At 39.5% G+C, this 72,089-nt stretch overlaps 1 protein-coding gene across 2 annotated transcripts; it reads right to left on the bottom strand.

The window, feature by feature from the left end:
• Positions 1 to 11,713: 11,713 nt before the first annotated feature.
• LRRC3B (leucine rich repeat containing 3B) lies at positions 11,714 to 69,005 on the bottom strand. Of its 2 annotated transcripts, XR_001553153.2 has the most exons (3): positions 68,906 to 69,005; positions 24,518 to 26,137; positions 11,714 to 12,469 (listed from the first exon to the last, which is right to left on the bottom strand). XR_001553153.2 is itself a non-coding variant. In XM_015854002.2 (2 exons), the coding sequence occupies exon 2, from the start codon at positions 25,973 to 25,975 to the stop codon at positions 25,196 to 25,198; it is 780 nt and encodes a 259-aa protein (XP_015709488.1). In that variant the 5' UTR covers positions 25,976 to 26,137; positions 68,368 to 68,586; the 3' UTR covers positions 24,869 to 25,195. The 2 variants fall into 2 exon arrangements, 1 of the variants encoding a protein (XP_015709488.1); XM_015854002.2 differs by lacking the exons at positions 11,714 to 12,469; positions 68,906 to 69,005 and adding an exon at positions 68,368 to 68,586 and having other exon boundaries at positions 24,869 to 26,137.
• Positions 69,006 to 72,089: the final 3,084 nt, after the last annotated feature.

Below are 72,089 nucleotides of genomic sequence, written 5' to 3'. Positions count from 1 at the left end.
TAGGAAAGATGCTGAAATGTGAAATGACCCTTACCATTCCTAGTAGGGTTCACAGTGTAGCTTGACTTTATTTTTAGATCTCTACATCTTTTTTGACCATTTATTATTTATCTCACAGCTTGGGAGAGGTCCCTTTTGCTCATCACTCTCTGAACTTTCAGATAGTCAAAGACTCCAGCTCGTGCCTTTTCCTGCTTTGGTTAGGTACGGTCCAATAATCCTGACAAATGCTGGCAGACTCCCAGAGCTTGACTTGCTATAAAATATGCTTAATGCCCATTATTTTATCCCCAAGGTACTTCAAGTTTCTAGAAAGCTCTCAACTTCAAGTTTAGGAGTCATAAATAAGACAACTGATTAATTACAAGAGGTATTTTGTACATCTTCGGCTTCAGGAAGAGGAGAAACCTCCTTACCCGCAAGAAACTTGCCTGTTTGCTCATGTGGCTACCTAGCATGGAAGCAGTCTGCTCTCTTTAAAAATCCTCTCAGCAAACATGAAAACTATTCCAGCATTTTTTTTTTTTTTTAATTTGTTTCCATGTATAAGACAGAGTTCTACCTTAAAATCTCAAGCATCTCATTCCCTCACATACATTTCTGGGATCAAATACACCACATTTTCTTTAGCAGGAGCTAAGTCCTTTTCCTCCAGCCTAGAAAACCAGCACTGAATTTTACTGTCAGATAGTAAGTATGCCACATCTATCAAAGTATGGAGGGCACAACTCAGGGTGAATTCAGGAGTTATATTTTATGACCCATACGACCTGTATGAATGTTGGATGGTGCTGAACCAATAGAAAGCCCTCTGAAGAAGATTTACTTCACTTTTCCTCCTTGGTCTTCTACTAGACAGTAAAAATTTAGTTCAGTATCTGGATATCTCCAAAGAGTAGTACTTTGAAGCCACACACAGAAAGCTGGGATGAGCACCCAAATAACCAATGTGCTTTTTACATGTTGCTTTCATTTCCCTTTCCTTAATTTGCTTGAGTCTAAAAAAAACCTGTGTCAAATGAGCACAGACAGAGTTCATTTTCACCAGAGGCATGATGGAAAAGCCTATTTCCTGCTTCTCTGAAGAGATGCTGCTCTGTAGCTCTTGCAGTCATTCCCAGACTGTGTGTTGCTCCATTCCCCATCTCTGTAGTGATATCTTGCTTCAAACCCATTAGCCAGCCCATGCCAGTGGCCACCATAGCCCACCCACAGCATTAACAATGGCAGGAGGGTCATCCCTCAGCTTCTGCCAAGTCAGCTTCAGAGCTGTTGATGTTCAAAGCTCTAGGTCCCAGCACAGGTCTTCCAGGCTCCTACTGGTACTGACCTCTGGGGCATCCCTCTTCTCACACTGATGCTTTCCCTGCAGGTGCAGTTGGCACCACCTGCCTTTCCTCCATCCCACCCAGAATGCCTCCCTCTCCCAGCAACTCCCACACTGAGGAATATAGGACAAAAAGGGAGGACTGTAACTACAAAGGGTTTATCTGTGGCACTTCCCTAACAGTATCCTAATCCTTTGGGCAATTTATTGATGCATTTCCCCATGGACAGAAGTTTTCAGCTGGGTTGAAAGAACACCATTTTTTCATTAAGTGAATTGGTTTTACTACCAAAGCTAAAGAGGTGACAAATAAATGACATCTGCTAGTTTCCTCCCATGCCTAATTCCCAAATGTTTAGATGCTCTGAGTGCAGAAGCCTGAAGAAAAGGGGGCAGGAAAACTGAGCAGTACTATGAAAAATGAAAATGATCTTGATACAGAACACTGGAACATAATTGAAAGCAGCTGAACTTCTTAATTTAGTGCCCACCCTAGATACAAAATTAAAACAGTAGCTTTTCTAATATAATAAAGCCTGAAAAAAAACCCTCCTAAGAGTGAGAAGTTAAATACAGCCCAGGCCTGACAATGACCTCTGAAGGATGGTAGCAGAGTCACCTGACAAATGCCAGGTAATGCTATATCCTAAGAAAATCCAGTATTAAAAAGCTAAAAACTAAAAAAGCTACATAAAAGTGTCCAAAATGATCTGAACATTATTAAAATTTAGGGATGTCAGGAGAATAGATTAACTATGCATAAAACTGAGACGTATGTTTAGACATATAAAACACCTTAAAAATGAAATGAACTTAAACCAAATCTTAAAAAAAAAATAGAAAAGATGACAGTAAAACTCACCTTTCTCCTGTCCATAGCCAGTGGTGGACATAAATGTCCAAAGCACATGCACTGGAAATGTGAGTCTGTCCTATAAAACCAATGAACGAACTAGACATGGAATATAGTACCGATAAAGCATCTGGCCCAATATATTAATGGTTCTGTTTTTAAATTGTTATTATTAATATTTCCTTTTATTTTTTTAATAGGCATTCATAAGTGTTTTAGCAAACAAATCCCTGAAAGAGCTGTTCTAAACCTGTGGGCAAAAACAATATGCCTTCTTGTGGAAAAAAATATCAGAATGGTGTTAAAGAGTTCCAGAAGCAACTCAGTCTATTTTTGATGTTTGTTTTTATTATTATTATTATTATTATTATTATTATCATCATCATCATTATTATTATTTAAGAAAAGTGAAGATTTAGGGCATTATTTATTTTATCATCTCAGTCGGGTTGTTTGTGACTCATTTTGAACCCCAAATTCTATGCATGCATGCTTCTGTATACTAAACAAAATCCAGTAATAGTATTTTAAATCTTTTCCAAATACAAGAGGAAAATGGGAGTGCTAACTGATATTAGTTATCTCAGAGTATGTTTCTGTCTAATCCTTTACTTGGTTTCTTATATTAATCATTAATCATAACTATTTCTTCTGTTTGTTTGTTTGTTTGTTTTGTTTCTCCAAACACTGTCTAAATATAAACTGCTGTGTTCAGTTGAATCAGGTGAGGAATCAGGGGTAGGTGTTGCCGTACTTCTTAACCAGAAAACAATCACTTGATATGTTCTTGTCCATCTCATTACATCTTCTGGGACCTGAGGCCATGCCTTCCCACATGCTCAGAAACCTGCATGTTTGGAGGTCTTAGCAGCTATACCTAGGAAGAAATCCTTTTATTCTTTCATTGGGTATTGAAGCTTGCCTCAAAGATCCACAAATTCATCTCTCTCCAATTTATTATGTACTTAACTACTGGCTGCACCCTGATTCTCTTGTCCTTCAGTCCACCGGAAATTCTTCCACTCTTAATGAGGTGACAAAAATGATTGATAGTGCCTCTGTAATTATCTCTGCCAGCTCTTTAAGAACATTCAGGTAAGACTATCTGTCCTTGCACATATACGTGCATTTAGTTTGTGATCATCATCATCATCATCATTTTTTTCATTCCTTTTCACAGGCCCAAACAACTGCTTCCTTAATTATTATCTCACTTGCTCACCAACTGGATTGAAAGTATAGCTCCAAATGCAAAGCAACAAATTCTATGCTTGCACATACCTTGCTTGTGAAGCCTCAGTAAGGTCAATGAGAAGTGCAGGATATGAATCAGAGCACACATTAGCCTTAGAGAAACGCACTCTTGTATGCTTCAATCTATTACTTTCATTTAACATGTCTGGGTCCCAAATTAGCTTTGAATCCTATCATTTGATGTGCCAGTCTGCAAGCCAGGTTTCCATATTAGCATCCAGAGTCTAACCTTTGATGGATGCACTTCTTCTCCTGAAGGGTTTTGTTTGAAGTCCATGAACAAACCAGATGGTAAAGACAGATTTACAGACCAGGACCTTAATTTTGTGTGGATGGAATGCTTTAGAGAACTGAATTTGCAATGAAAAAATAACATTATTTGCTTTTGAGGTAGGTAGAGAAATTGTATCAATTTATTCAGATTACAGCACCTAGGAAAACATGATTACAAATTAAGTTGGTGACAGGAGTGGGGCTGATAACACCCATTTTCAGTGAAAAGAAAATTTAAAGAAATGTTGTAATGTAGGATATCAGAAAATTTATTGTGGGTTTCATCTTCATAAGAGAGTGGTAGAAATTCAAACAGACACAATTCCATTTACTTCAATTTCCCTTGGCTGTAGGTAAGAAACTTATGACTGCATCACTTTTTTTTCACAGAATATTTTAAAGTGTTAATTGCTACTTTTCTCAAATGACTGAAAAAAATCCCAAGCGGGGAAAAGAACATGACGTAATTTTACTAAGCATCAGGTTTAATTCTTAGGAACACGCTAGGATTCCTTCAATAGATTTAGTGCACAGAACTGTCCATACAAACTCTGTCCATGCATAAACATACCAACACATCTGCAGAGAATTTTTCGCTCTGCCATTACAGAGAAGGCTTCACTGACCACATCTATCCCAAGATGCATATTCCCATGTATTTGCAAGAAGGCTCATCACAACCAGTTTTAAACTATTACAACATAGATATCTACAATAAAGAACTCGCTGTAGTCTCCCTCCAGTCAGTGCAGTGAGATAGGCATAGCTTATCTGTCACTCAGGCATTATTTCCAGAAGAGGAGGAATCATGCCCTAAAGCAACTTTTTCTCTCCTACCTGGGAGATAACTCCTTTTGGTCAAAGGAGTTCAGAGCTTTCCTTCTCTGCATTTATACGGGTTGGATCTAAAATCTGGGCTGATATAAAGACAGGATTTTCTTGGGCTATTTCAGAAACCCTTCAGGGTCAGAGGAGACATCTGGATGGAAGGCTGATGGTCTTTTTTATTATCTTACTTGGAGGGAGAAAGGAGTGGTAAGAAACAGACATACAGCTATTAGCATCCTTGCAGCTACTCTAAAAGACTGCTACAGTACATCCTGTTATTTCTTATGGTTCAAGCATAATGAAATGTGCAAAAGAGTTCATTACGCTACATCCCTTTTAAGATCTGTTTTTTGCAGTTCAGATGCAGCATATCAGGACTACAGTTTCACTGCCATCATTATTTTTTCATAAACTCAATCACATCATCCAGTAATTATGTTTCCTGATTGGGATTCCTGAGGGTTTTCAAGGTTCTTTCAACCTGTCAGCTAATGTCCATACCTTAATATGTTCTTCTAGCCACTGGAACTGATCATTATGTGCCCCATATTTCTCCTCCAGGCACTCCCATAAACCCCTTTTCAATCCTAATCTGGTTATTCTAATCAGAACAGATGAACTCTGCAGCTGTTTTAACAACCCAGTCAGTAATAATAGAAGGCTTTAACACTGGCACCAGTGTGGATTTTGTACATACCAGTTTTTTTTTGCCCCGGGAACAGGAGAAAGAAAACATTAAACTACTGTTGTTGATTGGATGCATGCCACCCTTGAGAAAATCTTGCTGTTACACATAAGCAGAGTGACATGGCCAAAATGATGAGCTTCCAGTTTGGCAGTTTTTGTTATGATGTCAATGAGCTTTACAGCAGTTGTTGTTGCCTAAAACATAAATGCACATACTAGGCACAGAATAGGAGTGGTTAGATGATATTCAGTACATCCAGTGATATCATTATATTACATAAAGATCAGCCAAAGTGTGTTGTTCACTTTAGGCCGAGCCCATGAAAATGGAGATGCAAGATTTGACCTTGTGGTTTTTAAAGAGATGTTGAAACATTCGAAAATAAGCATGAAAAACCAGTACAGATAAAATGGGTGCTTGCTATATCTTCAATGAAGGCGAGAGTTTTCTGGAGCATCTTAGTAAAGAAGGCCAAATTGTTAGAATCTGATGAAATCACAATTAGGAAGAAACTATGCAGTCACATAAATGCACAATAAATTCTCCAGTGTTTTTCTACTCAGTTTGAAGGAGCTACAAGCTACCACCTACTTGCCACTGGCCATAACATCGATTCAGTGGGGACCTGCATTATGATAGCTAATGAGGTGCTGGTAATATATATTCAGAAAGCATCAACTCATTGAATATGAGCTTTCAGGTCTTGCTGCACTGAGACTACCTGCCCAGGGCAGAGCTCTACCCTTTAGGCATGATTTTGGCCTCTGCAGGTCAGTGAAGAAGTTTTCTGGCACTTCCTGGGATGAAGTCCTCTGTGAGTAATTAACCTATGTAGATGTATTTTGAGGTGAAAACACTGAGCTTCCTCTCTGTTAATTGTAGAATGTTTAACTTTTGGCAGACTGTTGTTACAAAACAGGCTTTGGAAGCATTAGCATTAGAGTAAATAGCACAAAAAAGGCAAGCATGTTACCCTGAAAAAATGGTATGTTATTCAGCTATCCGTGTGACTGAAATGTTTAACTTCAGTGCTTCCTTGTTTTAATGAAACATGCCCCATTCTTTCTTTCAGGAAGAGAATGTCAGCTAAAAAGCATAATGATAAAAAAATTAATTATTCAGAGTTGCTGAGGACAAAGAAAGATTTCTTTCTCAGTCAATTTACAGTGAGTCAGTCTGTCAGGGCCAAGAATTAGCACACAGTGAAAAGAAACCTGAGTGGGTAATTAACAGGAATAACAGCAACGCCAGTGATGAGAGTTCAAAATGCCAGAAGCATAAATGTTCTTCATATGCTTTCATTGTCCAGAACACTAGAAAATCAGAGCAGTGCCCTTTTTTTTCTCCAGGAACTCAAAGCGAAACATTTATCTTTACAACATAATTCATGCCAACCTCACTCTCAAGTCCTAATCTTAGGCACATTAAAATGAATAAGATCTTTTTGTTCATATCAGTGAGTACTTCATCAGACCCTTTGCTCTGAGGAATGGATTTTGAGGAGAGAGCTTGTTGAGATATATGGCTCTACTTTGGAACCTAGAGATTTCTAGTGCTAGTGGGAGGTGGCTACTTGAACTACATATCTTTCTTCAAGACTATGTTTCCATACTCATTAAGTATGGAGACGATCTCTGTTTCTAACAGGGCAGTAGTTTTTAGTGTAATTAGGTATCTGCTGTGCTGGAAGTTGCATACAGAAAGGATATAATATTATAAAAATATTAAGAAAAAGTTCACACTCAGAATCATAAGTCTGTGACGGCGTTGAGAAACAGGTAATTCAATCCAACATTCCTAGCATGCCAAAATCAGTGGCATGTCTTGGAAGAAGACTTCAAATATCACTGGTAAGAATTTATACCCATTACTACTCTTCTATCCGTTACCATGGTATTAGATGCTCATTTCATCACGGTATCTTAAGAATTCACGCAAGCAAAATTCACAGGAACAATAGTTTATTGTTAAAGTAAGATAGAATCAAAGACATAGGAAACTGATATCCTTATTTTGATCATGGTAAAATATAGACTAAATGCTCATGTGGAGAACTCTGAATATTGAATAGCCTGCTATTATGCAAATTATACATGCTAGTACAATAGAAGATTTTGGGGGAAGAGTTTCTGTTTCTTGAACTGTAAATGTCTTTGTGCATATGGGATTACCACTACTAAATCTGATTATTGAAAGTATATTTAAAACCAACCATACTTGTGAGTGATTCTGGTTTTATTCTTGTACAGATGCATGAGCAGATGTTTATTTTTAAGATGAACTATGGTAATTTAAGAAAAAAAAAAAGACTGCACAAATAAAGCCACATATGATTAACAGTAAATTATTTTAGAAAATGTCAAATGATAAGTTCTGCATATATGCCCATGACTCCAAATACCTATTCAGATATTAATCAACTACTCCATACAGGAGAGTTTTGGCTCCTGGCTGTTACACTTGGTTATACAAACTTAGTAACTCAGAGAAAGTTTCAGAGGGTCAGATGCTGACTGCTGTGGTTCCCTTCACATTCCTGTCACAAGCAGACGGCCTTAATGAAGACAGAGACCAGAGCCATCTCTAGGGCTGTCCCTCACTCTGCTGGCATCTGGTCATGTGTAGTTGGCAGCCGCCTTGTGAATCAAGTGATCCCTTTCAAGAAATGCTTAAGCCAAAGATTAGAAAGGAAAATCAGCCCTCTGTATCCACTCCTGGTGCTAAGGATACCACTTGGAGGTAACAGTTGGCTTTCCAGTAAACACTCTTTTAAACATGGTCATTTTTCACCCAGTAAAGGTTACTGAAGTAATATGTCGGTGCACAGATTCAGTGGAAGATTATAGGATCTTACCATTAATCGCCTCATTTAAAATGAAAAGTCTCCTCCTTACGCACAAGAGGATTTTAGCCTTATCGGGGTCAACCCATAGGTCTCCCATTAGTGTTTTTTGCTCAATTAGTTCTTTCAAGGAACTACTGAACCTACATAAATATTGTGTAATCTAGGTTAAATAAGGAAATAGTGTAATCAGAAGCAGTCACACAGGGAAGGAAAGACAAAATAAGCAGCAACAGGAACTCAGTAAATATGAGGATATAAATAAAAGGACAGGTGCTATCTTCAGTCATATAACGTGACAGGGACTCAGTAATTGACCTAAAAATAGAGGCGACTAGAAGAAAATACTCTGAAAAGCTCAGTAGAGGCCACAACCTCAGCTGGTGTAATTCAACGTACTTCCACAGAAATCAGCACAGAAGTGAATCACTACAGCATAATAATGACTTATACACTTATGGAAGTGGCAAAAATAGCACTTGTCAGAAAAAATTACTCAAAGCTAGAGAAAAATGCTTACTGATGTAGACCACGTTCTGTGAACAGAGCTGTGATTACTATGTTACACTTGCAGTAAAGGCAAGCAATGCATAGACCCAGTTAATTTTAAATACACGTTAAGCAATAAACATTTGGTAACTACGATACAGATGGTAACAATCCTAAAAAAGAAGGGATCATGTTTATATTTTCCTCCATGACAGTATTTTTGGAATGACAATGGCTAAATCAGAATAAATACTTAAGTAGATCATGCTCAGCTGGATATATACCTGATCAGATTTCAAACTTTTGTCAATTTTTGCCTTGGATATAATTATACCAGGCTCTGGAGAATTGCAGAAATAAAATTACTTATCAGAGGAACTGCTGATTTTAAAGGAGAGACATTCCACATCAATCTATGGACCAAAGGACACTGGAAGTCCATTTCAGATCATCTAAATCTGAATTTCATGTCTTTTGATAATAGACGTCAGTTTTATTCTGTTTCAAAACCAAACAGTTCAGCTGCTTTTGGATCCCATCCCGGGCAATTTCACTGTTGTGAAACCTCGAGAGAGAATAAATGAAGCAGTGCTAGTTTTCTCTTTGGTAGACTCTTTTTTTCTTTATTCTTTTTTTTTTTTTTTCCATTTTTTTTTTCTTTTTTCTTTTTTCCACTTGAATAAAAATGTTTCGTAAAGTAAGAGAAATTCAGCTCCAAAAGGAGTACACAGGAGAAACATGCTTTCTGCCTTTCATGCCAGCCAAGAATACTGCTAAATCTGTGATTTAATCGCTGACATTTTATGCAACGGTCTATAATTAAAAGCAGAGTTTTCACCCGAAATGCATCTTATGCAAGCAACATATGTTTTGTGCAATTCAGCTTAACTGTTCCGAGTGACTGAAGGAGTAACTTCATTCCTGGAGATCTGAGACAGGGCTGTTTCTTTATAATACTGCTATGCTACAGGAAGCCAAGCTCAGCATTACCCTTGCCACCATTATAGATTGAGAGACGCCCTTGTTGCAGATCACTCTAGTGCTGTGAACTTTCACAGTACTGCACAGATTTCACCCTCGTTAGTTCTGTTTAAGCAGGACCATTTGACTGCTGAGACTCCATGCCTCTCGAGGATAAATGCATACAGAGGTGGTTTTCTCCCAGAGTAGCTAAATGCAAAATGCTGTAGCAGACTCAGCTCCTCAGGTGCCTTTCTGGGTCACTGCATCCATTTTGCACATTCATAGGTGAGCAGCCTTCTATGAACCATTTCAAAATGGCATACTTTAACACAATGGAGGAACGATAAATGGTAGAAAATGCACTATTTTCTGTCACAATTATTCTGCCCAAGCTGAGGAATAATTTGATAACACAAAAATCACAGTTTAATCCAAACTTTTAATAGTTTTGAAAATATGTGTATTCACAAAGTAGAATTCCAGCCTTCCTGAAGACAAATGAGTGTATTATTCCTAAAGGATTAGCTTAGCCAGAAAGCATTACGGAAGCACGATGGTTACTGGCTTTAAATGGAAGCCAACACATTTTTAAACCAATTAAACCAACAGACTTGATTCATTATTTGCAGTTGAATAGGCTAAAGTGGAATAAAACTAACATGCTTGCCTTTAGGTTACAAGATAATTTTTCAAAAGAGCAGTACAGTGACACACATACAGTTTTTCTCCAAGCAGCAGAACAAAAATAAATAAATAAATAAATAAATAATTGTTATTAATAATAATAATAATAAAGCAAGCTAATTTCAAAAACAAAAACAAAACAAAACAAAAAAACCAGACAGGACTATCTGGAAAACATCAGCTTCTCCAGAAAAAGAAAATGCAGATATATAGTTTTTTCCACATCATTTTGAATGAACTCTCCTCAAATGCCTGGAAATCTCTTTTAAGAGCCAAGCAGAAACTTGGCACCATATCGATTTTTTTGCTGCGTGATCATGAAACACCACATAATAGGATAATATAACATTTCTTGTAATATGTATCCTTTGGTTTGTCTTGTCCAGAAATGTCCTAAGGATTTTTAAAATGTTTTCTTTTTTACCTGAAACACTCACTGAGCCTATCTATGACCAACTACTGTAATCCACAAAACATGTCATCAGCTGTCACTGCAAAGCTCACAGGATGGTGCCAAGTGAAATGAAAGTCTGATGTGCGGCAAAAAAATATATTGATGCTTTTATTATTTATATTTAAGCATTTTATGCATTTCTGAAACCACATAGCTAGACACATGTTTTGTCATCACAGTTTCTTGTACTACATCCTATTGATGTAGCACTTTGTCTTGTCTAAAATGAGCAAGTACACACATGCATGTGTATAGTCTGCCATCTTTTCACAAGAGTCTTCTGTTACTTGGTGGATATCATAGAATCACAAAGTTTGGAAAAGACCTCTAAGATCATCTAGTTCTTCACCACTATTCCCCTTGACCAAGTCCCTCAGTGCCACACCTAGACATTTCTTGAAGACCTCCAGGGCAATGACTACCATCTCTCTGGGCAGCCTGTTCCAATGCCTTACCGCTTTTCTGAGAACAAATGTTTCATAACAGCCAACCTGAACCTCCCCTGGTGCAACTTGAGGCCATTCCCTCCCATCCCATCACTGTTCCTGGAAGAAGAGGCTGCTCCCCACTTCACCACAACCTCCTTTCAGGCAGTTGTAGAGAGTGATGAGGTCTCCCCTGAGCCTTCCCTTCAGACTGAACAATTCCAGTTCACCTAGTTGTTCCCCTTAAGACCTGTGCCCCAGATCCCTCACAGCTTTGTTGCCTGTCACTGGCCATGTTCCAGGGCCTCGATGTCTTCCTTGTAGTTAGGTGCCCAAAACACAGCACTTGAAATGTGGCCTCACTAGTGCAGAGTACAGAATGAATACAGATTACAAACACTGCTTTGAACTTTATAAGCAGTTATGGGAGATGGGCTAAGGATCAAACAGAGGCATAGAAATGCTAGGGAAACCTCACGGTAGGGTGTTTATTTCTCTCCTGGTAAAAGCAGGTACATCTAAGAGCACATCTGCAGCAGTGCACCATCTATCAGCAAATCTGTGCACACGTTTGGTTAATAAAATTATTTATGACCATTCTGTGAAAAAAAAACAACCAAACAACACATCACATTCAGATTGTTTGAAGTCTCATTTATTTTATATTCACCAGTCTGTGTGTTCTCCATTTTGACAGAAAATGTTATCTTCAGTATTAACACTGGACTAGAACAAGGTTACCTGGCAAAATGGCCAGTAGAGTTGGTGTTGTTTTGAGACACATTTTTAAAACAAGAAATTGATTAATTAACAGTTCTCCACTGTGGCAATATCAGTGCTGTGATCATGATGAATACAATTTGCTCTCAAAAGCTGAAAACACCGCATTTTTTTTAAACAACTACAGCATTGTCTCAAATGTGATGATATAAGGCCTCTGGCAAGGTACGTGGGAAGAGCTGACATGTTTTTGTAGGACAATTGACATAATTGGGAGACAAACAAACAGCAATTTCTGCTGCTTCTGCAGTTTGCAAAAGCTTGTCTGTTGTTTTTTCTTCCTTGTTTTATTTTCTTCTCAGTTATATCCCCAAGTTTAAGAAATGACAGTACCTTCCCACTTCTAGAACAAGCACACTAACAAGGGAGAGAAAGTGTGAACATGCTTGAAGACTTAGAAAAATGCAAGATTTTGACAACTTAATTCAAAACCAACGAACTAAACAGAAATCTTTGCATTAACCTAAGTGCTTTTATGGTAGTTAGAGATGATCAAGGACATACTGCATTCTCTTTTATGTGAAGTTTTGCACTTGCTTTGCTCATCTGAACACCTGTTGCCAGCAATGGAGTATCTTCGTAGATGTTCTCAACATTCATAGGTCTTAGCTGAGGGAAAAGAGTTTAGATAGGTGGTTACATTTGGAGACTATGTAAAACATAGTTTGTCTTAAACCTAAGATTCTGCTGTGGAGTGTAGGCTTTCTTTTGTTTTCTCAACCTGTTTTTGTTTTTTCCCCCCATGTTAATTGCAAACACATGAGGAAGGTGAAACAGGAGAATCATACACTGTACACCAACAAGCCTCAGAAGTTTGTCTCAGAGCAAACAAGCCATTCTGTCATCATCTGCTTTGGAAGAGCTTGCAGATAGGCAAATTTATCTTCATGATGAATATGATATGCAAAATGGAAGCATTTCAGTATGTGACATATTTCTAAAGCTAGATACTCCTGGCCAGCTGGTTAATTCAGACTCCATTAAGTTATGATCTGACATCAAGACCTGTGGTTGTAATGAGTGGCCAATTATCCAAATTCTCTGAACCCTTAACCCTTGTTGAGACATTCAAGCAAATGTCGAGACAGTCTGGAGATAGTTCTTGAAAATACAATCCATAAACAGCATCCTCGCCTTAAAAAGTGGACATTAACAAGCTGCTTACCTTTAAGAGGGTAGATCTTGTTAGGTCTTGTTCTCACAATGTTGCAACTTAATCATATGCACAGACAATATATTTAGCACATCTTATTTAGAAAACAACATCTTCAAAGCATGCAGCTCATTTTCTAAACATGCGTCCTTCCATTGCGGATTTGAATGAATAAATAAGGAAGACCATTCTGCAGGGCTTGGATTTGCACATATCTTCAGAGCACTCTGCAGACCTCATCCCCTACTAGGTCTTGTCATTGCCTTGTACTGATCTACAGGATCCAATCTTGCTTTCAGCAACAAAGGAAAAAACAAACTGAAGTGAAAAGGGAAGAAATAAGTATTTGACACAAACACCCTTGCACCAGTGATCCAAGACAATAAATACATGAGCACTGTAACAGCCCTATGCATGACGGGGCTCCAGACTGTGAGGCAGGAGCAATATGAGCTCTTGCTGATGACCTCGTTGATGTGACCCACCACACTGGCTAGCAGAGCTCACCCTGCACATTGCCTTTGCCCCTCTTGTAGCTACAATGAGCTATCCAAATCCTGTCCACTGACAGGAGTATGTCCATGAAGTTCATTCAGTAACTGTGACTGCTGTAGCTCCCGGGTGCAGCACACATAGAAGGGACCCTGGGCTCGGCTTCATTCTTCCAGGCTATTCTTTCTGTCTTTTACCTTCTCTATGAACAGACATTTCTAAACTTAGGATCCTTATTATGTTTCTAAAGGAACATTTCTCAAGACAAGTTCTTAATCCCCCTGACTTCTGGAACAATCTGAATAATCCAGCTCTGAGTCTCCTCATTAAGGCCAGATTTATAAAACCTTAATCAAATTCTTGCTTGCGACTGCGTAAATCTGATTTTAATTCAGGTACTCTGAGCTGCAATACAGATCCACTCAGAACTTTGGGAAATTAAAATAAATAACTTAAAAAATAAATAAAAATTAAGGCAGCAGATGAAACCTGTGCATCAAATATTTCCTCCACTGTAGCTGCTATGAAAGAACAAGCGTATTATGCATTGAGCTTGTCTCCCTCATCTATTTGGTGGATAAATTACAGCTGTTGTATAGAGAATGGATGAATAGTATAAAGCTAAAATCTTCCTGCTTTAGTCTTACTTTTTACCTTAGGCCTATCTGAAATATCTTGATTGTAGTTCTTAAGTCCTTCCCAGCCCTCATAAAGGATATTTATTTTGAGTTCTTCCACCTCCTTGAAGAAACACGGTTTTTATTAGAAACTTTAAGATCTCTTTTATCTGATGTTAATTAATCGCCGAGAAGAATTACGTGCTATCATACTTTGAACTAAAAACCTTTTCCAGACTCTTATTTAACATCATCTCAGTTGGCTGTGGCAATTTACCACTTCACTATTTCTCCAGACACTGTAAACTTATGCAGTTCTTCAATTTCAAAAGTGAAAAACAGGCAAGGGAGAAAGAAAATAAAACTGAGCCATCTGTTTCCTGAACCTCTCCAGGCATCTGCCATACATCTTTTCCTTTACGGGTGACCTTTACCAAGGTACATTTGTCTAAAAGTTGAGCAACAGTCCTGTATTTCATCTGGATGTTCACAGTCCTTGTTAATATCACACACCCTAGCAGACAGCTATCACATCCACAACATTCACGTTTAAGAATGATAAGGTCAAGGGAGAGGCAGGCAGCAGGTGACAATGGCCTATGTTTACAGTCCTTGATTATATTTCATGGAATTATAGTGATAACAGCCCTGGTGAAATTCTCATTTCCTTAACAACGATAAGGATCACAGGTAGAATTGATATCTGTATCTTAAAGAAGTTATGTATGCCTGCAAAACAAGGTTGGTTTTAAATCCAGAATGATTGCTTGTAATCTATTTCTCTGTAAATTCCTCATAGGAACAAAAAGGACATAATATTGGAGTTATAATCATTAAAGATAATTCACCTCTGGTTCAAAAGTACAGATTTTAAGTTAAGCCAAAGCCCTACATCTTCTCTGCATTTCCAAAACATGGATAGCTGGTTTAAATGCCCTTATGTGGGAGAGCAACACAGGGACATTATTTACAATTCACTGCCCGGAAAGAGAAATAATATCTCTCTTCCTCAGCACTGATGGGGATCAGGCAGGGAAGATCCAAGCCTTACCCAAGAGTCTGCAGTGGCAAAGTGGCTGGGTCTGATTGACTCAGCAGCCACCACAGAGGCTGGCACATCATCCCCACCACTCTGCTTATTGGGATCCAGCCTTGCAGGGGCTGTAAGCAGGCCTGACAGAGGGATATATCCTTCTGGCCCAGGTTCCCATGCTAAGGATGCCTCAGAACCTGCAGCTGGAGAGAAACTCCCTGACTGGGACAGGTCAGTCTCGGCAACTAAACTCTTTCATGGAGAGCATGGGCATTCTAGTATCCTTCCCCACCAGCACAGCCTTGCTCCCAAAGAGAAATAATGGCTGTAGTGTTACGGGAGGTAGAAAACAAGTCACAGCACCAGCAAAGCTCCTTGAATGAAAATTCCTCACACAGAGCATCCTTGCTGGTATTTCTTCCCTCTCTGCAGGCAGCTGGACTTCTCCCGTATGCACACTACCAGGTTACAGGGCTGTTCTGGCTTTCCCAGTCATTCTCCTAACCTCTTCCATCTATTCAGATCCTCCTTCATCCATACCAACTGCTCCTCTCTCCCTGGGAGCACAGGGACCAGATTCCTACCACTCCTTACCCTGCCCACTGCTTGACCACTCTGTTCTCATAGAAGATGAAGTCAATGCATGGAAACACAAAATGTCTGACAAACAAGCGGATAGGTTGCCATGCCCACTTTGACATTAAAGGACACAAAGAGCTCTCTGATTGCAACTGTCAGACATACTAGGTTGCTCAGAGGCAGGTGCCCCATGGTTGGGCATGGAGGACATGGCTGACTTCTTTCCCTGAAGAAGTGGCCCCAAGCAAAACCAACATGGTAGGCTCAGACATAACACAAAACAAGGAGCAATTAAGTGTGTCTTTGGTATGGAAGTGATAAGTAATCATTTAATTACTATGCTTTCATTTTTACAGAAAAAGTTCCAGTGTTAGGCTGCTAAGAAAACAGAAGACTTTTAAAATAATCAATAACCTTTTGTATCAATACTGGAGTAGCACAATCATGGTAGCACACTGTCCCTCTACCCACCCATGCCTACATGCTTGTGGATAGCTTCCCTGGGATATTGCTAACACCCATGCTTGTCACCTAAATACGACTAGTTAAAATGCAAGGCATTCTGATTCCCACTCTGCTACCAGCAGTACCCAGCTGAGTCAGATGAGGCTGTGCCCATGCAAGTACACACACGTGTCAGACAGGAGGCTGTAAGAGCTGAAGTACATGGTCTTGATCCAAAGCAGTCCTCCACAAGGGCTAAGAACTGGTGTTTCAAATCAACTCCATTACAAATAACTTCATCAAGCATGCAGTGATGGGTGCCACCTGCCCACTCTCCAACTCATCAGCCAGATCATGCCACACCTTTCATAGGCACCTTTTCATACTTAAAAGATGCTTCTCCATTACTCTCTATTCAACATCTGCAGCAAAAAATGCATGCTGCCAGACACCTACTGCTCACTGAACATGTGCTCAGTCACCACCTATACACCTCTATCAGCTACAACTGACTGCCACACCTTTAGTTATAGTCATGCTATGTTATAACAAATCTACTGCATCAGAAGGGAAAGCACTACAACACTGTTCAAAGACTTGCCTGAAGGATTTTCCAAATGTAAAGTGTATTTAATCGTTGTATCTCTGTGGGTTTTCGGCAACAGTGGCTCAGCTATGAAAGACTCACTTTTCTCTGCCCAAATGATCTGTTCTCTCTGTTAGGCATGGCCTCTATTTACTGAGGCTGTCAGGGGTCAGAAATGAAATGCATGTCAGGTCTCCTCAGGTCCACAATTACATACTATCAAGTTTCTAATTGAGGTAATTTCCATGAAAGACCTTTCTTCCATGCACTTAGGAGAGCCAGAAAATTCAGAGCTCATTTCTTTGAAGACAACTTTTTGCTCACCTCCATAGTGCTGTTCATGGAGGACATGATGGTGCAGAACAGCAGTAATTGAGGAAAAATACTGGAATACAGGCATTTAACCAATAACGGTAGTTGTTTTCCAGAAGCCTGCTGACTCTAGCAATTTTGCTAAAAAGTAACTTTGTGACTGATGCTGACTGAACGTGTTACTGGAAGCCAGTAACCTGCAGCCAACCTGCTTTAATACCATCCTTTTTTTTTACTGGCTGAAAAAGCCCACTACTGTATCCATTCATTTCCAGATTTCAGAGAGGCCTATGTGCAGACAGATACAAAGTGGTACCATCTGTATTTTATCACACAAGCAATACAAAGTAAAGACAACTGACACTGCTATTGACCACCAACTTAAGATAGTCCCTCATTGTCACTACAAAGTCTGAAGATGCACCACTGTAAAATGGTTCAATGCCTTTACTTAGAGGTAAATCCACATTAATACCTGAAGTATAATCACTCCTTGTGCTCTCTATCAATAATTCATTTATTGGAGAAATATTGATCCCACTGAAGGCACTGGCAAAACTGCTAACTTACATGGAGCCCAGAGTATTTCCTGGATTTGGGAAAGAAGTCTGCTGACAAAGAAAGCTCCATATCAAGTTAGGCCAGGAATTTTGTTACATCACAATGTTTGAACACAAGAGAAAAATTTATTTTATTATATAAAAATAATTTTCAGCATTACAATTTGCATCTGGCATGAGGCTTCCAAATATACTTACAGATATGTCAGTTTTTGAAGAGAAGTAAGTGTTTCAAGATACCGCAGAGCTTGTCTTTAGAAAGAGTACCTTTATACCTTTATATCCTTCTAAAAAGTTGAGATTCTCTTATGCAGAAATAATAAATTACACTTTGTTCATTTATTGATCAGCCATTTTATATTAAAAATTCATGGTGTAGACATAAATCTCATTTTCAATGCAAAAATTCTACTCTATTCATCAGCTCAAGAATCTAGTAAAAACTGTGAGAAAAGAGCGGAACTCTGCCTAGTGGAGTCACTGCTCATAGCAATAGGAAAAAAACCTTAATAAGTGAAAAAAAAGAAAAAACAACAAAAAAACTTGTTGAAGTTTAAGTGTAAAGATTTATGAAAGGTACTTTAAAGCATTATACAGTAACAATAGTTGCACTAAATAACAGTGACTGCACGCAGATAAGAGTAGGAGGTTTTGTATTCAGTAACAGCAACCAAGTCTGCTGGTAGCTCCTGAATTAAGGTAGCAAAAGGATGTGTGGGCTGCCTTTCAGAAGACCACATTAAGAATACAAATGTTAGTATCTACGTGAGCATCTGAAATCACCCCAGCAGAATCTTAATTCAGCATCTCTTTTCTTTTGCCACTAAGCTTAATTAACAGGCACAGAAGTATTGTCTAGAGCTTGTTACACTCACAGTTCTTCCTTCAGTCAATGTGACATGCTTCCATCCTTTCTGTTGCCGACAGCCCCCAGAGTCTTTGCAGAGAGCAAATGTTAATCTGTCTTAGGTAGAGAAATGAAAAATTGGTAGACCATGAAATGCAGTGTTGAGCACAAACCTGATCACTGAAGGAAGAAACAGGAATGGGTGTTTGCTTGTTTATTTGTTTCTCTTTTTGACTTTGTTGAGCTTTGATTTATGAAGAGGATTTGAAAATTCTAGATTTTTTTCCCCCTAGATTTCTCTTTGCTTCTTTATATTAAAAACTTCCAGAATCATCTGAAAAAGTGCACAGTTTCACAGCCATACCTATGTATGGAAAATTATAATTTGACATATTATAATATTACATATATTTCTGTGAACACAGACATACAAAATAGACCATAGTGAAGACAAAATTTAACAATTTAACTAATATGTTAAAATTAATTTGTCATTTTAATACTGGTAGATTAGGTTTGCCTTTGAAGATCTATTATTTATTTTTATTTATTTATTGTAAATGAAGAGGGAGCCTTAAAAAGGCTAGTGATCATAAATGATTATGAGACAAAGACTAATAATTACAATGGATAGAGATATCTAAACAGGTTATTCAACATATGGATTTTTTATTTTTTCACATCAATGGCCAGTTTAATTTGCCACTAACAGGCTTTGGAAATTGCTCTCTCTATGAATTCTGCATGCAAACTGCTCCACAGAACCAGCAAGATGATCAAAATGAGAGTTTGAAACTTCAAAGCAGCATTAAGAATAATACAGATATTTGAATTCCCAAATAATTGACTATTTCTCAAGTTTCCCTCCAATAGGGAACACTTAAAACCATCCAGTTTTCATTCCAGAGCTTATGCAAGCTTTAGCAGCTGTATTCAGATGCACAGCCATCTAAAGAAAACTCCTTCAAGGGGCATAGCTATCTCCTAGGAGATAAACATGGCCAAACACACTGCAGTGCCAAAAACCTACTCATTAATAAGTGTAGAAGGGAAAACGGATCCAGGGATATTAGTCACATTTCCACACTCAAGCCTTTACAAATGGGACCGAGCTAAAAGTCATTACATCATTCACCCATCCATTTTTCTTTCTAGAAATTTGTATCACTTTCTGTGAGCCAGAAGGAAAACAGAAGATTGTTCACAAAGGTTGGTAACAGCTCTATATGGTAACTGATGGGTTCAACTAAAGATTTAGAAAGAAAGGAGGAGCTATGCCACTCATCCTGTTTTCTTTCTTGTTCTGTGCAGTTCGTGTTGGTACTATAGGAGGCACAGCCTGCTCAGCTCAGAAGCAGCACCGATTGCATCTACAATCAACAAAGCAACCTGCTTCATGGAAACAGGGCAATGGAAACATCCAAAATACTTCATGTTTTATCCACATGTATAGATGGGGAAACATTAAAGAATTTGAGAGACATATGGATGAACTGCATGCATGCATACTCACGTTATGTTTCACATGCACAAAACACATACTTCATATATTGACATGGAATGGCATCTGCAATCTGTATTTGATACTTATTGGTTATTTTCACTCTTCAAATTAACTGACTTGTGGGTTAATCGATACGAGAGATGCCCAGGTATTTCTCCATCACCGAAGAAATCACGCTTTCCACAATCCCATCTTTGAATATTTGTTTTTGTGTTGGTTTTTTTTTTCCCCACTACAGCATCTTGTGTTTTATCACTTAAATGCATGTGCTGTAACAAAACATGTATTTTTAAAAAAACATCTTCATCTTTAATCAGAACTGCTATAATCACTGTTGCAAGAAACAGAGATAAATCCTTCAGAAGTTATTTTTTGTGTTCTATTCCAAATTGATGGTCAGACTAGATAGTCTTATTGCCTTTTCCAACCTTAATGATTCTATGATTCTACCATCCCATCCTCTCTCCTCTGACTCCATGCTGAAGAGGCCCTGTTTGATCTCATCTCCTATGAAAACCACCTCACATTCCTGATTATCTTACTGCCCTTCTTCTCATCTTCTGTAGTTCTACATGACAGATTTTTGGAGAAGAACTTGAAATGAAAGCAATGTTCTAAATGTGGGTTTCACACAGATTTTATGCAGTGGCTTGTAGCGCTCCTCAACTGTGGTACTGGGTGGTATATTCCCCTTCTAATAATTTCTGGTGTTTATCATTCAAAGCCTTCTTCCATATCATTTGTCCAAGCTACCCAAACTGCTCTTCCAGTAACCAGATTAGTTCTTGGTCCCTACTAAGATATTATTCCTATTTCTGGTGTGCTTGGAAAAAAAAAATCCCTTATTGTTTTGTTTGTTACATTGCCTTTATATCTAATCCTACCACAATTTATGCCCCACTTCTACCTTCCTCTTATAGATTTCACTCCTACAATTTAATGACTATATTTTTTATTCCCGAGAGTCTCATTTACTCTTGTTCAGCAATGCTAGCTTCTTTTTCCAAGTGTAGAAGTAGAATGACACTCCTTTTAATTGATTTAGATTTATGTTGTTACTAAGCATCATACAGAAACATGCTGCAAGACTCCATGACACCATTAAGCATTTTAGCCTACAACTAATCCTGTTACTAAACCTTTCAAATTGACATATACTGTGGTGGATATTCTGCATGGCATCTCTTTACTAGATCAGAACTTTTACATTTCCTCACTGGTCTTCCCATCGCTGTATGCTGTGTGTGTACTTGCAGTGCCTCAGTAGCACTGTAATACTACGCAATTAGTTTGTCCCTTCAGAGAGAATCATGAGGACAAACACTGAATGTATAAATAAAACTTTATAAGTATCAGAGCTGCATACTCAGAAAAATGCACATAGAAAAGAGACGCTACAACTGAAAATCATTCCTTCCTCAGCAATGCATACTAAAAGATCTTCTGCCCATCAGGAAATTGTTTCTCCTCAAAAGGACTGGTCAACATGTCCACCCACTACTAATGCTGTCTGTTTCCTCCTTCCTGCTTTGGACTCATGCAGGCTTACTTGGAATAAAATCTGCCCCTTGATGAGGAGTCCATGGCAGCATTGAGCTCAGTGAAAACTGCTGCAGGGAGGGCAGCCCCTGAAAGTTATGGCAGTGCTGATGCAAAATGTTGCTACTGAAGAACCACAAAGTTTGGAAAAGGCCTCTAAGATCATCTAGTCCAACCATCAACTTGGAATTGAACATAAAAAATAACTTCACAAATTATAACCACCATGCCACTAAACTATGTCCCTCAGTGCCACAACTACACATTTCTTGAACACATCCAGGAACATTTCCCAGGGCAGACTGCTCCAATACTCCATCACTCTTTCTTAGAAGAAATTTTTCCTAATATCCAACTTGAACCTCCTCTTGTGTAACTAAAGGCCATTATCTCTTGTTCTTTCACTGTTACCTCACAGAAGACACTTAAAACATAATATATTTTAATAAGGAAGGTATTTTTACCTAATTCCACACAAAGCTGAGAACAGAATAAAAGCAAAGATTGAGTAAATATATAAAATATATAGAATAAAATACTAGTCTAAAAAATGCAGCCCAAATGCACCATCGTTCTTCTCACCCACAAAGCATAGTTAATGTACAAAATTAGTAGAGAAAAAGAAGAATTAGTTTTAAGGAGAATCAAGCTGAGAGAGGTATCTTTAACCATTTGGAAACAGAAACCAGGACTTTATTTAAATCAAGAAAGTGAAATCAATCACATTTAAGCTGTTGAACTCTAGCCCTGCTTTTTCTATCAGTCACTGTGTTATGCATTTCCTTCTTTATTTTCTGCCATATACAATCTCCTGTGACTATGGAAACATCCAATTCCTATCATCTGTATTTATGTGCTAAGATATCACATCTAGAAACAGACTGATTTGCTCAATTTTGAGTGAAACTGTTTTGGAAAATAACCCCTTAAAATGTTACACCATCAAACCTTAAAAAGCTTTTGCCAATGACACACAGAAATTTTGGGCAGAAAGTTGTGCAATAAACATGATAAAAACAAGTATCTTCTTAGTCTAAAGTTTTCTTTTTTTTTCTGCTTCTTTTCATTGAAATAAACAAATGTAACTCAAATACTTGAGTTGTTGTGAATACGGGCACTACCAAGTCCACATAGCTGAGGCACAGTGATTTAATTCTTTTCCCTCATCAGCTAAATTCATCTTGAGGAGTTTGCATCTACTGGCTATCAGAGCACTATGTTGATTCTTAGATTTTAAACAGAGATTTCACTACTGGCTTTAAAAGAAAAGAGAAAAATATGTGAAGAGATGTTTGATGGGGAATCTACAGAAGAAAATCAATACACCCAGAGAACTGATATGAAACCAGCCTTTGTGAGCCATTCTACAAAGTACAGCTGAACTGGGTTTAAATTGGTTTCAGTCAGGATTTATAACACCTGGAGTCATTAGCTCAGCTGGTGCGAAACAGTACTGTCCAGTAAGGTCCTTATGAACCATGTGAAAGAGGGGAAAAAAACAGAAAAACTAAAAATCTTTTGGTGTCTCAGTCAATTTGGGGGAGTTGTTCATTTATGTTTTAAATAAACCCTGCTTGAAAACAAATGTCAAAACCTACAAGTGGCAGACTCTCAAGAATTTTGTAAATGTTGCTATTTAAGTAATTTTGTCCAAAATTTCTGGAGGAATTCCTGTACTTAGTTGTGAACAAAGAACACTGAGTTAGCACCTCCTGTTCACTCTCTTCCTCTATGAGTTCCCCCGCTTTTTCAGAATTAGTACACCAGCCAAGACCCAAAGTGCCACTTGAGCAGCAAAGCATAGAAACAATATAAATTTTACCCTGAAGGTGATTTTACAGAAAATAAGAGAATTATATCAAGGCGTGAACTTGGCTCCAGCTCTACAGAAGCACCACAGACATGTGTGTGTGTCCTCACACAGAGATGTCCTACTGGACAAGGTTTGGTATGCTGTCTGTACAGTAAAACATCTTGTCTGATTGATCTCTTGAGATTCACATTTGTATTTATCCCAACCACTACTGGCTCCTGCAAGAGGTCATGCAGAGCACTTCTGCAGCAGTGGAAGATTTGCTAAGACAGAGCATGAAAAACTGATCATATAAAATGTAAACTTAACAAGATGTGTAACCACCAGCCCGCGTTCATCGTGGAAAAAATACTAATAATAATAATAAAGAAGAAAAAAAAAAAAAAAAAAAAAAAAAAAAAGGGAAAAAAAGTCCCAATTGTTTCAATGCTTTGTAACAAATCTTTTTTTTAATAGTTCTCCTGAACAAAATAAATAAATAAATAAATAAAAATAAACAACCATGTACCATCTAAAATGTAAAAGATTACACCTTCAACAGAAACCTTCTGATAATCTTATGGCAGATACTACATTGGATTATTATTTTTTTTTTAAATGTAAGTCTGTCCTTTAAAACTTATTTTTGCAAAGCAATATTTTGTACATTTTTAAACACATACTGCTACAATCCATTTTTCAGTGTAACCTAGACTAGATCTATAGGGACTGAAAAATAAACATCATTTCATTATGTTGATAAAGAACATGAGAAAAACTGTGAATTTGTTCCTTTCATCTGTGAAAAAAAGAAAACTATCGTATTGCTAAAGACAGAAGGGCTTCAAAACAAGCATTTTATACTCAAGGCTGAGTTAACATCATTAGCTTGCTACTTCGCTAATCATTAATCCATAAAATAATATAAGAATAATTTAACACACAACAGAATATGCTCAGCCTACATCTTCATTTCCTTTGTTCAGACTTTTAAAAAGATGATGCCACTTGGAGTTACGAGGCCATATACAGATTTTTTAAATGAATTTTTTACATTTTTTTCCCATCACTGTCAGTCCTTCAGTTTGAACAGTATGACTAAGTTTGCTTTTGTCATCCTGCTGTCTCCTCCAGTCCTCAGGACACCCACTTGAAGCTTGTGGGTGTATGATGAAAACTGTCCCCATTTCCCCACTTACCTCTCATTGGTATCCTGAAATGTTTCTCCTTCATCTTGGTTTCTGCCCAGCACTGCTGAAACACCCTCCAGGTTCCCACACAATTTTCCATCCCTTTCTCCTGAACTCAAAGCACTCCGCTATCTCCATATCGTATCCCTCTGCTATCACAAGGAGCAATCCCAAAAATCAGCTGCCATTCACCAGCTCTTCACGTTGTGCCCTGGGGAGAGAAGTGCCTTTTGGGAATTCTCTGCTCTTGTACTTCTCATAGCCCACTTCATCATCACTCTCATCCTCCACCTCACAAGCACTGATCATTTCCCAAGGTGCCCTGGCACCAGACAGATTTCTGATCAATAAATAACTCTCTTTTACATGGTTCAAATTTACGCTTTTATTTGTCGTTACTTTTTTTTTTTTTTTTAAATTAAAAAAATAAATTTCATTATTAAATAGTGGAATGGGTCTAAACTAAGGTTTACATATTAATTCACTTGCTTTAGAATACCAGAGAAACAAGTAGAGTATACCGCCCAGACAAAACTCTCGGTTAGAAAGCTCAACAGTGGCGTAATTCAGTTAAACGGGGAAAAAAAAAAGTCTTAATGTTTACAATGAATGTTAGAAGTAAACCTCTGGTGTTAGTGTCATCCAAATCTAGTTTCCATCTCAAAGACAGTCATTGTATTCGGAATACTATACCACAGTGCTAATGTCATCAGCTTCATCTGGTTTCTTTTGCCTGCTTGGCAGGGATTTCAAGTATTCAAGGTGCCTCCTTGCATCCTCCTGATTTTGCCGGACATAATAAACCACATATGAGATCACCATGGTGAACCAGCCGAACATAGTGACCAGCATGGCGTAATCAGTAGTTTTTTTGGGAAGGTTACAGAGGTCAGCATCATTGGCAGCATTGAGGAATGGTCTCCCAGCGTGTTCATCCAGCACAGAGGTCTTGCAGATGACATTGTTGGCTGTCTCATGATTGACGGCCATACTCCTCAATACCTGCTGCAGCGTGCAGTCGCAGTGCCATGGGTTGTTTGCAATCCTGGCTCTGGCCTTTAAGTTGTTGAAAGCGTTTTTGTGCACACTTTGAATCCGGTTGTCGGACAAATCCAGAGTCTGCAAAGTTTCTGCCACCCCTTTGAAGGCATGTTCATCTATAAATTCAATCCCGTTTTTTGATAAATTGAGGACTCTCAATTGGTGCAAATCCTTAAAAATTTCATTGGGGATAGAGGTTATCTGATTGGAGTCCAAATAAAGTAAGACTGTTTCTGGCGGAAGATCTCTGGGTATCTCCTTGAGGTTCGCATTGCTACAGCTGACATTTAAACCTCCGGAGTGAGAACAGAGGCAGCCTTTTGGGCACATACTGGCAGAATGAAAGCACAGTATCATGAGGACAAAACTTTGTAAGAGTAGACACATGGAGAGGGAACGAGTTAACCAAAGGTCTACCAAATGCATGCTGGGGTGTCAGCATAATCACACGACCATTTCTCATTCAGCCAACAGTGGTGGGAAAGGATCGGCAAAGCTGAAGTGTGGTTTCATTTTCTTCAGAGGGATTAGTAAAAATTGACTAACATGTGAACTTCCTCATGGTCAATACTCTTCTTAAAAACACGCCTGCAAAGAAGAAGAAAAGTTTCTTATACCATAAACTCCAATCTCAACTTTTTTCTTTTTTTTTTTTTAAAGAAATAAAATGAAGTAAAAGTGAAAGGCAACACTGCAACACTAAATAAGTGATCAGCTATCCTATCAGTGCAACAGAGTATTTATTCAACTACCTCTCATTAGTATTAATATGAGTTTAGTTCATAAATCCCTGAGACATTTTTAGGAGGATAGACTACACTCAGTAAAAACTGCACTGGTTTAGGCTTTAATACTTACTGGAGGAGGTGCTGGTTTTGTTTTTTGTTTTTTAAACCAGATTTCTAAAACATCCATAAAAATAAATCACATTTTCCCTTACTAATATAGGGGATGCATTAGCAGGAGTTGGAATTTGAATCTCCAGAAACAGTGACAGGTAAGCGAGGCAACAGTGGTGGATAATGTGAACTTATCTCAAAAAAATTTATGTTATTTTTGGTCCAAACCAAAATATCACAGCAGGGAAATATTTTAACTATATCCATAACAATATCATCAACAAATCAGTAAAACAAATAATATTGGAAGATACCACAAACATTCATCATCTCCCTGTTGCCTGCCCATTTCTTTCTTGCTGCATGCTCATTTCCTGTACCTCTCAGTATCTTGTGAGCTACTGTTGAGACCCACAGAATTCACTTACACCACTAGTTTCTTGAAAATTTTCTTTGCATTTAAGATAGAAAGAAAGAAATGTAGCCTTGCCAAAAACTCTCATCCTCCCCACACTAAATAATTCTCACACAAAACTATGTGCAAGCCAAACAAAAAAAAAGTTATTCATGGCATGTAATTTTCTAATAGAACACATGAAAAATATTGTTTCTTCTCCTCCTTGCAAGTTGGCTTAAAAATAGTAAATATCCAGAAGCTTTTCCATTTTCTTCTTTAATTGGAACACAAATACAGAAGTCTGAAATGCTGACCTATAAGGTTTCAAAGACAACCTCATTTATTTTTTCCCCTATTATGGTAAACTACAAATTTCTAACCACAACAGGTCCATTTGTTTTCATGCACATGCCCCCTCTGTCTTTGTAGCAGCTTGGATATTTGCAGCCTTCATGTTGTATTTACATATAAATGAATTTTTTTTTTTTTTCTAGCACACAGCGTAGTCTACTGAAAAACACAATCCCTGCAGGGAGGATGTGTGCAATTCTATAGGAAAAAATGAAGAAATTGTATTGCAATCATATTTGCTTGCAGAATTCACATACTAACTGCAGTTCTGGCACATCACAGAAATACGGATTAAATGTGTCACAGAGTACTTCAAACCTACAGTTCAATTTTTGCTTAACCCTTCTTGATGACTGTCAGAATGTCAGTAATTCTACAGGAAAAAAATAATAATCTTAAGAGTATGCATATTATGTGCAGCTACTTCATTTCTATGGTTTGGGAATAAAAAAAGCCCACCTCTCATTGCAACTCCCCATATCACTACTTGTCATTTATTTACTGATCAAGAGTGAGATTGCCCTAGAACATAAGCAGAAAGCTTATGCTTGGGCTCTATAGCATGAAGGTCCCCTACCCTGAAATTTCTTTCTTTTCTTAAATAGAAAGGAAAATAGCAATTTCTCTTGCAGAGTTAAACTTAGCAATGTAAAATCATTACAAAATTATCATGTTCAAAAGCTGAACATGAAGAGAAAAGGGAGCAGCATCTCCACAGTCAACAGAGAGCCCTTAAAAAACAGGCCTCACAAGAATGAAAACCGTTGTGCTGGGTGCCATTTTTCCCTGCAGCTCTCTGGTCAATGCAGTGGCACAAATTCAGATCAGACGGAAATCTGCTACTGAAGGAGACAAGCTACAGAAGTTGTTTTTTCCCAGCCTGCCCAAAAGTGCTAAGTACTTGCTAAAATGTGCAGCCCATTTGGAGGCCAAGCTGGAGGCGGCGACAGTTCGCTCTGGCAACTCAGTGCTGGCAATCTGCTTCACCTTCCCACAGCCCAGGGTGCTGCAGCAAAAAGGGCTGTCCCCAGGGAAAACAGCACCTATTTTCTTTTCCCTTCATGTTTACGGATCTCACTACAATGCTGCACCAAGAGAATAGAAGAGTGGTCCATCACAGAAGTAGTAGGCATCATATCATCACCTACTACTTGTACACAGTGGCGTTCCACCAGTGATACTGGGAGTCCTACTGCCAGCATAGACTGAGGTAAAAGAGCAAAAAGATGCAGTTATCTCAGATGTTTAATTCTGCAGAGGCATAAAGATCCTGCTGTTTTCACCAGACTGTGAGGATTATGCATCGTATTTGCTTTTTTACAGGCTAAAAATGAAGACTACGGGAACCGTGCTGAAAAAAATAACCCAAATGATAGCGTTTTAACACTGCATCTTTCTACATCTATACCAGCACCTTTGTTAGCATAAGATAGTATCAGTGACAGTTATAAATGTATCAGAATTAGCTTGATGAACTTTGAAGGCTTTGATCACAATAAGTTCCTGAATAGCCAGACGTGAGAAATGTAACACTGACATCTCTGCTACCAGACTTGAGCTTTTCTGCATAACAGTGTTCATTAATATTATAAAAGTGTGGGAAAACATTCATGCACCAACCTAAATTACACCACAGATCCTGCTGAGACCTCCACAGCAAATGTAATGTGTCAAAGATGCCTTATGCACCGAAGAAAATGTGTGATGTCTTCAGCCCAATGAAGACAAGTGAAGCTCTTTTTCTTCAACATATTAATGTATTTAGAGTGGAAAGAGTAGGATCATTACAGACTGAGCAGGAAAATGTTTAATGAAGCAATGCCTCTTCATAAGAGAATACTGACTAAATGGGTAAAGAGGGAGAAAAACTCCCACTGTTTTAAGTTGTTAAAAAGAGCAAATACAAGTTTAAACCCGTAATTAACAGTCTAGTCAACAAAAACTTTGCTGAGAAAGAATAAAGCTCAGCAAATTCTCAGTAAATTAACTGGAAACAATCCAATGAGTCTGAGCATCAGTCAAGGAAAACAGAGCTTTTAAAACTTCCATAATCAGAATATCTTATCCCACATCTGTGGTTTGAGATCCACTATCAAATCCATACCGAACACATCCTTTACTGTCAGGCATTCTACCAATATTAACATGAGAAAAGAGAACTAGGATCTGACCTTTAGCAATGCTAAAAGGAAGATTTTTGACTTCTGGAGCATCTATCACATTTTCTCATCCCAGAATGCATTAAATAAAGAAGAAGCTAATGGATATTGGAATAAAGACAGGAGATACATAGCAGACAGGAAAATTAAAGACTGCAGAAAGAGATGGAAGATAGAATTACAATAAACATATGAGTTAGTTGAAAATCTGTAAATAAAGAAAAAAAACACTGAAAAATTAATTATCAATTACATAAAGGCGCAGGAAAAATGACAGCAATGCTCAAGGACAGATAACAGCATGGCATAGAAAGATATTTTGTGTACATTTCTAAAATACAAGTAGACACATAGAAAACTTGACATATAAGTCAAATACTGCAGGGCAATAAAACTCCAGAGTGCAGGTGACACAAAAGAACTTTTTACAACCTTGCTATTTTAACTGTCTTTTTTTGGGGGGGGAGGGGGCAATCCCCCATGGCCATTCTGTACAAGCATCTAGCAACGTGGGAAAATGTGCTTTCCTTGAGGATTTCAAGATGTGTACATTTGATTTTAACACACAGTGAGTTTTCAACCAAAGCCCCAGGTGTTAGGTTCTTGCAGATGTCTGCCTTTCAGACAAGCAAAGCGTATAAACATATCTTGTCATCTGAGTGCTTAACATCTATGATATTACTAATTCAAGTATTCAATTAATAACTCTTCGCTACATAAAATTCAGTGAGGTAAAGAAGCATTAGTGCTGCTGGATATCCATCTGGAAATAAGGGCCTGAAAACTTAGCCAAGTCATACAGAAAGACCATGAAAAGATTAATTTAAATATAATTCATGCCACTGTGTCTTCAGAGCAAGATATAGGAAATCGTACAAACATCACAAAGAACAGCATAAAAGTGACACTGAAACAGATTGAGAGGTTTTGTTTACGACAGTACTAAGACAGCAAAAAGCACAATAAGATATCATATATATTGCTAAAGATGGTTCATCACATCTATTTGACTGATAACTGACTGGGACAGTTAGCTGCACCTGCCCCTTGGAGTCATATCCCAAGAACAAGAGAGTGGAGCCCTGCCAACGGGCAAATAGCATCCCTGTTATACAAGAAGTTTTATCCTCTCCAGAGACTGCACATGATTACAAAGGTATGACAGGGTTACAAAAGAAAAACAAAAGGCAGAAGCATGCAAAGTGCCTCGTGTGAGAAGAGGGACTGCAGTGCTGTCCTAAAAACATGAGTGATGCTAGGGTCAGCTACCACAGTACTGGGCTCTGTGGGAAGATGAGGAGGGCAAAGGAGTAAGGCAAGTTTGTGGAGTCGACTCTGGGAGCACAGTATGAAAGGTAGAGAGCATCGTAGTCAGTCACTCACAGATTTTTATGTGGCTTCTAGGGTCAGAAAGTCTGGCTACAAAGGGTTTTCACTGCTGATCTCTTCCACCAAGAGAGAGCTCCATCTCAGGCATGATTATCTGTGTGGATTCCATAAGCTAAATTAAGTCTTCTTTGGCATTTGAGCAACTGCACAATCTTAATTGTGTGCCACAAAGGTTAAATGGCACACACATCTGACTGTGAAGGAAATTCACTAAAAGCATTTTCTTTATCAGAAATGTGCTAGACTGATCTCTCCTCTTGTCTTCAAAACTGGATTCCCTGATGAAAAATATTGCATCTCTCATCTCAGCAATGTCACTCAGGTCAGTGCTAACAAGATGTGCTCAGCATCTGGGGCTAGCTTGTAGTTGTTACTACTGAAGGTGCCAAGATTAGAGAGGAATTTCTTGTTGCTGGAGTTTATATGCTTAAACCAGGAAGAATGGAAAGCGGAAAAACAGAAGCCAGCCGACCAACCCCAGGAGGTGACTTGTCAGCTGTGTCATGATTGCACTCAATCTGTTTGATCTGTCACTTCTGAGCTCCAGAAAGAACAGTGTGGAGAATTAAAAACTATACAAGCCTTTTCTACAGACCGCTTTTCTTAGTTATCCATTAAGATAAACTAGAATTTTGAATAAATATTAAAATTTTACAACTAGAAATCCATTAAAAGGGAACATTGTTTTATCTGACTTCCAGTCCACTACTGAGAAATTTTATAGGTTTGAAATATCTGACACTATTATTACAATTTTCTTCAAGACACTGACTGCCTTGGTATTCAGAAAAGACACGCTCATTGATAAATCTTGTCTCTTACTTCTCTATTAAAATGGGACATAAACTTGCCATATCGAATACCCTTGCTTTAAGTCAGGTTTATCAAACTACCCTCTGACAAAACAAATACTCTTTTGAATGAATTGTTTTCCTTCAACTCATCTTCCTGTGACACCAGTGTGTTTGTTACAGCATAAGCACAAACCAGTCATACTGTCCACATGTATTGATAGCTGTATTTTATGTCTTTTTATTCCTTTTTCTCTTTGACAATTAATACAGACATACACTAGCTTATGTCCAAATATATTACTTTGCAATTAGTATTAACAAGACAGCCATAAGCTGGAGTCTGGAGGTTAAGATTCAGAGATAATTCCCCTATCCAAGCAGTCTAATTTGCTGAAGAACTGAGGCCTGATCGATTTTACCCAATTTTACTGAAAACAAAGATATTTCTCAACAGGGTCTGTGTACATTGAGGGACATCCTGCCTGGCTACTCTAAGTACAGAGCTGGAAAGCAAGAATAACTGTGAGCTGGAGTTGAGCAGGAGCCACAGGACAGCATCAAACCAGGGAGAAGCCAAGAACTGCCCGCAAGGTGCCAGGTGACCTAAATTCCCCAAAGAATGTCTGTGGCAGGGGAAGTCTTTCAGGATCTCAGAGCATGCCACAATGAAATCCTAAGTCAGTAACAGAAAAATGAATAGATGCCAACAGCAAATGAGGTGGGGAATGGGGGTGCAAAAGATCACCGATTCAGTGAATAATTGAAATGCCATGATTAATCAGTGCGAGCCTGAACTTCAATTACAGAATGGATTCATCATCTAATGAAACACCAAATGTACTCAAGCTATAATGTTCTCCCTCAAGACAGCACTTGAAATGCACATCAATATTTTGTTCCCCAAAATCTTCCAGTGAAGACATCTTTCTAACAGCTGTTCATGACAAGATGTTTCTAGTGACAGAGCAAATAGCATAGGCATAAGTTTATGGATCTTACAGCTCTGAATATTCTCTCAAAACAATTACATAGTGATAAAATGGTTAAGGAAAGCCAAAGGAACATTTTAAGCTGTAATTACTTTCTGATTGTGAGATCACCAAATATATTACTCTTTATTATAGATTAACAGCTTACTTAATTATACTGTGTGGGCAAATGAATCAGCACTTTAAGATTGATGAGTTGTACACATGGTAAAATTGTATTTGACTTTTCTCCCTTTTCATCTCAAGTAAAAAATTATTTTATAACTCTCTGACGATAAATAATTATGTGAAGCTTAGCAGATATAAGAACAGATTGGCGACAAAAGAAAAATATTATCAGTTATCTCCTATCTTCCCTGTGATGCTTTTCTTCTGGAAGTTTTCTGTGACAACAGATTCTTTGGAATCAAATTTGATATGCTTGATAGAAATTAAAACAACAGCTGTCAGGGATGCTTTTAGCCCTAACAAAGTCTGAATACAGTTTTACTCTTCCACTGTCACCATTCCTTGATTTAACTCTTAATGCTGCCCACTTTTCTGAGTTTTCACCTGCATCATCTTCAGATGATTTAGACTACAAAAACTCTCATTCTTTCCTTGTGCAATACACTGCTGATAACTATGAACAACATTCTGACTGCACACCTATGCTGTCAGAAAAAGGAACCAAAACATTCCATACGCTTCTAGTGTGTTTGAGTGGCAACATGAACTGAAAAATGAAAAGCAGAAGATATAAGCTGAATATCATCAACTGTTGAACATCATTCATCTTTGTATTTGCAAGAAATCAGCATGATAATCTACAAGTGAATGAAAAAAAAGGCCTACTCTTCAGCAAACACCTCTGCAGAATGGATTTGTTTTACCACTACATCAGGACATGAAGAACCATATTACAGATGATTAACGTAAATGCTCCAACACAGACAAATAATGATCTGATGTGTTCTCCAAAGCCCTATAATTTGTTTCTTGATTAATTATTCTTCTGCATTACACTCAAAACTATTGTTTAGCATTTAAGATCATATTCTATCCACTCTCAGTCACGTTTTCTGTGACATCATTAAAACAATTCTGTTCTAGCAAGAAAACCTGTTCCAGGAGTAGCTAAGCCAAAACTCCAGATGATTTAAACTAGGAAAAAACTATTAGGAAGGTTTAAAACAATATAAATATTTCATCTTCTTCAGGTAAGAAGATTCAGAATAAAATCTGTTCTAAAGCATGGGTATGAACTGAGTGGACTGGTGCTTTTCATGGACAGGCAATGAAGCAGGCTTTCAACAAAACTGATAGAATCCAATGGAAAATGTTTTCAAAACAGATGGCCAGTTTCACAGTATTTGCTGATCTTTTTTATTCTACCTAACCAGATGAGGTTTAACAAAAGCAAGTGTAGAGTCTTGCACATAGGGAGGAACAATTGCATGCACCAGTAAAGGTTGGGGGATGACCTGCTGGAGAGGAGCTCTGCAGCGAGGGACCTGGGCATCCTGGTGGATGACAAGTTGGCCATGAGCCAGCAGTGTGCCCTTGTGGCCAAAAAGGCCAATGGCATTCTGGGGTGCATTAAAAAGAGTGTGGCCAGCAAGTCGAAGGAGGTGATCCTCCCTCTCTACTCTGCCCTGGTAAAGCCTCATCTGGAGTACTGTGTCCAGTTCTGTGCTCCCCAGTACAAAAAAAGACAGGGATCTCTTGGAAAGAGTCCAGCGGAGGGCCACAGAGTTGAAGGTGAAGGGCCTGGAATATCTCCCCTATGAAGAAAGGCTAAGTTAACTGGGTCTGTTTAGCCTTGAGAAAAGATGACTGAGAGGGGACCTGATCCAGGTCTATAAATATCTGAGGTGTGGGGGGCAAAGTGGTGAGGGCAGACTCTTTTCAGCAGTGTGCGGAGACAGGACAAGGGGAAATGGCCAGAAACTGGAGCATAGGAAGTTCTGCATGAATGTGCACAAGAACTTCTTTACAGTGAGGGTGATGGAGCATTGGAACAGGCTGCCCAGGGGGGTTGTGGAGCCTCCTTCTCTGGAGATATTCAGGACCCAGCTGGACGCCTACCTGTGCAGCCTGGTGTAGGGAACCTGCTTTGGCAGGAGGTGACTCGATGATCTCTGGAGGTCCCTTCCAACCCCTATGACTCTGTGATCTTATAAAAGAACATGGTCCAAGAGGAAAAGTGCCATGTTCTGACTCTACCCAGTAGCTCATGATGGATGCTCCTTCAGCTCAATTCCACAGTACCATATCAGAGCAAATGTCTTGATCTCATGATAATTACACTGATCACCTCAATGATTACCAGCATAATCAGTGACAAGTCTTGCAATTTAATCTTGATAACTGCATCTGGTGACTGCAGATGGTGTCCTTGTCCAAATGAAAATCTCATTCTTACTTTGCACAGTGTAACAGAGAAGTGTTATCAGAAACTTACAAGCCTTCAAGGTACTATCTTGCAAAGACAGGCAAGATTCAGATCGTCTAGAGACTTTTCTACTTTTAAGGGTACTTATTTGTTTTCTGTAAACTGTTATCTTCAGGCTCACTTAGAGGTTCATCCAAACATTGCTGCAGTTTACCAGACAGTGGGAAGAGAGAAGCTGTAATTAGGCTGGGGAAACTGGGCTGATAATAAAGTCAGCAAGGCAGAAATAAGCCTGCAAACCTGAAGGGACCATTCAGCAAGGAACATGCTAGCAGCTCTGTAAAGCTGACAACAGTTGCACGAAGCATCCAGCAAGACAGCTGCTGGCTGCTGATATCCAAGCACTGGGGAGCCCTAGAAGAAATAAGATGTGTTATAGACTTCAAAATAAGACAGTGAAGGGAGGAGAAGAATGAAGCAGAGCATAACTAAAAGTTGCTTCTCTCTGCCATAGAAAAGGTCTCCAGGAACTGCTACGGGTCACTGCAGTCGAAACCACATCTAAGGTAAGGTACCTCAAAAAGAAATAGAGACGTGAGCAGGGACAGTGCCATAGAGATAGTTTAGCATCCATTTCCACATATCTTTGTTGCTGACTGAGATCTGTTTTACCTTAATGTCTCAAACCACAGGAAACCAAGGCTGTTTCTTTCCATGCACAACTGCCCTGTGTCAAAAAAAAAAACAAAAAAAAAACCAAAAAAAACCAAACCAAACAAACTGCAATAATCCATGGCACTAGGAGTCTGCAAGGAAAATAGCTGCGACAGTAGAAGCTACTAATAAAATGAAACAATATGATTAACATCCCTAAGATGAGACTACAAATAAAAGGAACATACTTCCAGAGCAATTTTTCTGTAAGAAAGTAATCTGGAAGCAGTGGTAAGAAACCACAAGCTAAATTAGTTGTAGGGGACAGTGCTTTAGAATAGCACCACAACAGATATTTATTCATCTCCTTGTGCTTTGAAATATGCTGGGTGTATAATAACAGGACATCCATGAGGCATTCAAAAGTAGATAATCTCATTAAAAAATAAAAGTAGCATTTTTATATAGAGAAATCCTGTAGTGTTTGAAATTTCCAATTGCAAATTCTTCAAGTGAAGGTTAAATACTGCAATACCACAGTGTTTTAACACCAAAAGTAGTTAAATTCAACAAATTTCATAAAACTGTGAAAGAGAGTGTAAGTATGGAATAATTATTATCAATAAACAATTAGGCAGCTGTGAGATGGCATTGAAATGACCTTCTGGAATCAAGTAACATACTGAGTTAACTACAAGCCATTTGGGCTTGCTGAAGAAACAGTTTGATCGGTGATGCTGGTTTTGCTGGGTCAGTGGTTATTCAGCTGGCACAACTGACTTGCAAAGCTGAGAGAGCAAAGAGCACATCTGCAGCAATGCACAAATACATACTTCATGTTTCTGCACTAAAGATGTCAAGCAAAGTATCATAAACCTCTGCCATATCAAACCACCCACCAACAAAACCACATCCTCACTTTTAATATTTTAATCCACTAACAGCTTCAAATAACTATCATTTCTTTTTCATCAGCTTGCCAGAGAAGCATATCTATTTTCTTTCAACATATGCAATAGTACCAGGCTAATAATAGATTCCTATATTTAGCTATCATTGCAGCTGTACAAGCTGAACATGCAACAGTCTGGAAGAGTTAGAAATGGAGCTTTTGCATTTCTGTGAAAGCAAGGCTAGCAGCTTCTCATCAAGACCCAGAGCATTTAGCTCTGCTGGCTTCCATCAGCATTAGAGCCCAAGGAGAAGGCCAGCTCACGCACAACCTCCACAGCTGCGTTTCAGCTGAGGATCTCCCAGGCAAGTGAAGTCTAGCAGTGGAAAGCTTCAGTGCCATTTGTGCTGGCAGCATTTCCCTAATTAAGAGTTTAAGGCCAGATGGAGCCATTAGATCATCTAATCTGACCCCCTGCCTATCCTATGACGTGCTGTTTTACCAGTAAACTCCATATTGAGCCCAGTAATTTAGGTCAGACTAGAGCATGGCTGAAGTGAGGAGATTGCCATGTGCACAAGGCAGTACCTCTTGCACCAGGTGTACATGTACCATCCCACACCAAGTGGTAACAGGATGCCTTCAACAGAGACTTCACCCAGAAAATTCACTTCCACCAACACCTGCTGTAATAGCTAAACATACTTCTCCATCAAGAAATTAATCTAGCTGATACATCTGCTCCACTAACACCTAGGCAGTAAGCAAGAATAACAGCGATTTCAAAAAAAAAGAAAAAAAAAAAAAAAAAAAAAAAAAAAAAGAAAAAAAAAAGGCTATATTGAAAGATTCTGTTTTGCTGCTCATCAGAAACATTTGATTGCTACCATTTGTCTCCAGATGAGAACAAGAACACTGGTTGTTTTTGTGATGTGCTAGTGAGTTACCTTAGGCCCTCGGCTGCCATTAAAGGACTCTACAGATTACGTGTTCTAACTAAGCAACAATCAGTATGTCTTCCATCCTAAATAACTGCCTCAATCCTTCCCAGGAAGTCAGGTAGAATTCTTTTATTTTTTAAAATCATGTAGTATTTTTTTTAAGTCATAAAAACTTGCAGTCTACGTTTCTCTTCTGAGGATGTATGATCATAGGAAGTTGATATGACAGCTTGACACGGGAGGCTGAAATCCTCTAAGGGTTCTCTGACCCTTACTCAGCAAAGTATTGAGCCTGGCTGCAACCCAGCACCTTGGTGAGAGGCAAGCCTTCAGAGTTCAGGGGGCTGAAATAAAAGTTGTTTATCAACAATTGCTAAATAATAGGAACAGCTCTAAAGAGAAAATGGATTGGCATTTCTCAGTGGAAATAAACACCAGCCTTTATCAGACTTGAAATCTAACTGTGCTAAAAAAACAAAACCAAGACACAGCTGCTCAGTACTGAGTGAGCAGAGATTTTCCACTCAGACAGTCATTCTTCCCAAGGAAAAAAGAAAATGAAGAAAGAGTCAGAAGAAAGCACTGCAATGGCTGCCTCCAAGATGAGAACAAAGCATAAAAGTCATTTATTTTCTAAGGGAGGAGAGGTCTTTATTAGCAATTACTAGAGCACAACAGGAAGAGAGTCAAACTCAGTTCAATAAAACTCTTATTTTAAAGACAAGAATGTATCAGCTTTCTGTGTGTCCCCACAGAGTTTACACAGCCAAGTTGACTTTGGCAAAGCTAACTGATACAAAAAGCAAGGGTTGTGAAGAAAAAAAATCTTGATTAGCTGGGCAGTGATCCAATGAGCAAGACACTGGGGGCTGCAAGTTCACAGGTGAAGAAACTCACAGAGAAATAATTTATAGTAAACTAAGTTAGGTTGTGATAATGAAATCTAAAGACATGCAGGGCATGATTTATTTTACTAAGGCTTTTTAAAAAGGGAGAACCAAGCAGAGGCAATAGTAGGGAAAACTTAACTCCAGTTACAGTTGGTAATGGCGCTGAGAAACTTAACTTGATGTAATTAGAGCAGGAAAAAGAATTCAGGATTTTTTTTTTAAAAAAAACAAACAAACATGGCCCCTCTCCAGCAAGCTTGAAGCCCTAACACAGCACAGATGAGGAACTGCTACCTCAGCACGGGCACTTGATCACTGCCAATCCCTTATCCACCAGCACAGACCAAGAATGGAAAACCCGAATGGGAAAAGCCTGTTTAACAGCAGCAATCCTCTCACAGGTCACCAGAAAGCACTGGCCATAGAGTGGCTCTGTGCCTCATCCCTGAGGGCTATGCATGGCTCCCCAGCAGATGATAGCTGGCAGCAGCATGGGCTTGGCTCCAGGTGGGAAAGGTTGCAATGCTGTTACGTCTTTGACTGTACCTCCTGCCACCCACCTGCCTTTCCCTGCTCACGCTGTGAGAAATGGCAGGAGGGGAGAGAAAAGTGCGAGCCACTTTATAATGGATGAATGCATCAGTTTCCAGGAGGGAGAAAGAGAGAGTAATGAAAAAGTGTTAATATTAAAGTAATAAAGCTTATAGCCATTTTTCAGCCCAAAATGTGTAACACCATAAAACAATGCTTAAAGGCACTCACTTCTGTTCCAAACCAGCTGCACGGTAAGGCACCCTGCTATTAGCACAGAAGTTGTTTATTACCATTCTCATTTCAGTCTGATTCCAGGAGAGTCATAAAACTGCATTTTTTCACTCACTACAAGACTCCAGGTGGCCCTGGGTTTTCTTTGGTATGCCAAGTCTTGTTGTGTCACCTGCAATCCCTGCCCAGTTGCTAATCCATTCATTTCTAACAAGATGAATAAAAATCACACTGGATGAAATGAATTTGTCCCCAGCGCTTTGTACACGTATTCTGTTCTTCTTTCATTCCTGAAACAGCACATCTTAGTGAGATGTGTTTAGAATAATTACAAGAGTGGCTTTGTCTGCCAGTACACATCTCATGCATCCACACACTCCCTCAAAACATTCTGGTTTGTGATAAGTGAAACATCGCTAGTTCCTCACCCACAACAACTTCTAAAAAAAAAAACCAAAATGTGGAGAAACAATGAAATGTATCAGCAGAGCAGATAAGTAATGGGTATTCTTTTAAGAATCTAAATCTTCCTCTATTTTAATTTATGCTTTCCATCACAAGAAGCACTACACTGCTCATTCCCCTACCTCTGAGTTGTCATAGATGTAGTACCACAGTGTTCCACCAACGCTGGTCCTTCCTCCAGAGTCTGGTTCGTATCTGAGCACCTCCTGCACTTCTGAGTCCTTCCCTTCTTGCTTTCAGTCAGCCAAAGGCACCTTCCAGTTCCACCCTGCCCCTCCTTATTGATGGTGAAGGTAATGGACCAGTTCATACGTGATAAAACAATTTCACAATGCAGTGGTGGCACACACACTTCTAGTGCTAGTCAGGATATGGTTCAGGAACAGTTTTTCTGTGTCCCACAAGAATGCTTACAGAAAATGTTACGTTTTACATTTCTTGCAGCTGCACAGAGAATCCTGTCTTTGCAAACCATAATGTCGAACCTTGCAACCTTTGCTAGCCTGAGGAACAGTCTACTATTAAGCCTCAGCTAACACAGCGCTGACAACTAATTTTCAAGCTGATTCATGATAGATAAGCTGAATTTGAAGGTAGACAGCGTCTAGCAGACAACAGCAATGTTACAGCACCCCTAGGGCTCTCATAATGCTCTGCACTCCAAAGTGCTTTCCTTTGGGAGACGCTGTGTTAGCTGAGGCTTAATAGTAGACTGTTCCTCAGGCTAGCAAGGAGACACTTGTAGCCACAGTACAGGTAAGTCACTGCATATTGTAAATGTTGGATGCAGACCCTCATCAACAGCACTCCTTCAGACCTCAGCCCATTTCTGTGCTATACTCTTCAATCGCTGGCTTCTTGTTATCAGTTGCCCTGCCCCCTTCAAAACAGTCAAACATTCTCTCCAAAATGAGTCTCTAGATAAAGGAAAAATCAACTACCTTTGCAAAAAAATAAAACAGCAGTTGTTTTTCTTGAAAAGAACAAATACAAGGATATGCCTCTTTAGCATGAAAGCTGCACAGTCTCAACTCTAGTGGGAATATTGCTCAGTAAAGAAATCTCTGGAGTTATAACAACTCATCCCCATGACATGCTACACTGAATAGGAAGAAACAAATCGAGGTGGCTTTGGGATGTTCACAGCCATCAGGAGGTGAAGACCCAAATGTTGTGCAACTTTTACTACAACATTAACCCACAAGACCATTACTTCATTCTGAGTTACCTTTATGGTAGCACAAACAACTTAATGAGTGATTAGTTCTCCATCAATTATTTTAACAGCTGTCTTAATAGCGCAGTCATTTATTTATATATATAAAAAAATACTTGACTTCTCTTAGAATCAGCCTTAGTAGTAAGATGAGAGAAAAAATGTTCTATTTAAAACCTGCTGGTAATTATTTTATTTAAGGTTAGTAAAATTTTCCCCAGGCAAAATTATATATTCCACATTTTACTCATTAACATGTGCAACTCGCTCAAAGTTTGAGCTGGATGAAGAGAAAAAGAGAAAAAGAATTTCACAGCCTTCCCTTTACAGTGACACATTTTCACTTAAGTCATTTCTTAGTCCTGCTGCATTTTTCATAATGTTTGTATCGAAGGTGTTACTGATATCTCAATGGATTTTTCAGTGTTATTGGAATACATGTTTTCTCATAACAATGAATTATATGTAAGTCACATTCTTATTGAGACAACTTTTAAAACAAACAAACAAACAAATAACTTTACAAAAATTTAGAACATCTGAGAGATAAACCAGTGTAAAATGCCACAAAAAATGCAAAATTTCAACCAAAATGCAAACTTTCAATCTTATCTGTATTTTCCCCTCTCTCTAAAAAGACTACTTTTTTACTTCCATCTGTAGCTTTTAGTCAGCCCTCTTCAAAACAAAAGGAAATTGCTTCTTCAGTGCTTTGGAGGTCACAAACCCCTCATGTAGGAGAACAAAGTGGTCCTGTTTACTGCTGCTTGTCTGGACTTGGGCTCAGAATGTTAGCAGTGATCAGAAGCTGAACTTTGAATGGATGTGGTGAGAAGGGGATGGGATATGTCTGTAAGACAAGATGCTCAATACAGGTTATATTGTTAATATCCTAACATGAAACAAACACACACTGCAACTTTGACTCAACAAGTCACCTTAACAACAGAAGATGACATGCTGAGGAAAGAAAAATAACTTCTCTACATAACACTGCCAGCAGAAAGCAGCCCAGAAAATAGCACAGCTTCTCTTGGGTCTGATTATCACAACACCCATGATCTTCCACTGGTTTTGAGGCAGTGCCATGGTTCCCACTCTGCACACAGGAAGAGGAGTAAATCTGGTAGGCCGTGCCAGGCTGAGTTCTCATTGTTGTTCAACCCACTGAGAGCTGCTGGGTTGTTAAGGAACCCTGAGAAATGAAAGGGATTTTAAAAGTCATTATTAATCTAAAGCTGATGGAGCCATGCTGGAAGAGCAGAGGAGATTTGCCAAGGATGGGCAGCCTCTCAGCTCTCACACCACTCAGTGGGAATGTTCAGTTCCTCCTGGGCTGACTAACCTATGCTTCCCACCAGCAGCACACACGCAGCAGGAGGGGGATGAGCCATGCCATCCGCCCCCGTGAGCAGTAGGATTGCCAAGTTGCTGCTGGGCCTGGAGCTTGTCAGAAGTGGGGAGCCCAAACTCTGCATCTGTAGCATTTCAAGGCAACAGCTCAGGGTCCTGCTGAGCTCAGGAGCTGTCAGGGTCCTGCTGAGCTGGAAACAGTATCTTCATGTTTTTCAGGTTTTCTTTTTTTCTTTTTCTTTCTTTTTTTTTTTTTCTTTCTTTTTTTTTTTTTTTTTTTTTTTTTTTCTTTTCCTGCTTGACAGAGAAATACGTGTAGACTGGGACTCTTACAGCCATGCTAGCTTAAATAACCCTGCTCAGGTACAGATGACAGCTCTCGACTGCAACAGGAACATGACTACAGACTAATCCACCTCGCTGTTCTGACACATTCAAACTAGCTCTGAAATCCCTGCACTGCCTGTACTTGCTCGGTTACATGCCTATATGCAGCCTAGCTTGCACATAGCCAGGTCAAGCACAAGAGAGGGAAGTGCACACAAAAAAATCATGTGATGAAGACACCCTGACATCAGAGGAGAATAAAGCTCAGGAATGTTTAATCAAACTGGACATGAACAAACCCATGGGCCCTGATGGGATGCCTGGCCCATCTCATGGAGTCAAGAGAGAAGTGAACATTATTTATCTTGACTTGATGGAACTGAGGACTTGCAAAAGCTGCAGTCAGCAGCGCAAAGTTCAGCTGGAGTCCAGCCACAAGTAGAGTACCCCAGGGGTCAGTAACAGGGATAGCATCATTTAGTGTTTTTGTGAATGAACTAGACAATGGGACAGATTTCTCTGCAAATTTCCTGGTGATACAGAACTGGAAGAAGCAGTTGACAGACCAGGTGGATGTGCTGCCGCTAAAAGGCAACAAGCACAAACTGAAATACAGGGAATACTACTTGAATACAAGAAAATAATCTTTTTCTTTTACTATGAATGAATAAATTTGGAACATGTTTTACAGAGATGATTTAGAATTTCCATCTCTTGATCTATTCAAAACCTTGCTTGTCCTGAGCAATCTGCTGCAGATGCCCCTTCTTTGAGCAGGTAGGTTGAGCAGAGCAATAACCAGAGGTGCCTTCCAATCTGAGACACAATGTAATTACTTTCCTTTACATTTGTAAGAACGAAAATTCAAGGGAAAAATATATGAAGTATATAACTTAACACAGAGATAATTCTAACTTATGCAGCACAACATTTAAATCCTAATGAAAGGCTTTTATTTCCTGTTTATGTTATACATAGTTGTACAGTCTGTGTTGTCTTTACAGAAGAGACGCACTTCACAGGGTGCCTTCACTTGAAACAGGGAATTATAAGTGCATACTCTAAAAGCAGAAATTGGATGTATATGTTTTATATTACTTTTCTGGGTTTACAAAATATCTAACCATTGAGCAGTTTTCACTATGAATTGTGTGGGCAAAAACTACCAATTAAAGCTGTTCTGTTTTTAGAATATTAATTGTAAGGCACATGGTGGAAAACATTAATTAAAATTGTGCTGGTTTCCACAACAGTGCTCCTTAAGAAATGCATATCTTACCAAACAAATGTTGAAGGTACAGAATTATTGCTTGGTGACATTATACTGTAGAGCAAATTAGTGGTCCTCTATATAGCTTACACCAAAATGTAAACCTAAGGACCAAATCTGTAAATATTTATTCATTTATGTCACAAAAATTGTAATCAACAAATTGATAGAAGTTAATGAGTTGATAATATGGTAATAGCCCCTAATAAGTGAGAATACACATGCACACAAAAGAAAAAAAGGATCTGGAAATTCTTGAAAGGAGATTTTAGAAACGACAGCAAGTCACACATGGCCAAACTTCTGGTAAACAAATTTTTATAAACCTAATGAACCAGTTAACTGACATCAATGCATTAAAAACACTAATTTGAGTGCCTCCTTTCAGACAATCTGTTTGAAGAATGTTGCCAAAGGAAGGGAAAGAGGAGAGAGAAAGAAGAGAGAAAAAGAAGAAAGAAAGAAAGAAAGAAAGAAAGAAAGAAAGAAAGAAAGAAAGAAAGAAAGAAAGAAAGAAAGAAAGAAAGAAAGAAAGAAAGNAGAAAGAAAGAAAGAAAGAAAGAAAGAAAGAAAGAAAGAAAGAAAGAAAGAAAGAAAGAAAGAAAGAAAGAAAGAAAGAAAGAAAGAAAGAAAGGAAAAAGGGAGAGAAAGGGAGAGAGAAAAAGGAAAGGAATGGAAAATTAAATATAAGCCTTTTGTACAAAGCTTTTTGGCAACAAAATGACACTTAACCAGAAAACAAGCAGAGATTTTAATTCCATTTTCTGCACCCAAATTACAGAACAAAATCCTATCTAGTTTAATTAATTGTTATTAGTTTTAAAAAGTCAGCCAAATGGATTGTAACAGGAAATACATTTTTCCATCCTTCATTTACAATCCTGTCATGGAAAATTTAAGGCCAACTTGTGTCCTTCTACAGAAACAGATGCAATATGTATCAAGGGAAAAGAACAACTCCACAGAAACAAGCCATTGAGGTTTTCCCTGAAGTCTCCTGGTGGGTTTCGTAGCCTTAAAAGGAAAAAAGGCTTTTTATCCTGCTGGTCTCCAGATTGCCAAACTGAAAATCACTGGGTCTGACTTCTTGTCTTGTGACTGCGTTCATTGAAGGATTCTCCGTGGTTTTCTCCTGCTGTCTTCCAGTGAAGCCAATATAATTTATTTCATCTCCTGGTATCAGTTACATTTTCTACCAGGACATTTGCTTAAACTAGCAATCCTGGTGGCTCCCAGAGCACCAGACACTGAAGGTGTTCAGGTACTCCAAACCACTGGAGAAGCAAGAGTTATTACCTCTGCTCCATACTTCTGCAGGTCCAGATGATCTGCATTTGAGAAGGGGAGTGGCAATGCTGACCAAACCAGGGAGAGACTTGTGGAAGAGGATGATCTCATGAAGGCTACATGATGGGACCACGTAGTTAATGTTTTGGGGAAAAAAAAGGCATGATCTTAATTTCCAAGTTTGCAGTAACAAAAATATGTTTAAAATTAACAAAAGACTGACAGCAGAGAAATTCCTTTTAAATAATTGAAACAATTTTGGTTTAAGTTCCAAGGCAACAGGTTTAATTTCTATTTTTTGTGGATGCTGAGTAGGAGTTCCCTTAGGCACAAAGCCTAAAAAAGGCATCTTTGCGCACAACCATTGCCTCATAGTGTGAGCAACCACTGCCTGCTGCTGCTCATGGTGGGAAAGGGGTGATGGCAAGGAAGCAATTAAATACACAATTCCAGGTAATCATCATGTGGCAAGATGAGGCTGCTCTTTACCTATCACATCTGACAATGCAGATTGGTACAGGAGTACAAGTGAATTTTTATTTCTTTTTTACTTGAGAGAATTCTTTCTAACCATAATGCTAGAATGCTTAAGAGTGGTTATTTGTAATTTTTCCCCCAGGGCTTCATACTTTTTTCTTAATATTTCTTTCACCACAAAAAAGTTCATTCTCTTCTGTTCAGCCTCATTACTTTGACCAACAGGATTAAGTCCACTTGAAAACCTATTTTCTGGACAAATGTTCTATGTTTTTGTATGCTAACCTCTCCCTCTACTTATTCCACTTTATAGTATCTTCACTTTATTTGACAGATGAAAAGAAAAAATTGCATGTGGAAAAAATAATGTAGAAAATAACCCTGAAGGAAATTATTTTAGAAAGGTACAAAAGCAGAGGGAACATATTTATTTATGTAGAGGAAAAATACAATTGAAGTATGTATGAGAATAAGAAAATAATGAGTTGCTCTGATCTTTTAATTTAATTTCATCTGAAATTATTTTTTCAAGCAGTCTTTAATTCATAGGTCAGTTCGTAAGAAATTCGGATAACTCAAAAAAACCCAAAAACCTACTTGAAATAGCATATTCGTGCATGACTACAGAAGGTAAGCAAGATTCAGTACTACAGTACAGAGAGAAAATGAAGTGTAAAAATATTTTCCCGTACAACATGAAATGGGTCACATTCATTTAAGTAAATATTTTGCTGTCTTCAAAGAAGTGCAATTCATGCTTTTTCAAAGGCACGCTGTAGGATTGCCTTGCAAGCTACCCTGATTTATTTTTTTTTTTAATATATATAAAAAACTACACAAAAAGTTTGTGTTCATAGAACACTATAAGTGTAATGTCGTTTGCGTTTTATGGGTTGTTTGTAACTAACTGATATTTTTTCTTTCTCAAAAAGGTGAAAAAAGATGATCTGCCAATACCCTGTTAGGATACTTGTTCTTGGGAGAAACAAATTCCACTAATTGTAGTAAGCAAGCTGTAATGCCATGTGGTAAAGTCATGATACACACCAAAACTTTACAGACTTATTCCAGTGACCTTACAGTCACTAGTAAAATACAACACAATTTGCTCCCTGAAAATTACTGATTTCCCAAGAAGCATGTGGATGGCTTCTCTTTTTGAACTTGATGCTTCACATTCTACCCTTGCACACCATTTTCTCTCATTTTTCCTATATTCTAGACATTTTTCCATCAGTCATTTCTTCTGCAATTCAGTAGTGACAGTTTCTTCCTTACACTCCTACATATATTTTGCACAAGCTGTTAAACAGAATTAGTCCATGCTCTTCTTTCACACCAATCTCTGTTGGCCAAAAATTTCTCGGTAGAATATCACCCAACTGATTTCACTGCTGGAAAATCTCAATGTCAGTCAAGCTATTCAATACAGCGGAGAAGGAAACTGATTTTAAGTGATAATCCAGCAGACAGTTGGTGGCAAGGCTGTCTTTCCTGTGCCCTGAAGGGAACTAGTAACTCTACTTAAGAGAAACTCTGGCTCTGAATCCTGTCACTCAACTGTTAACTTCTGCAAATACAGCTCAGCAACCAGGATGAAGAAAGATTCTGCAAACTGTGGTGATGTATGCCCTCCAAATGGCCACAAGAAGTGTTTACGAGGTGAAGACTGATCACATGTGGTTATCAGAGAAGTGGTATGCACACACCATTTGGAGAACAGGTTGAGAGCCCTCAGTGTTAACTCTATGTTACTCTTAAAGGCACCATAGAGGCACCACTTATAAGCAGATAAGAACAAAAATATTGCTTCAAATAGCTTGCTTGCAGTCTGCACAATGCAACGATCCAGGTCAGCTCAAAATGACCCTGTCAGCTAGATCACTGGCTGAGACCTTTACATAAATACAAAAAAAGATTCCTTATTTACCCTGAGCATAAAGGCACTTTCCAAAGTTCCATGATAGCTCCTCTCTGCAAATTCCTCCTTACCATTCAAAGCTAGTAGATAAATATCTGAAAAATGAACAAGCTAGGATTGACTAGATAAATTAAAGCTTGTGGTCTACACAGACCTAGCAAAGTAAAAAACAGTAATATAGGCAAATAATCCCATTTTAAAAAAATCTACAAGAAGGCAAAGTTATATCCTAACAGTTCTTTCAGCTGTAGTACACTATGATATTTTTAACAGTGAGTGGTATCAGTCAGTTTTAAGGCAACAATCTGAGCCCTAAATGCTGTTTTTAAAAACTAAATAAAAATACTAGAAGTGATACCAAGAAGAAAAAAAGTGACATTAGAAAACTGACCGATTATGGGAGATAAAATAACTGAGGTCTGAATGTCCTTCCTCCACCATGTGTTAGGACCACATGGCAAGTGAAGAAAATCAACACGTGCAGTCTCTGAAAACCAAATTAAAGCACAAAAAGAAACTGCTATATAATAAAGAAATAGTCCATTACCCAAGTGGTGATTTCTGTCTAATTCTGGAGACACAATATTCCTTATTGTAGAGTTCTCTCTTACAGGATTCATTGGGAGATAATCTTAATTCCCAGTAAAGACAGAGTTAGAGGAGCCTATCTGGAACACACTTAATGCTGTTCTCAACACTAAGGGTGAGATTCCAGGAGCAAAGAGTTGGTCACCATGTCTCTCTCCACCACCTATCTATTTATTCATCTCTCACTTCTCTTTATCCAACTCTTTGGAGACATGTGTTCACACCAGCAGGATTCTGCTGAGTCACCTGGGGTCATTCCATGTAGAAAACTGCTCTTATACAAGAAACTGCAAATACAGCAGACATTCCACTAAGATTATTTTCTTTACATGGATTTCCATGGACTATGAGATGGATGTCTCCCATTGTTTCGCTGCACCCTGCACTTGAATATAACCACTGTTGTTCCTTACAAGCTGACTTTTCTCATGCATACTAGAAATGAGCAGAGGACATTTTCTTACCTACACTGTATGAAGCCCCAAAGAGGCATAATTAAATAATCTATACACGACTTTTTAGTCACAACCACCCTTTTTGTCTTTTTCAGTAAAAAAGGAATATATTAAATCAGTGGAATTACAATCCACCCTGAATGCTGTAAGCACTTCTTGCTAGCTTTCCACAAAAATTAATCTAAGAATCTTATCCCAATAAGATCAAGTGCAACTACCCAGTGAAGGAAGGGAATGAGTCATCATTCTGCAACCTAAACAACAGACCAACTTGTAGATTTAGGCCAAGGCAAGCATAATAATGAATGAAGTACCAGCTTCTAAATTACACCTCTGGAGAAAGCTGTCTAGGACAGCAACTCATAAACATGCCTACCTGGCCTCGCATTAAAAAACATAAATGGAATCCAATGGACCACTGAGAACGAAGCTCTATGGCATTCAAGGGACAAAACATCTCCCTGAAAAACATTCAAATCAGATGAAGAAATCTGATAACAGAAATATACACCTCTGTAACTAAACTGGCAAAGTACTGTGTCCTATGTTTATACAGGTGTCATAAATATTATGGATTAGGAAAATGGCATTCTTTAATAAACAAAGTACTTCTAATTAATATATAGAGAACTCTATTAGTTTTGCTTCTACAAGAATTAGTACATTAGTTCTTTCCCCATGGAAGAAAAAAAGACAACAGTGCAAATTGTCTCATTTTATATTCAAATAGTATCTTCTTTGATTAAACAAAGACAGCAGGCTCTCAGAAAATGAGAGCACTTCTCACCGCACTGATAAAATTGTTCAAATTCTCTTTGCAGTATTGCTGGTCTATATGCAAATAATCTAGTTATTAACTGTAGATTTCCACCAAAGCAACTGAAAGCAAAACACATCCCAAGAGATCTATACTCTGATCACCAATGATAAGTTGAGATAGCACAGCCCCAGTTACTCAATATTGCACGAAGGAGGAGGTGGTAAGGTTCACAGAAAGCTGCACTTGTTGGCTTCTCTTTTATTCACAATTTACCCCTGTTGTTTCACTCAACAACTCTCTCTTCACCAAAGTACAAAATGCAAGTTGTTTAGATTTAAGCTGTTCAACATTCAGCTACAGCCATCACAAATTACTATGTAAGTTAACAAAATGCCACTGTTCCACACAGTAACTTCCAAACATCACACAAGCCAAAAGTACATTCAGATGCTTCACTGTTCCCTCCAACTACTCTGCCCTGCTGTCACTGAACCAGACACACCACCTGCACCAACCACAGCTCTTGCTCCTTCCCCAGGACAGCATGCTCCTCCCTGAGGATCCTGTGGGCACAGTACACATCAGATTACTTTTCCCCCAAACCCCTACCTACACTTGTACTGCTTTGTGCACTGCATCGTCCCACAAATTACCCCTTCAGTTACTGCATGCTACATAGACCATGCTTATCCCTCTCCATGAACCCTATTCGTAGCCAACAGAAGGTTGCCTGATCAACTTAGCCCTCAAGAGACACATGGAAAGAGAATGGGAAGAAGGAAAGCATGTGAATAGGGTCCTTGGCCTCAGTAGGGTGAACAAGCTCAAAGCACACAGCTGGGAAAGGTGAGGATCTCACTAAGTAAAAAATATAAGGATAGTGATCAAAATGGAGCAGTAGAGGACAATACGCCATTTAGGGACTTCTAACATACACCAGCAGATCCCCAAAAGGATCTAGTACTACACTGAACTAGTTGACCTTTAAAAGTCTCTTCCAACTCAAGCAATTCTGTGATTCCTGTATCAGTCCCTCCAAACCTATACTTTGATAACTTAATAGGAAGATAATTTTGAAGGGCATACAGACTATTTCTTTATAATCTGAATCTGCTTCTTCACCTACTGTTTTTTAAGGTAGCTCAGCTTCCATCCCTGTTTCATGGCTTCTAATTAACTTGTTCCTCATTCCATGTGTTTGCAGTCTGGAAGTGGAAAAAACAACAACAACAAAAAACAACAAAGGGAAGGTGATGAATTGAAGGACCAAAAAGTGGCTGTACAGGAGGCCTGCTCCAGGACCACCTCACCAGAGGGCAGCATAGAAAACAGCTGGGTAATGTCTCCCTCTTGTTCACAAAAAGAAAAGGGGCTGTGAAAGGTTGTTTTCCCACCAGATTGTGACTGCACCCTCATGCAGTGAGCTGGAGCACCCCTGCCACACACACAATTAAATTCTGTCAAGCCACTACTGACCACCCCTCGTGCACAGCACATGGCACGCTTTAATTTAGCATTTGCAAAATACCAGTGGCCCCTGGAGGGACTTGGATTTAATCCCACTCCAAAAAATATGTTTGACTACACTAGAAACAAAGCAGCAGCAGTGAATGATAGTTCTTAATTGTCAACTCTTTGAACATTTTCCTAACTATACTCACTGCCTTGGAACAGGTAGCTCCTCCCCTGTAGGGTTACAGAAACAATGTTCTGAAAGCAAAACCATTTCAGAGTGCCAATGGTAGCTTTAAGTTTCCTTTTTAAACTATTCAGATTTTGGAAGAAGAAGAAATAAAATTTTGGTATGTAAAAATGCAGCTCAAATATTTTCCACAGTGCAGCAAAATCCCCTCGCACACATTCTTGTGAGTTAAAAAACAGATCTGCTGTGAGGCACAGTGTGTACTTCATGGCAACAGAGCAGATTTATGCTTATGTTCTCTGGGAAGTCACTGCTATGTAAAAGGATATGACTGTCTGCACAGGTCAAGGTAAAATCTATTGTCGAAAATGGAAAACAGATCTAGCAGTCTGAACACACAGAGATACCGGAAGGGTCTGAGAGATAGGGCACATCACCGTTGATTTATACAGTTTAAATGGCACAGTCAATTCCTTTCTCTGCATGCTACTCCATTTGACAGCTTCTCTTTTAGCTTTACATTTTACATTTTCCTTGCTTTTCATCCTTTTGGAAACACACACAATGGGAAAAGATGTCACATTTTCCCTGGAACAAAATTGGCTTATGACACACTGTATAATTCCAAAAATACATAATTTATTAATTTGACACACTCTTGTCGTCAAGACTAATTTCTAATATATTCTTTTCCAGATACAATTACTATAATTCTCTACCTTAGCCATCTCATTTGTACCACTTGCAGAGCAAGAATTTCTTTCCTCTCGCCCCAAGATCCTCCACTTGTGAGGTCCTCCACCCAAAGAGGAAAGGTCTGAGCTTCTTGCTGAAAACAGCATGTTCTCAACCCAACAAGTCACTATTAGCAAGCTCCTTTCTGTGCCAACACTTCATACTCTAACTTTGCACTTTAACCTCTATTTCTGTACATTGATGTTTCCCCTACAGTTGTGTTTCAGCTTCTCTTACCATGATTGTGCTTTCTGGATCTGTGTCCCTCCTTGTCTTTACCACCAGACTACAGAAGAACATACCCAAAATTTTGCAAAGGATGATAGTAGTGATTCTGTGCAATGTTCTCTTCCAGGAATCCTGTCTGGCAATGGCTCAGGATGCTTAAAACCTAAATGGGTTACTTTCTGTAAAACAGATGCTCTTCTGCTACATAAACTTTATGCCCTCATACCTTCTCTAGATTTACAGCAGTTACTCTGTTGATATAAAAAGACAAGAAAAGAGGGAGATGGGCTATCTAGATATACTTAAATGCCATATAAAGTCTTCTGAGGGAAAACGAACTATAGTCTGTGAGTCAGTGAGCTGTAAGAGATCCACCTGCTAACAGGTTCATGTGTTGTACATTACCTACAGACAAGCTGCCATTTCATCCTTACAACACACCTTGCTTGGTTAAGTATTATATGCATATGGCAGAAAGCAGAACTACTTCCAGAAGCACCATTAAAATGCAACAGATTTTTTTTTTTATTTTTTATTTTTTATTTTCTTCCCATGACACTGAGCTAGCCCTGCAGTGACCCAAGATGAGCTGAATCAGAGGGGACAGACTCTGCACTCTCAATGGTACCACAGGCAGTGTTGTCATGATGTGACAGCCACTCTGTCTTTGCCTTATATCCCTCTTCACACATCTTTTGCTCAATCTGCATGCCCTAATTATATGTAAGTACACAAATCAAATAACCTGTTCCTTTTAATTTTTTCTTCAATGGGACATCCAAAATGATCCCAATGATGGTGCAGCGAATAATGTGAGATCCTCAAAAAACAGAAATACCAAGATATAGCCTGACATTGCATGCATCAATCTTACCTATTTAAACCAGCTCTAAATTAAAATATCAAAAAGGAAGGATGCTTCCCAGAGATACAAATACTAATCACTGTTTTTCATAGCTTTCTACACAGTCATTTGCACTTGTGAAAGATTATTACAAAACACTATTCTGCCTCTATGCATCATCAAATCAAAACAGAGAATATAATGTCCAAACCTACTCCCTTTGCACTGCTTCCTGTAATTATCTGGAGATACTGGGAAAAACACAAATCAATATTAATAATTATAAAAATTCTCTTTCCTGTCCTCTTCCATTGGTTTTTGTTTAATCCCATCACAATCTGAAAATCAAAGCAGTATTCACTGCCACAAAGCTGCATACTGTACATAGAAAAGAAAGCCTTTGGGGACCAAATCCTTTAGATGGAGAACATGAAAGTGACGTGGTTGTGCCATGTAAGATAATCATAGGATCACAGAATAGCTTGGATTGGAAGGGATCTTAAAGACCAGTGAGCTCCTAACCCCCTGCTTTGAGCAGTGTTGCCACCCACTAGATCAGGATGCCCAGGATCCCATCCAATCTGGCCGTGAACACCTCCAGGGATGAGGCACCCTCAGCTTCTCTGGGCAGAAGCACCAGTGCCTCACTATTCTCTGAATAAAAACTTTTTTCCTAACAAGTAGCCTAAATTTCTCCTCTTCTAGTTTAAAGCCATTGCTCCTTGTCCTATCACTATCAGACTTCGTAAAACGTCAGTTCCCCTCCTGCTTATAAGATCTCCTCAAGTACTGAAAGGCTGCAATTACATCTTCCCTGAGCCTTCTCCAGGTAAATGAGCCCAGCTCCCTCAGTCTTTCTTCATAGGAGAGGTGCTCCAGCTCTCTGCTCATCTTATCACCCTTCTCTGGACCTGCTCCAACAGCTCCACATCATCATTGTGTGAGGGCCTCCAGGCCTAGACACAATACTCCAGACTGGGACTTGCATAGGCCAAGTAGAGGAGGAGGCTGGAAGGCAGGGCATCATAGAATGAATCATGGAATGGCCTGGGTTGAAAGGGATCGCAATGATCATCCAGTTTCAACTGCCCTGCTATGTACAGGGTTGTCAACCAGTAGATTAGGCTGCTTAGAGCCACATCCGGCCTATCCTTGAATGCCTCCAGGGATGGGGCATTCACAACCTCTTTGGGCAACCTATTCCAGTGTGTCACCACCCTCTGTGTGAAAAAAATAAAATAAAATAAAAAAAATCATATAGGAATCTTATGATTTCTGGGTCCAAGGAGAAGATGAAAGCAAAGGCAGTTGCTGGTAGCTGCTGAGGATGTCTGTGGAATTACTATGGCACTGCACATATGAGTTGATCCTATATTTCCTTCCCATATGCCTGGGCAAGCAGCCCAGCTAAATGTACACAGCACTGGCATGTAGCCTTGGTGTTCAGTGCGCTCTTCATACAGGCTGCCCAGGGAGGTGGTGGAGTCACCATCCTTGGAGTTACTCAAGAAACATTTAGATGCTGTACTAAGGGACATTACTGATGTCCCTTATTGACATTAGAATGGCTTAGTGGGGAAATATTAGTGGTAGGTGGACAACTGGATTGGATGATCTTGGACATCTGGTGATTCTATGATTCATTCCAAACACATCAAACAGTTCTACCAAAAAAACCTCTTTACTCTGCCCAGTGCTGAAAGAATACATGAAGGACAGCTGCTTGGGCAAGCAGGTCTGAAAGGAACAGGGAAGGCTGGAAGATGTGTCTTCATAGAGTCAAACAGACTCTTGGTTGTGTCTTTGCTAAAGTTTTTCTGCTACCTTCGTACAATCCATTGAAGAACAAATTATGTTTGACATACTATTTTTTTTTTTTTCAAAAAAGACAAAAAAAAAAAACAAAACCACAAACCAAAACAAAATATTTTGTAGCTTGGACTAGTAAAGCTGTAAAGACTAAAAGCTTCAGATTATAGATTATACTTTGGTCTACTTCATTACACACCTCATGTGGAAATTCATTATGGTAAAATGTTACCTAATTTAATTTATTATGCTTTGATTTTTTTTTTCAACTTATTTAATTAAAAACTTCCCAAATTATGTAATTTATTATGGCATGACCATTGTTAATGGAGCTCACAAAAGGTTCTGTTGGATAAATTCATGCAAAGGAGATGAAGCAGAGCAGAATGAGGGATTATGTTTTCAGAATTCTGAGGCAAAAAAAGCCTGAAATAAATGCAATTTGTGAGCATTTGGAACAGAGGGTGTTTTCATTGTAATTATTTCAGACTGCACGCTGATTGCAGAAGATTAACATAAACAGGAATTTTTATTGCAGAGGTTTCTATTCTTGCTAGGAAATCCCTTGAATACAGGAAACAGAATTAAACCCATGAAGACACTGTACCATACCATCATAAATTTTTGTTCTCTTATTTTTTCTATTTTAGATATTTAAAAAAAAAAAAAAAAAAAAAAAAAAAGAGAAAAAGAAACCAACCAACCAACCAACCAAAAAAAAAACAACACACCAGACCACTGGTTCTCCAGTAACATGACAAAACAAAGATGTAACCTCGATGCTCAAGAGTGAGCATTTTGGCAGATTCTGGCACCTTCCTCCCAGAAGCGCCCTTGTAGTATGTGACATGAGGTTATCCTCCAGAACCTACAGTTCTAACCACAGACCATGTAGTCAGTGCAATAGAAATCACTGCGACTAACAGCTTTTAACACCCTTCCCTCTTCATTCACAACAGCTAATTGGACACATAAACAATTCACATATAATTTAGATTATTTCTTACTCCACTTCCAAATTAAGCAACGGTGAAGATTAATGTACTACAATCCAATCAGTCTAGGAGAAGAAAAAGCATCTTCTTTCTGAAAATTTTCCAAAAAACAGAAGTAGATAAAAACATCCAGTGATGGTACTGGAGGTGTGCATAATACATCTCATTATGTCTTCTGCTTCACTCCTTCACTTTTCATAATTCGTTTTGTTGTGTCAGTAGGATCACAACATACAAACCAACAAGAAGTAAATGACTCAAGGCAGAGTTCTCTGAATGTATCTTTAATCTGATTATGCCTATTTTTGTAATAACTTTATTGTTGTTCTGTTCAGTTTTAAGGAGAATGAGACAGCTTTTCAAGCTATTTGGTTATTTGTGCACCAGCTGTATGAAGAACGGTATCACGGAATCACAGAATCGTAGGCATTGGAAGGGACCTCTGGAGATTACCCAGTCCAACTCCAGTAAATTGGGTTTCCTACAGCAGGTTTTACAGGAAGGTATCCAGATTGGTCTTGACTATCTCAGATGCATACACTCCATGAGTGTAACAGGCAAAGATGTTTTCTGTTCAAAGGAGTGCGATTACAGTTGTCAGTTTCATATCCCTCTATATGATGAACATTGTTTCCTATTGTTCTGCATTGACCATGATACAAAAAGGTCACATGGACCTTTTCATACATCTCCAGGTACGCCACACACTACAGTTGCAGATAGCACAATAATCAGCCACACCACCACTGGCCAGACCCCAGATCTTCACCCAGCTGTGTGGAAACCCAAGGGGCTGTATAATCTTTACTTTACATTCTTCAACCCTGTCCTTGCCTTGTACTGGATGGTGCCAGGAGCATGGGTCATAGAAGCACAGAATCATTAAAGCTGGAAAGACACTAAGATCATCTAATCCAACTATGAACCCATCACCACCATGCTCACTGACCATGTCCTTCAGGGCAACATCTACAAGTTTCTTGAATACCTCCAGGGATGGTGACTCCACCACCTCCCTGGGCAGCCTGTGCCACTGCCTCACCAGGCTGAGACCTAAGCCCTATGTTCTTGGCCCAGGGAAGACTGTGCTGCCTCAGACCTGCTATGCCACAGGGTCAGCACAGACTGGAAGATAGGGTGGGGACTCTGGGTACCTCCACTGCTGTCCATATCCAGTAGAAGGGTCTGGCCCCTTCCCAAAGACAACAGAGGAGGTCAGATTGTGACCATTTGAACATGGCTGGGAGCCAGAAGCCCATGAAACATGTCTGTCTCACACCACAGTTGCACATGCTGTTGTGCCTTGCCAAGGTAGTTTTAGTAGCAAGATCCACTGTCAGCATAGTACATCTCATACTCCAAATTTGTCCCTCTGTTTCAATGTTGTGAAACAGTACCATTGACTGCAGTTCAGGTATGGCATTAAAATAAAATGTACCAGTGAAAAAACAGCAGCCTTGTCTAACATTTACAGAACGACTCTCCATGAGATATTTTAAGTCTTTCCAAGCCAATTGTATAATGCCACAGGTTTTCACAAGCATAGCTAAGGGCAGAGTTCAGGTCCCTGTATGTACATTTCTTCTATTCACTGTCATCTGCAAGGGGTCAAATGCTGATAGCACAGAAGCAATTCTACATAAAAATGTTACAGAAAAGGGGAAGATCTGCTGAAGCGGCAGAGGGATTCACCACAAGCCGGATGAAACCACTGGGGTTTCAAAAAGAGGCAATAAGCAAAAAACGAAAGAATTGTTTCTACCCAGTTCAGAACAGAAGGGCCGCAATAGAAATTGTACCACGCTTGCAGGGGGGAGGGAGAATTTATGGGCACAATTACAAATTCTGCAAATCCTTTCCAAAGGACTGTCCTTGAATGAGTGAAGCAAGATCCCAATCTCCCCAAACTAACTACAAAACAGGGTTCAGCAGGAATAAAACACATTGTACAACTGTCACTTTTATCATTTTGAGCAGAATCTTGTTTTAGCAGGCTGTCAGATGACAAGGGTAGATATGAAGTCAGTAGATAATACCGAAGTACCAAAAATAGTTGTTTCAAGTATTGTTGTATAGCAAATTAGAAACAGTACTTCTTCACTTTCCATTTGGGTATATAGTATGCCCAAATCAGTGTGATTAATATTCATTCTTAAGGTGTATTCATTATGATTTTTCACACAACTAATACAAACTGAGACAGCATGCACATTACAGTCTTAAATCTGCTATGGTTTACACCCACTGTAATCAAAGTAACCTTAGTGAGCTCAGATTTATGCAGGAATACCTCAAATCTCTAAATGCAATTGATTCTCAAGCAAGAAAAGAGGTACTGAGGTTTCCAAAACAAACAGCTACTGAATGACAAATGAGAACACCTCCGAACAACTCCTAGTCTTATATTTGAACCTATAGACTTTCCCATGGCTCCTCTCCCCATAAGAAATTTCTGAAATGGACACCTTCAATACAGAAGAAACTACGGCTTTCAAAAAGCAGCGGCAATAAAAAAGGAAAAAGAGAGAGTAAGATAAAAATAAAATAGTAAAAAGGTTATGGACTGTAAACATTCTCATTAGTATCCAAATATTTGCTCAGAAAATTACACAGAGTTTGCTTTTGATTAACCAAGTACACTGATACGCTACAATAGAACATTTCTGCAGCACCAGTTGTGAAATGCAGAGGTGCTGCACTTGTTTAAGCCTTCTGAAGACTATTCTCAACTATCACTTTAGAATGCTTTATTTTCCTGTTCAGAATGACCATTTTCCCTTGAGAAATGGAAGACATACATCTCAAATCTCCTAAGGTGACTTGCATCTTCTAGAACTATTTCTCTTGGTTGTGTCAATATCTCTAATGGACTTTGTTCTTTAAACACGACTTACGTTCAGAGACAAATTAGACCAAAGATACATAGGCTGGGGGGAGGGGGAGAACTAATTAAAAAAAGAAAAGAAAGAAAGAAAGACATACCGGGAAAGGTAGAGATTATAGACCCACCCCACACAACAGTCACATGGGACTCCTACGCTCCCAGAAACTGAAAGCTCACCAACCCACCCTCCCACAGCCACGCTACTAAGAGAAAAGAATTGAGCACTTCTTCTCAGTGAGGTTTTGGAGGAGCACTGAGTCAGAACCTTGAAGGCCTTGTGTAAACCACACAGTTTAAAGCATCTTTGACTCACGCTGCTGATTCTTGTTAATAACTCAAATGCAAGTATGTTACAGTGCAGTACACATAGCTAAGCTTGGCACTAGAAGGTACTGAAAACTGGTCATGATTCCTTTTACATCCAGGACTGGTAGTACATGCCATACAGAAATCCCTTGTTTATAGAAAAGTCCAGGCTTTAACTTGAACAGACTTCTAAGACACCAGCTTCTCATGGAAGCCCGCTGCTGTTCATGGCCCTCAGTCCTTCGTGCAGAGACAGAGCTCTCCACCAAGAAGCTTCCCTGGGATTACAGGCTCCACAAGTTGCTCCTTGTAAGTGTCCTTGCCTCATCCCTGACAAATACCCACATCCCATGCTCACCCAAAATGTCAGTTTTCCCTGGACAAGGAATACATCTCCAACAAGCCCACCAAGAAAGAATCTGCAAGCTTAGCAAGGAAATGCATTAGCAGGATATTTTATCACTTATTTCTTGCCAAATAATTGCAAACTTAACAGAAAATGCTTCAGAATGCCTTGATATTTATGCCCTCCTTTTCTTCAGCTAGGCCTACTTAGGCAGATGTTTGACCTGGTACATCCTTCTCAGCTCTTCATAGAGAGCACTGTCCTTTCATGTCACACCAAGCCTGAAAAATTTAAGACGAAACTGAAGAACAACAACCCCTTCTCATCTGGTTAATTATAGCTGTCAGAGGCTGGCTTTTAAGTTTGGTTGGTGATCGTGCTGTGGTTTTTATTCTGGACAGGCAAAGAAATCAAGTTCCTTATTCAAATGAATCCATATTTCCTTAGAGGTCAAACACTCAACTAAAAGTAAAAGCTTCCACCAGGAAGAGGAACTACAGCACAGCATAAAGACACAAGGTGTGCTTTCCAACACCAAGAAGAGCCCCTGAAGCAAAGAAGTGTGCCTTGAAGTGGTGCTCTGGCATATTGATAGATGTATCACCCTTGTGATGACAGAGGGTATTTTCCTTTGCAACACTGAAATCAAGGTTCCAGAACCACTCCTGCCGCAGAGCAGCAGGTTACTTGACTTTCAGTCCCATGTTTCACTGGTTATCACAGCTGTTGAATAGTAATTTTCTCCTGATCACTCTTGAGGAATACAGTGTTCCTCTCTAATCGGAAAAGGCAAAGGCTATGGCACAGGAAACGGGTTTCAAAAGGCTTACACATAGGGGCTTTTCTTTTTTTCCTATTCTGGTGTGAAAATTATTAAAGGAGAATATAATTAGCACATTTTTCTATTGATTTTGTTTGGGAAGTTAGGACAAAGAACACTTACTTTTAATTTCCCTTTTTAAAATATATATATTTTTTTTCCAGATTCATATTTTATTTACTAAGAACTATAAAAATCCTTTGAGAAAGTAATACATTCAAGTCTAATAAAATCCAAGCACAAAATATTTTCAAAGGCAGCTTAGGTACAATTATTAAGTTGTCAAATAAAAGTGTCTAGCCTAAGTTATATTGCAGAAGGGATACAGCTTAGAGCCTGTTTCTCAGAGCGAAACAACTACTTCCAGGAGCAAGCCTTCTATCCAAAAGTGCCAGGAGGGAACTCCATGAACAGCAAAGGGTGTGGGTGACAACACTGCAGATGACTGCTGGTATCAAGAAGTTCCCCCTTCCCCAGTCTCTGATTTCCATTATCACAAACCTTTCACCTCAGCAGTCAGCCAGCACTGACTCATACCGACCAACCACAACACGCTCATTATCTGCAATTAAAAACACTTTTTTTTTTTTTTTTTTTTTTTCTCCCCTAGGCAGAAATATTGAATTGCACTTCACTAATAGCTGATCCTTACCAATTAAATCTCTGTCAGTTGCGGTATTTAAGTCACTGAGAAGTTATGCTGTCACTGTTCTTTACCTGCAACTGAGTGCTCCAAAATGAAGAAACAGACTCCACGCCAGCAGAGCTTGGTTAGCTCCTGCATACAAATCCCATCTGCATTTACACATTTGGATACAAAACAGATATCATTTAATTCATCAGCATTTTTAACCATATACTTCAAATATTTTTAGAAGAAAGATACTACTAATACGTATATATATAAGTGAGGAAACAGCAGATACACCAGAAATTGGGAAGGCCTTGGTACAGGAGACAAGTGAATGGAAAGGCAAATGGTCACAGAATCAGCCTCTTGTTCCCCCCTCACCACTGCTGAAGTGTGACTGATGCTGCATGGAGCAAGTGGAAAGCACTGTTCTACAAGCCTAAGAGTATTCGTGTCCATCTGCATGAGTCCAAGTGATTACGTAGGATTCAAAGCTGCAATGCACATGTTTTAGAAGCAGAATTAAAAACTAGTAACTTTAGTAAGCATGATTAAAACTGCTCTGTTAAAACATCAGACATCCAAGACACAGTAACTGAAATCAGCAAGACTGTTTTTGGGAACCTATGGAAACCACTGATTACCTGCTCTGCATCTCTATGGCAGGAGGAAAATAAAGGAACTGAGCAACCTGCAGACTCCTCACTCACCTCATGGTTTTCTAATCACTTCCCAAGCTAACTCAAACAGCCATAAACTTTTTAAAGCAATTTACTTATCACCAAGGCATTGCTTGGCAAGTCATGCATGTCACAGTGAAAATACAGAGAAGAAAATGCACAGAGATGACACTGCATGGAGAGAATTTCTCTACATTCTTTGGAGAAGGTAGAGTTTCTAGAGGTACATTTGTGTGTAGTGAAACAGCCACACAAACATTCTAATTGTGAACGGTGTTTTCACGCAAACTCACACTGAAATTTATGCAAAATAACTAAATAACTAAATTGTTGATTGTATCCAATCTGCAGTCTGATTCCATAACAACAGAGTCAATAAGCACAGAAGCTTTTTGCCTGGAAAAAAGAAATAAATATGTGTCTGTGAACTGCAGTCAGCAGCGAAGGTGTAACAGCGAATATCCCTATTACTTGTGAGAAAGAACCATTCTTGGGCAGCACAGGCAGAAGGCAAAGGAGTGTATCAGTTACTGCCATGCAAACCGGATCAAAAGAGCAGCACGCAGCTGATACATCCACAGCTCTTCATGCAGCATGACAATGAGAGGGGCTGAGATGATAGTAAATGATGCAACAGCATGGATTCAATCTTTAACAGATTCATGTAAGTGGTGGTTTTTTTTGCACACCACCAAGGGAAGCTGCAATGATACTGACACTGCACAGTTGACGGTTCTTGTTCAACGTGTTAAAAAAAAAACAACACAAAACCACACAACTGCTATAATTAAGGGAATTGCTTGGCCTCTGTCCATTTTGTTCCACACTGCTGCCTCACACTTGTTTAAAGAACTGAGAAAATTTGTTGAGAATGTGGCAGATAGTGGGAAAAAAAACCCGTTCAGCTTGGCTGGTTCAAATTAGGCAGTATTTGTACAGATGGAGCACCTGCCGTGACTGGCAAGAAGAACAGTCGTGTCGCTTTGCAAGAAAAGTTTTTGGATCGAAAGTTATTGAAATACCATTTGTATCCATCACAATTTTTTTTCTGAGCCAAAGACTGAGGTTTCTTACACGCTTAAATCCTGTCATCTCCTACTCTAGCAAAACAACTATTTATGCATGAGAGCTGCCAATAAACATACCATGTAATTGATGAAAATGATGAGCATAATACATATACAGTGATGTCTGTCAAAGGGCAAAAACCACAAAAGACTCTGGAAACAGTGAGTGACCGATAGAATCTCTTAACAGTAGCCATTAACTCTTCAATGACAATGCTTAGAACAAGAATAAGAGACAGAATCTGGTCTGCACGGGCAAAGCATCTCCACTCAGCTGCCTCAGTTCTCACCCACAGGGGAAAGATTGCCCTCTGAGTGTATAATTTCATCCCTGCACTGCTTTTAAATCAAAGGTGAGATGTTCTTACTCGATTTGAACTTGTGTGCTTTAGTCATCTGTGGTGTTTGACAGGTGACAAGCAAAGTTCCAAGGTACACCATGATCTGCTGTTTGAGGAGTTGTTTCATTCTTAATTTGAAGATTCTAGAAAAGGACAATTATCCACTCATATCCCTCTTCACAAAGTCATGTTGACCATTTTCTTTGATACAGATTGGAATTTTTCATCTATAAAAAGGAGGATATATTCTTGCAGGACAGAATGAAGATCCACATACTATTATCTTCAGAACAACACCAGACATATCCAGGGAACAGCAAAATCCAAAAATGAGTACTTGAAAGCAGATATCCTCTGATATGTGCTTTCCCTTTTAATGCTGCTGCAGCTTGGCAATGATGCGTATGTGAGAACAGTAATATTCTATTATGAACTTTGTTAAAAAGAGCAACCAATTTTCATCACAAGGACTTGTAAACAACACTGGAAACAAAGGCAAAATGGTTGGTTAAAAACTCTGTCAGACTACGTGAAGGTTGCAGTGGCAATTGCACTCTGTTCACTTCAGGAAGAAGGAACCAAGGTTCAATCTCTCTTTTGACACTAATAAGGATAAATTATGTTTAATAATAACAATAAATTTTAAAGACCGCTTGCAGCACCTCTAGAAACAATAAAAAAAGGAAAAAGAAAAAAACAATAGCAGCAAACCCTGGCCACTCGTGCTGATAAGACAGAGAGAGTCCTGGATTTATCAAGTCCTGACCTGCTGAGTAGCCTTTGCCCGTGAGTTTTTAGTTTCTTCTGGACCTCCTAAATTTGTACATATTTATTCAGTTTTTTTCTTCTTAGCAAACACCATTTTTGCCCAGACAAAGGGAAATAGAAGATACATATTTAAAAACAAAAACAACCCCACAACTTTAGGTAAAAAAAGAAAACAAAACAACAACAACAGAACAACTTCAGACTGTTTTCAGCAGCACATGAGAAGTCCGGGGTTTTGTAAAGTTAACGTAATACTTCAGTACTGCTAGATGAAGAATTTGAAAAAACAAATGGAAGTCTAAATGAATCCACTGTCATTATTCAACATGGACCACAAATGGGTTCTAAGTTCAGTAACATTAACATCTGTTGCTTAAACTTTTGTGTGTTCTTTTTAATATCCATAAGCTGGAATATCATCAACCAGATATACAACCACCACTGCTCACTAAATGATATGCAATGTAGTGAGAATGCTCACAGAAGGTTTTGTTGCAGTTCTTTTTCTTAGTATAGTTACAAATTCCATTCTTTAGGGAGGAAGAATGCTGGCAGGAACCAAATGTTGCACACCCGGTGCTTTTGTTTATTTTTAATTAAGATGTCTTCTGCAATAGTAAACAGCATCGATTCATCTGAATGTCCAAAGGTTTTTGCTGCCTATTTTTCACATGCACATAGAAGTTTATACTTGTTAACTATTACAGAAGTGTTTCTCAACAAAGTATATACGGAAGCAAGTCCTACCCAAGTGATACATTTGCAATCTAGATGAAAGAAAATAAGAAACACATACTTTCCATGTGCAACTTTGACAGAAGATAAAATAATAACACCATTAAAAGAGCACCTACATCACCTCTTAGGATAGACTATTAGCAACACACGCATGTTAAAACATGTGCCCTATTAGCTGCAGTTGAGCATCCAAAGGAAAAACAGGAACATGAGGCGACCCCTAAGAGAAGAATGTGCTGTCTCGCACTCCTCCCACCATTTGAGGAGAAGTCAGGCTGCTATGGAAGCACTGCACTACACTGATTTATACAGATTGCATTTTCCCAATGAAAGCCCATCCTCTGTCCATCCATATTCTACTTTCCTTGTGCCTTATTTCCTTCTTATAGATTTCTGTTTATTTTTTGTCTCCCCTTTCACTGTATAATCAGACTGTTTATTGTTCCTTAAATAATTAAGTAGTTTCCATTTGCTTTCCTACTTCCAAGCTAGAGCAGCAATCCATCTCTGTGCTATCACTCACACCTCTCACCTCTCCCTTTCTCTTGTTACTGTACCTTTACAGCACTACTCAGCAGGCAGAGTTCAACTTTCTGCTTCTTTTCAAAGGACAAGTTAGCGGCTTTACAAAATTGCTATTAACGTGGGACAAAATGTATTTTTAACACACACAAAGTATTTGGATTGATCCTGAAAAGCAAAGGTAAACCACGGTCAAGCACATAAAGATCTGTAGTGCTAATTTTCAACTCCGTTTAAGTAAAAATTCCAATTACTCAGTTGAATGTCTCTCTGAAAAGGCCCTTTTCCAGCAGCATTTACTCAAGAGGCACTTTTATCTCCTCTCGGTCTGTGAAGCTGAGGCACAGAAAGCTCAGCCTATTCCTTCAGCAAGGTTCCTGCTCAATGAAAACAAGTAAATGCACAAATGTGCCCAACCACATTGTCTTCCCCAAAGTCTCTGGGCGAGCCCCAGCACAGCAGCGAGACAAACCAAAGGGCTGTGCTACAGTAACACCAAATGCTTCATCCTTCTGAAAGGCTCAACTCAACCATTCACCTGGAGCTTTTTTCCTTGCTGTCTTTTGCTTTTCTCCTATTTCTAAGGCATCTGGCCTACTTTGTCTGTTCCCATTTCTCTCTTTTCGCTTCTTTTCATCCTTAAGAAGTTCACCAGAGAGAAAAAACAAAGAAAAGAAACATCCACAAAAACGTTAATACAGCTACCGTTGCCACTTCCTTGCTGATGGGAAGCAAGACTGGGGTGAGGGGTAGCAATCCAAATGGCAAAAGGCTTTCCCCATGTCCAGTGCTGAAGTCAGTACAGAATGAAACTAACTTAAAAACAAACCTGCTTGCTGAAGGAACTTGATAGAGCATTTAATTATCAAGGGGACAGGAATAAAAGTTATTTCTTGGTCGGCAGCAGTAAGTATTGTTTTGTTCCAAGTTCAGCCTAGGTCCCTGTTAAACACACAGCAGCACAGGCTACAAACACAGTCTCATCAATAGGGATAAACTATGTCAAACATCAACAGCAAATATGGACACATGGACACCAACTACTACAGAAACCTTCATTAGGAAGATGCATCTTTAATCTTTATGAAATAACAAGAACCTCCTACACAGTGTGTTTGGCAACTTCTTATCCAGAGCACGAGCACAACCAAAGCTAAGAGTAGAACCAGTTCCACACTGCACTGCTTTCCCTCAGTGTGCACCCAGACCAACACACTGCACCAGAACAGCAGAAGTACAGAGACTTCTTTAAGGAAAGGCACTGGATTAAAACTAGAAGCAGAAATTTAAATTTGCTAGGAGAGAGGACCTCTGAATGTGATGCTACCTCACCTGCAGAGCACTGCATTTAAGACCAGAAGGCACTCTTGCTCATACATGCACTTATGGACAGTAATCTATCTAAAAATAATTGAGTGCGCTGAGAACTTCATATATCCTTATTGCTTGGAGTTCCTGTAGATGTATCAACTTTTGATTCATGCCAGTGCTGAAGTATCCAACCCAGTCTGCACTTTCAGGAGATGACTTTTAGTAAATAAGCTAATATTTAAAAAGAGTTGGTCAAACAGGCCAAGGTAAATGCTATACATTCCATGAACTCCAATAATTTATTCTTGGCTCAAATAGTATTTTTTTTAAATAAGGTTCTCTTTGCATTATAAGTTTCTGGATTTCAGAGCTTTGTAAGAGTTGTTCTCGTGCCTACTAAAAAAAATCACTGGGTGAAGCAAAACCACAAGGATGATTTTGCTGGGCACAGAACACTGATTTAATTTGCGTTCTCAAGTCAGGACTGATCCAAAGAACTCACATGCAACCAACAACAAGGATGGTAGCTACACGTAAATCCTGCAAGTGATCAAACCCACAATATTCTACACTGAGAAATGCTTCTTCCTTTGTCCACCTCATCAACTGATTCCTACATTTTCCTGCTTCTTAAATGATTCATTTCATTAAAAGTTTTGAATCCTTCCTGACAGAGATAATCCCTTGCTTGAGGCATATAAATATTCGGAATAGTGTAACATGAAACTCCTTAAAAGCAAGATTTAGAAGTGAAGCCTTATTATTGAAAGTGAGCATCTAAAGGTGGGTTTGTAGTAGAGCAATGCATTTTCTCTGGGGTTTGACACCCAAGTCTGCACTGTAAGGAAGACCAGTTTCATAAGCTCCAGTTCCACTGCTGGGAGATTATTTCCTGAGCTGTCTTATGATGTGGTTGTTCTGAAGGTAGCCAGCCAGGTTCTAACATAGCTTCAGCATGAGCAGGAAAAGATTCCTCTCTTCCAAAAGACTTTAAATAAAACCCTGCAAGCACATGGCAGAGGCAAACCACAACACCTTGCTGTTCTTTTCATGTAGTAGCAAAGCTCCCATGGAAACATCTACAACTATTAAAAAGATATTTCTTTTTAACTAATTTGAGACAAAACATGCTGATTCTTGACAGCTGCAGATCTGATCCTCCTCCTTGATGACTCTGGTCCTATTCTCTGAGATGCTGAGCAGCTTCAGCTCGCTCCAAGCCAAAGGAAAGCCACAATGAGCCACAGAAAGCTCACCCTCCTCACAATAGGCAGTGCTCCTTTACAGCAGACCTCAGAGTGGTAACTCCAGCAGCAATAGCTGAATAAATGCAAGAAATTCAAACTCAGACCCAAGTTGTTCCCCTACCACAGCCAGGGACCTCCCATCAGGGCCAAGAGGCACTTTCCCTCAGCACACTGTGTGCAGGACTGTCTGACAATGGGGCCAATTCTTCTGCCTTAAGTCATTGTAGTACTACCTGTAGGAGTGATCCCGCAGAAACCCACAGCAACTCACAGAAGCGACGGCTGCAGAACCAGCTCAACAATCACACCGCTAGCATTAATTCCAAGTAAGATACAGAAACTCGACTAGAAAACTAGACTCTGAATGCAGCAAAGGTCTTGCAAATTAGTTTATTCTACAGCTTAATCACTTTCTTCTCTCCCTCTAAATCAAACCAGAAGCCCATTATGTGTCTGTCCTTTCTAATTAAATTGCTAAGAAAAATAGCAACACGTAAGCCAACGGAACGCAGTAGTTTCCTGTATCAAAGCCTTCCAGTTACTGCTTTGTATGACACACACACCTTGCAATTTAAATGCACAAATTGTTAGATAGATTACCACAAGAAGAAATTATTCCCTGCCACTGTTCAGCACTCAGATGAGGCCATCCTAGGAAGAGTCTGAAGCTCTAAAAACACTCATTTTTCTTTCCTTGACAAATTTGTAACCATTTGTCATTGTTATTAATTTTTAAATATTTTCAGACCTCTCATGTTTCTTATTTTGTCATTTCCATATGTATGGAAATACCTCTGGGATCATTTCTTTGAGACAAACACTATATGTTGGTTGCTCGGTTTTCATTCTGACTCTGTGAGGAGTTGGCTTCTCCATGCTTCTCAAGTTATCCGACTGTTCTCATTCCATAATCACACCATTTCTGCTCTCTAGGGACGCTCAGCAAGACTGGGTGATAACCATCAGCCTAAAGGGCTTCGCGATTTTCTGACCAATTCTCTAAAATCTTCTAATTTTTAAGGGAAAAAGCCAAGAAGGAAAAGAAAAATTCCCGCTGGCACATCCGATACACCTCCTGAATTTTTGGGGAGGGGAAATTTTGGACGCACAGATTCCCAGAAAGGCGAGGGCACATCTTGCTGCTACCCGCACAGCACCCGGCACACACGCTCTGCCGGCCGCCTGACATTTCTGTGCCGCTCTAAGGTCCCGGCCGTGCTCCGCCGGGGGTTCCCCACTGCCCGCAGCCCCACGCCGCGCACACGGAACACCTGGGGGGCTGCGGCTGCGCCCGGAGACCGCAGCGCCCCCCGCTCCGCTGCCCTACGGGGCTGCGGGCGGTGCAGCTCACCTGGCCATGGCCAGTTTCGCCACCCCCGCTGCCATTTGTTGCTCGCTTTCGGAGGGAGCAGCTCTACTCCCCATCACCGCCGCCTGCTCCGTAGCAACTGGTCCGGGTAGGTCTCAAAGTGGAAAAATCCCACGGCAACACCAACGGCGTCTTCCCTCCGCTCCGCGCCCCAGCCGCCGCCCGCATGCGGATCGGCGCGACCTCGGCGATGAGCGGGCGCCTTGGAAACCCGGGCAGGGCGGCGGGCGCTTTTTCCTTTGCTTTTCGGGATCGGGGATCGGAGCTTCCCCTCTTCGTCTTCCCAGGGCTGCGAGTGGCAGCCCCACTCCCCGCAGCCTCCGCCCCTTAATTCCCCCTTTCCCTCGCTGCCTCGGCTGAGCCCCAGCCCCGGCACAGTACGGCAGCCCCTGGGCAGCGGCGGCAGCGGCAGCAGCGGCAGCAGTATCAGTAGCAGCGCTGCTCGCCTCCCTCCCTCCCCGTCGACTTTTCTCGTGGTGCCGCCTCCCCCAAACCGTGCCCGCAGGACCCCGCAACTCACATCGCAGAGCGGCGGTGCCTCCCGCAAAACTTCGCGGTGCGACTCAGCTCGGTGCGGCTCGGCTCCGCTCGGCGCGGCGCAACAGGCAGCGCAGCCTCACCTGGCAAGGAGCCGTCGCGCCATGGGAGCGCCGGGCGGAGCCTGCCGGCGGCGCGGCCGAGACGGGGCCGGGGCCGGGGCGGCGGGGCCGGGGAGCAGCCACCGCCCGCCCGCCCTCCTGCCTCCGCCGGGCCGGGCGGCTCTGCCTTGCCGCCGCCGCCGCTCCCTCCTGCCCTGCGCTGCGGCTGTAGGCAGCGGGAGGGAGGAGAGAGCAGAGCAGGAGGCAGGGAGGGAAGGAGGAGACTCCCCTTGCGCTCCCGCAGGCACGGCGGGAGATGCTCCCCCGGAGCGGTGATGCCGGCGGGATGCCGCTCCCCTCCAGGCCGGGATGCTCTGGGCTCTCTTCGCAGGTTCCGGGGCTGGTGTGAGGGGAGGTTCCCGGGGGTGCCCCAGCTCTCGCCCCGTTGCCTTCCCAGTTCCTCCACAGATCCTGAATAAGGGTTGTTGCGTATCCAATGTGAATGAAAGAATAAAAATTTAAACTCTTACTGCCAACTGATAATACTCTATTTGGCCAACTTGCTGCCACACCATTTTGGCTGCAGTAGACGAGCCTGCTCTGCACCTAACCCAAGCAACACTTTGCCACGGTCATGTGTAGAATCCCTGCTTTGATTTTACAAGAGCGGGCTTATCCTCTAACCCAGAGGGGTGCTTCTGTGAAATGAACATTCAGATTAGGCTTGATGGAACATTACCAGTGGTTTTCTGTCACTCAAATAGACTTCATTTGGCACTTCTCTATGTGAGCTATGAAAAGTGAACTTCCCATTTACCTTGTGCAGGAAGGGTTCGTCTGAGCTGTCTCCCACTGACAGTGCCTTCAGAAACAGGATCTGGGAAAGAATCGTCTTCATTTTATATCTGGTTTATTTGCTTTAGGGTGAAAGTCTTCTTAAATGCTATACAGAGCAGAAAAGGAATTGGCTTGAATTTCCTCAGTAGTGTTTTTTGCCTCTAACTAAACAAACCCATGTTATCTTCATGTAGGCCATTTTAAAGAGAAACTGCTGGGTCAGAAGGACAATTGTTATGACCATGGATAGATGGTCTATTTCAAGAGTAAGAAGGAAAAATACACTATAAATGAGCTGCTAAATGCCATTCTCCATCATTAAGACTCAATCCTGAGAACCTCTAACCAAGTAAATACCCTCCTGAATAATTTGTCTGAATCATATCGACAAGATGATGTAGGACCAGACCTCTGCATTGTACTAAACTCTGCCTTCTTTGCTCTTATGAATATTTGCAAATTGGCTCATAAAAATTTTTATACATGGTCACCATTTTACATTCTTATTGGTATAAGAGAAAATAGCAAATATGACAGAAGTTGATAAAATCACTTTTGCCAGTTTCTTACATGTTCCTCTCATTCTCTGACTGACTCAACTCAGCTTTGAGGACATAAAAAAAACAACCCAGAAGCTCAGTACATGAGCCCACATTCCTGCTGACAATGGGTTGGGTATTGCCCCAAAGCAGCACCAGGAGGAGCCATGACCAGGCTGCCAGCCCTGTATTGTTTACAAAGGGGCACGCAATGAGTTTCTCAATGGGACACAATGAGATTCTCAGGCTCTGAGATTTTTATTCCTCTGACTGAAGCTGTCTTAGATTCATTTTATGACATTCATTTAGATAGTTGCTGAGAACCTCAAATCTGTAATGCAGGAGCTATTTATTTTCAAATTCAACTTATTACTGTTCAGAATATAGGCATCAGACAACAGGGTACAACACCCAGGGTGGATGCACTTGTTAGTCCGTAGTCACAGTACAGTGTTCATATCAGAGGCATTGAAAATCTCCTTGTAGTGACTTGCTGCAAAAGTATTTTTTAAACGAAAAAGACTGGCTGATCTTTTCATTTGGGTAAACAGCAAAAGGTAATTCTTTGATTAGATAAAATTCCCATCTCTCTGTTGTGGTAAATTCCCTTTAAAATTGAATCTCTAGAAGCATTTTGCGGACTGAATCATTTATATAATTATTGTAACAGTATAAGGGAAGATGGATCCCAGCTTGCATGACTTTACTTGCCACATTACCCACGGTGTTATTTATCCTGTTGACTTGTGCACGATTCCTTGCACTAAGAAAAAAAGAACATCCCCGAGGACAGAAATATTTATTCTTGTTGATGAAATCTCAGTTCTGCAGTTCTTAAAACAAGTTTTCTGACCAGCAGCATGTGAGTAGCTGGTTTGCAGGTTTGTATTCAAAGAGTCGCTCCTGAGAGCAGCTAAACATCTGTAACTTCAGCTGGAATTAATGGGTGTTTAGTATATCTTTGTAAAGGAAAAGGAAGTAATTTTTTTTCTGAGGAAGATTACTGTAAAGTGATGCACAGCTACTTGCTGTTAAAAATGTCAGAGATTTGTAAGAACTGAAATACAGCTGATGTCATGCTCCCCCTCAGTTGGCTGTGTGTGTTGTAGGAAGGATGTGCTATTTTTCTAGGCGGAAGAAACTTCACTCTCGAGAGCATGCACCATGAGCTAGCCACACGAGTGGATTTCTCATAGGCTTATTGTCTCACACGTCCATTTCATATGATAAATAGAAGTCAAAGGAGTAATCCTCTCTTAGGAAGGAATATAAGTCTAATGGAGAAGGTCATTTGGCTGCCCTCAGATAAGAAAGAAATTGCTAATACTTGCTGACTTCTATGCATAGCTATTGAAATTAAGCAGCATGAAATGACAGGTGATGCCAGATGGTTCTTAAGTTTACCTCATAAAATACTTTTGAGCAGAGTTTATAAATATAAACTCAAATAAAATATATATATATAACCCAGTACTACCATCATGGTTATTTTTTTCCAATGCAAATGAACCAACGTAATACACTGAGACAGTTTGTGAATAAGGTTTATTCATACAAATATGACTTCACAGGATCAGACTCTAAAAAAATTATGAACATTAACAAAATATTTAAATGGCTAAATCAAAGGATGATCTGGTATTACCAGTCCTTAAAGCTTTCCACATATTCACAACCTTGTGTAAAACCAACTCTTCTTCCAGTGCTGAAATAAATTGAGTGACCTTCTTCTTATCCATTTACTAATATT

This window comes from Coturnix japonica, chromosome 2 (genome assembly GCF_001577835.2).
Source record: "Coturnix japonica isolate 7356 chromosome 2, Coturnix japonica 2.1, whole genome shotgun sequence".
Lineage (NCBI taxonomy): Eukaryota > Metazoa > Chordata > Aves > Galliformes > Phasianidae > Coturnix > Coturnix japonica.
The sequence above is the reverse complement of the archived record's forward strand: the minus strand, read 5'-3'. Positions and strand labels throughout refer to the sequence as shown.

Bases quoted from the DNA above. Each gene is read 5' to 3' on its own strand.
- LRRC3B (XM_015854002.2), bottom strand. From the start codon at position 25,975: ATGCATTTGGTAGACCTTTGGTTAACTCGTTCCCTCTCCATGTGTCTA.